This window comes from Hordeum vulgare, chromosome 3H (genome assembly GCF_904849725.1).
Source record: "Hordeum vulgare subsp. vulgare chromosome 3H, MorexV3_pseudomolecules_assembly, whole genome shotgun sequence".
Lineage (NCBI taxonomy): Eukaryota > Viridiplantae > Streptophyta > Magnoliopsida > Poales > Poaceae > Hordeum > Hordeum vulgare.
In genome coordinates, this window is record NC_058520.1 from 11,153,586 (window position 1) to 11,224,251 (window position 70,666).

General features: G+C 48.6%; 9 protein-coding genes across 9 annotated transcripts; all 9 read left to right on the plus strand.

The window, feature by feature from the left end:
* The first annotated feature begins 2,058 nt into the window (after nt 1-2,058).
* LOC123441314 (calcium-transporting ATPase 7, plasma membrane-type-like) lies at nt 2,059-4,755 on the plus strand. Its single transcript, XM_045117794.1, has one exon. The coding sequence runs from the start codon at nt 2,059-2,061 to the stop codon at nt 4,753-4,755; it is 2,697 nt and encodes an 898-aa protein (XP_044973729.1).
* A 4,210-nt stretch (nt 4,756-8,965) lies between these two features.
* LOC123441315 (calcium-transporting ATPase 7, plasma membrane-type-like) lies at nt 8,966-11,662 on the plus strand. Its single transcript, XM_045117795.1, has one exon. It carries the CDS (start codon nt 8,966-8,968, stop codon nt 11,660-11,662), a length of 2,697 nt encoding a protein of 898 aa, XP_044973730.1.
* A 4,210-nt stretch (nt 11,663-15,872) lies between these two features.
* LOC123441316 (calcium-transporting ATPase 7, plasma membrane-type-like) lies at nt 15,873-18,569 on the plus strand. The gene has a single exon (XM_045117796.1). The coding sequence runs from the start codon at nt 15,873-15,875 to the stop codon at nt 18,567-18,569; it is 2,697 nt and encodes an 898-aa protein (XP_044973731.1).
* An 11,120-nt stretch (nt 18,570-29,689) lies between these two features.
* LOC123441317 (calcium-transporting ATPase 7, plasma membrane-type-like) lies at nt 29,690-32,386 on the plus strand. Its single transcript, XM_045117797.1, has one exon. It carries the CDS (start codon nt 29,690-29,692, stop codon nt 32,384-32,386), a length of 2,697 nt encoding a protein of 898 aa, XP_044973732.1.
* Nucleotides 32,387-36,596: 4,210 nt separating this feature from the next.
* LOC123441318 (calcium-transporting ATPase 7, plasma membrane-type-like) lies at nt 36,597-39,293 on the plus strand. The gene has a single exon (XM_045117799.1). It carries the CDS (start codon nt 36,597-36,599, stop codon nt 39,291-39,293), a length of 2,697 nt encoding a protein of 898 aa, XP_044973734.1.
* A 4,214-nt stretch (nt 39,294-43,507) lies between these two features.
* Nucleotides 43,508-46,204, plus strand: LOC123441319 (calcium-transporting ATPase 7, plasma membrane-type-like). Its single transcript, XM_045117800.1, has one exon. The coding sequence runs from the start codon at nt 43,508-43,510 to the stop codon at nt 46,202-46,204; it is 2,697 nt and encodes an 898-aa protein (XP_044973735.1).
* Nucleotides 46,205-50,404: 4,200 nt separating this feature from the next.
* Nucleotides 50,405-53,101, plus strand: LOC123441320 (calcium-transporting ATPase 7, plasma membrane-type-like). The gene has a single exon (XM_045117801.1). The coding sequence runs from the start codon at nt 50,405-50,407 to the stop codon at nt 53,099-53,101; it is 2,697 nt and encodes an 898-aa protein (XP_044973736.1).
* Nucleotides 53,102-57,317: 4,216 nt separating this feature from the next.
* On the plus strand, nt 57,318-60,006 carry LOC123441321 (calcium-transporting ATPase 7, plasma membrane-type-like). The gene is made up of 2 exons (XM_045117802.1): nt 57,318-57,787; nt 57,834-60,006. The coding sequence occupies exons 1-2, from the start codon at nt 57,318-57,320 to the stop codon at nt 60,004-60,006; spliced, it is 2,643 nt and encodes an 880-aa protein (XP_044973737.1).
* A 4,211-nt stretch (nt 60,007-64,217) lies between these two features.
* On the plus strand, nt 64,218-66,914 carry LOC123441322 (calcium-transporting ATPase 7, plasma membrane-type-like). Its single transcript, XM_045117803.1, has one exon. The coding sequence runs from the start codon at nt 64,218-64,220 to the stop codon at nt 66,912-66,914; it is 2,697 nt and encodes an 898-aa protein (XP_044973738.1).
* The last annotated feature ends 3,752 nt before the right edge of the window (nt 66,915-70,666 follow it).

Consider the following 70,666-nt stretch of genomic DNA (forward strand, 5'->3'; position numbering starts at 1 on the left):
CGAGGATGACAGACGGCCCCCACAAAGTACGGAGCGGACAAAAGTATCACGCGCCCGCAAGAAAGTTCCCCACCATCGCCGCAGGGACTTTTATGTTCTTTTTTGCGAAAAAGCGCCTCAGGGACTTTTCTGTTTTTTTGTTTTTACGAAAAAGCGCCTCAGGCACTTTACACGTGCCGGGTTTTGGGCCTCCCACGGACCGCTGCGTGCCATAGCGGGTGGCGTTCTTATCGGCTGCGCACGTGAATTGCTCGGCCCGCCGCGAAATTCCTACCGACTTCACGACGGGCGGCGGATGCTTGCCGACGTCGGACTTTTCTATACGAAAACGACCAAGCTAAGTAAGCATCTCCGTTAACACCCCCCCCCTCCGCCCCTTCACTATATAAAGCGAAGCGTGGCATGCAAACACCTCATCAATCTGTCTTTCGTCTCACTGACTTTTCTGTTTTTTTTTTTGAAAAAGCTTCTCAGTGACTTTCCTATTATTGTTGTTTTGCAAAAAAGCGCCTGAGGCACTTTACACGTGCCGGGTTTTGGGCCTCCTACAGACCGCCGTGTGCCATAGCGGGTGGCGTTCCTATCGGCTGCGCACGTGGATTGCTGGCCTGCTAGACATATAACCAATTATTACATGTTGATTAGGATTCTTTCTTTCTAACTAACCAGATTTTTAAGGGAATGAGGTCCTCATTTCCCTTATAACCTTTAATCAAAATCCACCTCTTTGTAAACCTATGTAAACTTATGTATTAACATTACTTGCACGCCGCACACGCCTTCCCTGCGAAAGTCGACCGGCGTAGTCGAAATTCCTACCGACTTCACGACGGACGACGGATGCTTGGCAGGCCTGGCCCTGAGGGGGGGGGGGGGAGGGGGGCGATCGGGGCGGTCGCCCCGGGCCCCCTGATGCCAAGGGGCCCCACATACGTGTTCTCGTCTTGTATGGGATTAGCTCCCTGATCAAATCCCAAAGTATCGCCTACCTCCTACGCGAAAACTAAATGGTATTACCGTTTCCTAGGATTTCCTTCCAGCTACGATTGAGGAGTAATTTGTTATTGCATGCGATTAATTGGGAGTAGTTATGGGGAAAATCGCTAGTGATTTGTTCCTTAATTTGCCAGCCGAAAATTGTGCGCTTAATTGTTTCATTTTCAGATGTTCTCCTAATTTTCAGCCAGGTCAAGCGGATCTTTTATAAAGGGGACATACCCGGAATGTTCAAAGGTTACAGAAGCTGAGAGTTGAGAGAATAGATCGTCCCCTACAGTAGCAGCACGGCACTTGATATCCATCTCCTATGTGTGCGTGGCGGCGCTTTGACTCACACAAGCTCCGTGTCGAAGGATGACTGAACCGCCGGCGATAGCCATGCCTTCCACGTAACCATGCCGACTCGCCGAGAGGCGATACAGTGTGATGGCGTGATTAGAAAAGATAAGTTATATGCCTCGGATCTCAATTTATCTGCTAGTGTAAGCCGTGTGAGATTTAACTGGGAAGCTTTATTTAAATTTATATATGATCATCAAAATTTCCTCTAGATTGTTGCAACTAGGCCATTATTAATCTATTCAGTTTTTGATGGGATTAATAATATATTCATTAGATAATGTTTGTGGATAGATGTTATTGGGGTTATAATTTTCGTATTTGATAACTTACCGGAAGTTGTTGTGGAGGAAAAAAAGTAATATAAATTTGGAAAACAAGGATTTTACATAATATGATATTTACATTAACATCAATCATATAAACGTGAGTGACTATCTGCTAAAATACCATGATTATCAGTGAATAAACTATTAGGTCCGATATTTTTATCATCAAAACAATCCAAAGAAGAGACTTGTATATAATAAAAATTAACATATTGCCTTCAGCGAAGAATAAAAGATCATTTTTTGTATATGATTTTATGCTCTACGCCCGGGCCCCTGGATTCTAGTTCCGTCCCGAGCCCCCGAATTCTCAGGACCGGCCCTGATGCTTCGCCGACGTCGGACTTTTCTATACGAAAATGACCAAGCTAAGTAAGCATCTCACGAGGACATGTACATGCCCCACGAGGACGAAGGTCACTCTCACGCTGAAGCTGATGCTGATGCTGCTGCAGTCTCCTCCTCCATCAGGGGCCTCGTCAAGGATAAGTGCCATGACTGCTTTCGCCGCCTCGGCGGAAGCACCGGCATCGCGGCCAAGCTCACTTCCCACCCGAAGCGGGGCATCAGGGACGAGGACATGACGTTGAGCTGGCGCAAGAAGGAGTTCGGCGACAATACGTGCCCCAAGCCCAGGCCCAGGACCTTCTTCCGCCACGTCTTGGACGCGCTCGGCCACGTCTCCGTCGTCGCGCTACTCGCCAGTGCCGCCGTCTCCCTCGGCTTAGGCATCATGGAGCATGGCGTCAAGGACGGGTGGTACGACGGTGCCACCATCTTCCTCGCCGCATTCGTCGTCTTCGGCGTCACCGCGGTCATCAGCCACGCCCAGGCCAAGAGGGACCACAAGCTCGCCACCGAGTCCGCCAACCTTGTCGTCACCGTCGTCCGCGCCGCCAGGAGACAGGAGATCTCCGTATTTGACGTCGTCGTCGGCGACGTGCTCATACTCAAGACCGGCGACGTCGTTCCAGCGGACGGGGTGTTCCTAGACGGCCACGGCTTCCAGGTGGACGAGTCGAGTTTGACGGGACATCCCGGCCCTATCGACATCGACGCCGGGACGAACCCCTTCCTCGCCTCCGGCGTGAAGGTCGTCAACGGCCACGGCTCCATGCTCGTCACCGCCGTCGGCACCAACACCACGGCTTGGAGCATCCTCTCAACGTTGAAATTGAACACTCGCCCGGCGCCGCTAGAGGAGCGCCTCGAGAGTCTCATTTCAACCATCGGCAAGGCTACCGTCGCCGTCGCGCTTGTCGCCTTCACCGTGCTCCTCGTTCGCCATTTCACCAACAGTAGCACGGGAAAGCCGCTGTTGATTGAAAAGGGCGTGCCGATTGCGGTGTCTCTCATGGCCACCTTTGCCATGAAGATGATGGTGAAGGATAAGGCGCTGGTGCACAGTTTGTCGGCGTCGGTCACGGTCATCTGCACCGACATGACCGGAATGCTCACCCTCAACAGGATGGAGGTGACCGAGTTCTGGGTCGGCACTGCCCGACCTAGAACCCCCACGGCGATATCTAGCAGCGTCGTTGGCCTGCTGTGCCAGGGCGTCGGGCTCAACACCACCGGAAGCGTGTACAAGCCGGACAATGTATCCCAACCGGAGATATCGGGCAGCCCGGTGGAGAAGGCACTTCTGTCATGGGCCACGGCGGACCTCTCCATGGATGCTGCCGCCTTGAAGAGGAGCTGCAAGGTAGTACATGTGGAGGCTTTCAACTCCGACGAGAAGCCCAGCCCCAGCCGTGCAATAATCAGGGACAAGGCCACACGTTTGTTGGTCGCGCACTGGAAAGGCGGCGCGGAGGTGCTCCTTGCCATGTGCTCCATGTACATGGACACGGATGCAACGGTGCGTGAACTCGGTGTGGAGCAGCGGAACAAGCTTGAGAAGGTGATCCGCGATATGGTGGCAAGCGGCCTCCGGTGCCTCGGCTTTGCTTATAAAAAGGTTGACGACACTGAGCAATCAAAGGTTCATCACCTGGAGGAACTGACATTGTTAGGTATAGTCGGCTTGAAAGACACTTGCCGACCAGAGGTCAATGCCACCATTGAAGATTGCACAAAGGCAAGCATGGCCGTGAAGATGCTCACCGGCGATAACATCCTCATGGCCCTTACTATCGCCAAGGAGTGCGGCATCATTTCGAGCAATGACCCCGACGGAGTCGTCATCGAGGGACACCAGTTCCGGGCCATGTCAGTGACACGACAACTCCAGATGGTGGACAAGATCCGTGTCATGGCGAGTTCCCGGCCCCAAGACAAGCTGTTGCTGGTGAAGCGGCTGAAGCACAAGGGCCACGTGGTGGCCGTGACCGCCGGCGAGGGCATCAATGATGCGGCGGCTCTCAAGGAGGCCGACGTGGTGCTGTGCATGGACGTCCATGGCACCGATGTCTCCACGGACACCATCTTCCTCAACGGCAAGTTCGACGTAGTGGTGAAGGCTACCCGGTGGGGACGCTGTGCCTATCACAACTTCCAGAAGTTCATCCAGTTCCACATCATCGTCAACGCCGTCGCAATCATCGTCAACTTCATGTCGGCGGTCACCATGGGTAACGTTCCACTGACCACCGTGCAAATCATGTGGGTGAACCTGGTGATGGGCGTCATGAGCACGCTGGCGCTATCCACTGACAAGCCCACCGACGCGCTCATGGAATCCCCACCCATTTCCCGCACGACACGGCTCATCAACAATGCCATGTGTTACATCATGGCCGCGCAGGCAATGTTTCAGATCGCCGTGCTGCTGGGGCTCCAATTCCTTGGCAACGATGACCAAGCCAGTGCCACCATGATCTTCAATGTCTTCATGCTCTTCCAGGTGTTCAACGAGTTCAACATGAGGGACAACGTCCTTGCCGGGGTGCTCAAGAATAGGATGTTCCTCCTCATCGTCGCCCTGGCGCTCGTGCTGCAGGTGGTGACGGTGGAGGTGCTCACGAAGTTCGTTGGTACCACGAAGCTCGGCTTGGGGCAATGGGGCGTCTGCCTCGCCATCGCCACCGTGTCGTGGCCCGTTGGTTGGGCCGTCAAGTTCATCCCAGTGCCGGTTCGTAGCAGTTGACAAGCCTAGCCTAGTAGCGAATCAAAGGCGATGTGTGGGGTCCTGGACCCGTTTCTGTTGGTAGCAAGTTCAACTGGATCTACTTACTCAAAAAAATCTGACGTTTCTGAAAAGTTTCACATCTTTCAACAACATGTTGAGCGTCTCTTTCATCGTAACATCCTTGCTACCCAAACTGATCGGGGTACCCAAAAACTCCGAGCAGACACCATTATTTTGGTTGATGCTTTTTTTATCTTGGGCGGTCATGTAAAATGTATTCCCATTTATATCAATGCCCTTGGAAAGTCAATACACTCAAAGATGGTGTCCTGGCCAACAAGTACACGTCATCTCCAACAGTGTTGTTACTCATGAGATGTGTTTGCAACCAACCACAAAAAGTCCCCATGTGTTCACGTGTAATCGAGTCGTCAGACTACTCCATGTGTTTGGAGCATAGAATATTCTCATGTTCATTGATGTACGGGGCCACCAAGGTATTTTTGTATAACTGTGTAGTGTGCTTGCGCCCAAGAATGTCCGTTCCTACATATTATTGAGTTTGGTCCTAGCATGCCTTTTCCACTCAGTTTTCCCTCATGCCGCGATTGAGGAACACCAATCGGCTTAATGTCAGGAATAAAGTCAATACAAAACTCAATGCCCTCCTCTATTTCGTGGCCCTTGAAGATGCTTTCATTTGGCCTAGCACGGTTACGGACAGTAAACTAGAAAACTTGCTACAAAACCAAAGACCAGGATGGCCTAGATATATTCAATTTGAAACATATGAATAAAGCACTACAGGCCAATTATTTCTGGAAATTAGAAATGAATTTCGATTGTGACAAGATGTGTTGTTGAATGAATATTTAAATAACAAGTGTATTTATTTGATTAAATCTAAGGTGTGATATTACTATTTTTGGACTAGCTAGCTTGTTAAAAGCTTATACATTTTTTCTAAACATTACAACAGGGTGTTAGGTAATGGAAACAACACTATGTCTTGGAAATATTGTTGGGTTGGTGATAAGCCACTCAATTTTTTTCTACCATAGGATTTATAGCAATTTTTTATCATAATATCTTAGTTGATTAAGCCATTGTTAAAGGACGAAATGGTTCTATCTTAAGAATAAATCCTTTTTTGAGAATCGCTTAAGATTTGAAATAGTCTCAAACTACGATGTGAGGAGATAATGATGGTATGGTAATGATAAGATCGAATGGATGCTAACTGCTGATAGCAATTTTACAATGAGATCCCTGTGCAAATATTGGTTAATTGTGCTTGTGGTTTTACCGAGAAACTCTTGTGGAAACTAAGATTCCTTCATAATTTTATGTTTTTAATTTTTTTCATGGTCAAAAAAAGCATTCTTACCAAAGACCATTAGTTAAGAAGGGGATTTGGTAACAATTATTTTTCTATATCTAGTCGGTTTGTGTTGTTTTCCGGAGATGACCTAGGTGCGACTGCTAAATAATAAATACTCCCTCTGTTTCAAAATATTTGTGGTGGTTTTAGGTCGAACTAAAATCACGACAAGCATTTGACAACTATTTTAATATGAACGGAGTACATATCAATGCTGCAATCGAAAATTCCTTTTGGGGGAAGAAGTCCAATGAAGTTGGTTTCTGAAAAATTCAAAATTCATACAAATTAGTATATTTACATTTTAAAAAATTCGGAAAAAAACAATAGATATACAAGGAGGCATAATGCACAAGTGCGTAAATTTTCAGGACGAAATACATTGAAATGAGGGTTGTGCAAAAAAGAAAAATCTAGGATTTTTTAACACATAATAATATTCATCCTCCGAGGCTATGAATTTGTGTCTATAGATTACTAAAGTACTGATTTAAACATAGGACCGGACTGCTTTCTCATCTTTTCGTTTGGGGTCCTCTTCATGAAAGACGGGGACTTGTTTGATATATCATGTTTCTTTGATGTCTTGATGTAAACCGCTTTGTAATCCTGTCTTATGTGGTGTAATGCAGTGTCTAGGACCTTCGTGACCGTTTCTTGTTATAAAATAATTAGGGCAGGGCGAACGCTCGATCCAAACGCATCTGTCCGTGCAGGTTTCGGAGCATGCGCGGGACGGACCACCGGACAGCGCGAGTTAGAAAAGCTACGCGCACGCGGGTTGCGTCAGCACGAGGATGACAGACGGCCCCCACAAAGTACGGAGCGGACAAAAGTATCACGCGCCCGCAAGAAAGTTCCCCACCATCGCCGCAGGGACTTTTATGTTCTTTTTTGCGAAAAAGCGCCTCAGGGACTTTTCTGTTTTTTTGTTTTTACGAAAAAGCGCCTCAGGCACTTTACACGTGCCGGGTTTTGGGCCTCCCACGGACCGCTGCGTGCCATAGCGGGTGGCGTTCTTATCGGCTGCGCACGTGAATTGCTCGGCCCGCCGCGAAATTCCTACCGACTTCACGACGGGCGGCGGATGCTTGCCGACGTCGGACTTTTCTATACGAAAACGACCAAGCTAAGTAAGCATCTCCGTTAACACCCCCCCCTCCGCCCCTTCACTATATAAAGCGAAGCGTGGCATGCAAACACCTCATCAATCTGTCTTTCGTCTCACTGACTTTTCTGTTTTTTTTTTCGAAAAAGCGTCTCAGTGACTTTCCTATTATTGTTGTTTTGCAAAAAAGCGCCTGAGGCACTTTACACGTGCCGGGTTTTGGGCCTCCTACAGACCGCCGTGTGCCATAGCGGGTGGCGTTCCTATCGGCTGCGCACGTGGATTGCTGGCCTGCTAGACATATAACCAATTATTACATGTTGATTAGGATTCTTTCTTTCTAACTAACCAGATTTTTAAGGGAATGAGGTCCTCATTTCCCTTATAACCTTTAATCAAAATCCACCTCTTTGTAAACCTATGTAAACTTATGTATTAACATTACTTGCACGCCGCACACGCCTTCCCTGCGAAAGTCGACCGGCGTAGTCGAAATTCCTACCGACTTCACGACGGACGACGGATGCTTGGCAGGCCTGGCCCTGAGGGGGGGGGGGAGGGGGGCGATCGGGGCGGTCGCCCCGGGCCCCCTGATGCCAAGGGGCCCCACATACGTGTTCTCGTCTTGTATGGGATTAGCTCCCTGATCAAATCCCAAAGTATCGCCTACCTCCTACGCGAAAACTAAATGGTATTACCGTTTCCCAGGATTTCCTTCCAGCTACGATTGAGGAGTAATTTGTTATTGCATGCGATTAATTGGGAGTAGTTATGGGGAAAATCGCTAGTGATTTGTTCCTTAATTTGCCAGCCGAAAATTGTGCGCTTAATTGTTTCATTTTCAGATGTTCTCCTAATTTTCAGCCAGGTCAAGCGGATCTTTTATAAAGGGGACATACCCGGAATGTTCAAAGGTTACAGAAGCTGAGAGTTGAGAGAATAGATCGTCCCCTACAGTAGCAGCACGGCACTTGATATCCATCTCCTATGTGTGCGTGGCGGCGCTTTGACTCACACAAGCTCCGTGTCGAAGGATGACTGAACCGCCGGCGATAGCCATGCCTTCCACGTAACCATGCCGACTCGCCGAGAGGCGATACAGTGTGATGGCGTGATTAGAAAAGATAAGTTATATGCCTCGGATCTCAATTTATCTGCTAGTGTAAGCCGTGTGAGATTTAACTGGGAAGCTTTATTTAAATTTATATATGATCATCAAAATTTCCTCTAGATTGTTGCAACTAGGCCATTATTAATCTATTCAGTTTTTGATGGGATTAATAATATATTCATTAGATAATGTTTGTGGATAGATGTTATTGGGGTTATAATTTTCGTATTTGATAACTTACCGGAAGTTGTTGTGGAGGAAAAAAAGTAATATAAATTTGGAAAACAAGGATTTTACATAATATGATATTTACATTAACATCAATCATATAAACGTGAGTGACTATCTGCTAAAATACCATGATTATCAGTGAATAAACTATTAGGTCCGATATTTTTATCATCAAAACAATCCAAAGAAGAGACTTGTATATAATAAAAATTAACATATTGCCTTCAGCGAAGAATAAAAGATCATTTTTTGTATATGATTTTATGCTCTACGCCCGGGCCCCTGGATTCTAGTTCCGTCCCGAGCCCCCGAATTCTCAGGACCGGCCCTGATGCTTCGCCGACGTCGGACTTTTCTATACGAAAATGACCAAGCTAAGTAAGCATCTCACGAGGACATGTACATGCCCCACGAGGACGAAGGTCACTCTCACGCTGAAGCTGATGCTGATGCTGCTGCAGTCTCCTCCTCCATCAGGGGCCTCGTCAAGGATAAGTGCCATGACTGCTTTCGCCGCCTCGGCGGAAGCACCGGCATCGCGGCCAAGCTCACTTCCCACCCGAAGCGGGGCATCAGGGACGAGGACATGACGTTGAGCTGGCGCAAGAAGGAGTTCGGCGACAATACGTGCCCCAAGCCCAGGCCCAGGACCTTCTTCCGCCACGTCTTGGACGCGCTCGGCCACGTCTCCGTCGTCGCGCTACTCGCCAGTGCCGCCGTCTCCCTCGGCTTAGGCATCATGGAGCATGGCGTCAAGGACGGGTGGTACGACGGTGCCACCATCTTCCTCGCCGCATTCGTCGTCTTCGGCGTCACCGCGGTCATCAGCCACGCCCAGGCCAAGAGGGACCACAAGCTCGCCACCGAGTCCGCCAACCTTGTCGTCACCGTCGTCCGCGCCGCCAGGAGACAGGAGATCTCCGTATTTGACGTCGTCGTCGGCGACGTGCTCATACTCAAGACCGGCGACGTCGTTCCAGCGGACGGGGTGTTCCTAGACGGCCACGGCTTCCAGGTGGACGAGTCGAGTTTGACGGGACATCCCGGCCCTATCGACATCGACGCCGGGACGAACCCCTTCCTCGCCTCCGGCGTGAAGGTCGTCAACGGCCACGGCTCCATGCTCGTCACCGCCGTCGGCACCAACACCACGGCTTGGAGCATCCTCTCAACGTTGAAATTGAACACTCGCCCGGCGCCGCTAGAGGAGCGCCTCGAGAGTCTCATTTCAACCATCGGCAAGGCTACCGTCGCCGTCGCGCTTGTCGCCTTCACCGTGCTCCTCGTTCGCCATTTCACCAACAGTAGCACGGGAAAGCCGCTGTTGATTGAAAAGGGCGTGCCGATTGCGGTGTCTCTCATGGCCACCTTTGCCATGAAGATGATGGTGAAGGATAAGGCGCTGGTGCACAGTTTGTCGGCGTCGGTCACGGTCATCTGCACCGACATGACCGGAATGCTCACCCTCAACAGGATGGAGGTGACCGAGTTCTGGGTCGGCACTGCCCGACCTAGAACCCCCACGGCGATATCTAGCAGCGTCGTTGGCCTGCTGTGCCAGGGCGTCGGGCTCAACACCACCGGAAGCGTGTACAAGCCGGACAATGTATCCCAACCGGAGATATCGGGCAGCCCGGTGGAGAAGGCACTTCTGTCATGGGCCACGGCGGACCTCTCCATGGATGCTGCCGCCTTGAAGAGGAGCTGCAAGGTAGTACATGTGGAGGCTTTCAACTCCGACGAGAAGCCCAGCCCCAGCCGTGCAATAATCAGGGACAAGGCCACACGTTTGTTGGTCGCGCACTGGAAAGGCGGCGCGGAGGTGCTCCTTGCCATGTGCTCCATGTACATGGACACGGATGCAACGGTGCGTGAACTCGGTGTGGAGCAGCGGAACAAGCTTGAGAAGGTGATCCGCGATATGGTGGCAAGCGGCCTCCGGTGCCTCGGCTTTGCTTATAAAAAGGTTGACGACACTGAGCAATCAAAGGTTCATCACCTGGAGGAACTGACATTGTTAGGTATAGTCGGCTTGAAAGACACTTGCCGACCAGAGGTCAATGCCACCATTGAAGATTGCACAAAGGCAAGCATGGCCGTGAAGATGCTCACCGGCGATAACATCCTCATGGCCCTTACTATCGCCAAGGAGTGCGGCATCATTTCGAGCAATGACCCCGACGGAGTCGTCATCGAGGGACACCAGTTCCGGGCCATGTCAGTGACACGACAACTCCAGATGGTGGACAAGATCCGTGTCATGGCGAGTTCCCGGCCCCAAGACAAGCTGTTGCTGGTGAAGCGGCTGAAGCACAAGGGCCACGTGGTGGCCGTGACCGCCGGCGAGGGCATCAATGATGCGGCGGCTCTCAAGGAGGCCGACGTGGTGCTGTGCATGGACGTCCATGGCACCGATGTCTCCACGGACACCATCTTCCTCAACGGCAAGTTCGACGTAGTGGTGAAGGCTACCCGGTGGGGACGCTGTGCCTATCACAACTTCCAGAAGTTCATCCAGTTCCACATCATCGTCAACGCCGTCGCAATCATCGTCAACTTCATGTCGGCGGTCACCATGGGTAACGTTCCACTGACCACCGTGCAAATCATGTGGGTGAACCTGGTGATGGGCGTCATGAGCACGCTGGCGCTATCCACTGACAAGCCCACCGACGCGCTCATGGAATCCCCACCCATTTCCCGCACGACACGGCTCATCAACAATGCCATGTGTTACATCATGGCCGCGCAGGCAATGTTTCAGATCGCCGTGCTGCTGGGGCTCCAATTCCTTGGCAACGATGACCAAGCCAGTGCCACCATGATCTTCAATGTCTTCATGCTCTTCCAGGTGTTCAACGAGTTCAACATGAGGGACAACGTCCTTGCCGGGGTGCTCAAGAATAGGATGTTCCTCCTCATCGTCGCCCTGGCGCTCGTGCTGCAGGTGGTGACGGTGGAGGTGCTCACGAAGTTCGTTGGTACCACGAAGCTCGGCTTGGGGCAATGGGGCGTCTGCCTCGCCATCGCCACCGTGTCGTGGCCCGTTGGTTGGGCCGTCAAGTTCATCCCAGTGCCGGTTCGTAGCAGTTGACAAGCCTAGCCTAGTAGCGAATCAAAGGCGATGTGTGGGGTCCTGGACCCGTTTCTATTGGTAGCAAGTTCAACTGGATCTACTTACTCAAAAAAATCTGACGTTTCTGAAAAGTTTCACATCTTTCAACAACATGTTGAGCGTCTCTTTCATCGTAACATCCTTGCTACCCAAACTGATCGGGGTACCCAAAAACTCCGAGCAGACACCATTATTTTGGTTGATGCTTTTTTTATCTTGGGCGGTCATGTAAAATGTATTCCCATTTATATCAATGCCCTTGGAAAGTCAATACACTCAAAGATGGTGTCCTGGCCAACAAGTACACGTCATCTCCAACAGTGTTGTTACTCATGAGATGTGTTTGCAACCAACCACAAAAAGTCCCCATGTGTTCACGTGTAATCGAGTCGTCAGACTACTCCATGTGTTTGGAGCATAGAATATTCTCATGTTCATTGATGTACGGGGCCACCAAGGTATTTTTGTATAACTGTGTAGTGTGCTTGCGCCCAAGAATGTCCGTTCCTACATATTATTGAGTTTGGTCCTAGCATGCCTTTTCCACTCAGTTTTCCCTCATGCCGCGATTGAGGAACACCAATCGGCTTAATGTCAGGAATAAAGTCAATACAAAACTCAATGCCCTCCTCTATTTCGTGGCCCTTGAAGATGCTTTCATTTGGCCTAGCACGGTTACGGACAGTAAACTAGAAAACTTGCTACAAAACCAAAGACCAGGATGGCCTAGATATATTCAATTTGAAACATATGAATAAAGCACTACAGGCCAATTATTTCTGGAAATTAGAAATGAATTTCGATTGTGACAAGATGTGTTGTTGAATGAATATTTAAATAACAAGTGTATTTATTTGATTAAATCTAAGGTGTGATATTACTATTTTTGGACTAGCTAGCTTGTTAAAAGCTTATACATTTTTTCTAAACATTACAACAGGGTGTTAGGTAATGGAAACAACACTATGTCTTGGAAATATTGTTGGGTTGGTGATAAGCCACTCAATTTTTTTCTACCATAGGATTTATAGCAATTTTTTATCATAATATCTTAGTTGATTAAGCCATTGTTAAAGGACGAAATGGTTCTATCTTAAGAATAAATCCTTTTTTGAGAATCGCTTAAGATTTGAAATAGTCTCAAACTACGATGTGAGGAGATAATGATGGTATGGTAATGATAAGATCGAATGGATGCTAACTGCTGATAGCAATTTTACAATGAGATCCCTGTGCAAATATTGGTTAATTGTGCTTGTGGTTTTACCGAGAAACTCTTGTGGAAACTAAGATTCCTTCATAATTTTATGTTTTTAATTTTTTTCATGGTCAAAAAAAGCATTCTTACCAAAGACCATTAGTTAAGAAGGGGATTTGGTAACAATTATTTTTCTATATCTAGTCGGTTTGTGTTGTTTTCCGGAGATGACCTAGGTGCGACTGCTAAATAATAAATACTCCCTCTGTTTCAAAATATTTGTGGTGGTTTTAGGTCGAACTAAAATCACGACAAGCATTTGACAACTATTTTAATATGAACGGAGTACATATCAATGCTGCAATCGAAAATTCCTTTTGGGGGAAGAAGTCCAATGAAGTTGGTTTCTGAAAAATTCAAAATTCATACAAATTAGTATATTTACATTTTAAAAAATTCGGAAAAAAACAATAGATATACAAGGAGGCATAATGCACAAGTGCGTAAATTTTCAGGACGAAATACATTGAAATGAGGGTTGTGCAAAAAAGAAAAATCTAGGATTTTTTAACACATAATAATATTCATCCTCCGAGGCTATGAATTTGTGTCTATAGATTACTAAAGTACTGATTTAAACATAGGACCGGACTGCTTTCTCATCTTTTCGTTTGGGGTCCTCTTCATGAAAGACGGGGACTTGTTTGATATATCATGTTTCTTTGATGTCTTGATGTAAACCGCTTTGTAATCCTGTCTTATGTGGTGTAATGCAGTGTCTAGGACCTTCGTGACCGTTTCTTGTTATAAAATAATTAGGGCAGGGCGAACGCTCGATCCAAACGCATCTGTCCGTGCAGGTTTCGGAGCATGCGCGGGACGGACCACCGGACAGCGCGAGTTAGAAAAGCTACGCGCACGCGGGTTGCGTCAGCACGAGGATGACAGACGGCCCCCACAAAGTACGGAGCGGACAAAAGTATCACGCGCCCGCAAGAAAGTTCCCCACCATCGCCGCAGGGACTTTTATGTTCTTTTTTGCGAAAAAGCGCCTCAGGGACTTTTCTGTTTTTTTGTTTTTACGAAAAAGCGCCTCAGGCACTTTACACGTGCCGGGTTTTGGGCCTCCCACGGACCGCTGCGTGCCATAGCGGGTGGCGTTCTTATCGGCTGCGCACGTGAATTGCTCGGCCCGCCGCGAAATTCCTACCGACTTCACGACGGGCGGCGGATGCTTGCCGACGTCGGACTTTTCTATACGAAAACGACCAAGCTAAGTAAGCATCTCCGTTAACACCCCCCCCTCCGCCCCTTCACTATATAAAGCGAAGCGTGGCATGCAAACACCTCATCAATCTGTCTTTCGTCTCACTGACTTTTCTGTTTTTTTTTTCGAAAAAGCGTCTCAGTGACTTTCCTATTATTGTTGTTTTGCAAAAAAGCGCCTGAGGCACTTTACACGTGCCGGGTTTTGGGCCTCCTACAGACCGCCGTGTGCCATAGCGGGTGGCGTTCCTATCGGCTGCGCACGTGGATTGCTGGCCTGCTAGACATATAACCAATTATTACATGTTGATTAGGATTCTTTCTTTCTAACTAACCAGATTTTTAAGGGAATGAGGTCCTCATTTCCCTTATAATCTTTAATCAAAATCCACCTCTTTGTAAACCTATGTAAACTTATGTATTAACATTACTTGCACGCCGCACACGCCTTCCCTGCGAAAGTCGACCGGCGTAGTCGAAATTCCTACCGACTTCACGACGGACGACGGATGCTTGGCAGGCCTGGCCCTGAGGGGGGGGGGGAGGGGGGCGATCGGGGCGGTCGCCCCGGGCCCCCTGATGCCAAGGGGCCCCACATACGTGTTCTCGTCTTGTATGGGATTAGCTCCCTGATCAAATCCCAAAGTATCGCCTACCTCCTACGCGAAAACTAAATGGTATTACCGTTTCCCAGGATTTCCTTCCAGCTACGATTGAGGAGTAATTTGTTATTGCATGCGATTAATTGGGAGTAGTTATGGGGAAAATCGCTAGTGATTTGTTCCTTAATTTGCCAGCCGAAAATTGTGCGCTTAATTGTTTCATTTTCAGATGTTCTCCTAATTTTCAGCCAGGTCAAGCGGATCTTTTATAAAGGGGACATACCCGGAATGTTCAAAGGTTACAGAAGCTGAGAGTTGAGAGAATAGATCGTCCCCTACAGTAGCAGCACGGCACTTGATATCCATCTCCTATGTGTGCGTGGCGGCGCTTTGACTCACACAAGCTCCATGTCGAAGGATGACTGAACCGCCGGCGATAGCCATGCCTTCCACGTAACCATGCCGACTCGCCGAGAGGCGATACAGTGTGATGGCGTGATTAGAAAAGATAAGTTATATGCCTCGGATCTCAATTTATCTGCTAGTGTAAGCCGTGTGAGATTTAACTGGGAAGCTTTATTTAAATTTATATATGATCATCAAAATTTCCTCTAGATTGTTGCAACTAGGCCATTATTAATCTATTCAGTTTTTGATGGGATTAATAATATATTCATTAGATAATGTTTGTGGATAGATGTTATTGGGGTTATAATTTTCGTATTTGATAACTTACCGGAAGTTGTTGTGGAGGAAAAAAAGTAATATAAATTTGGAAAACAAGGATTTTACATAATATGATATTTACATTAACATCAATCATATAAACGTGAGTGACTATCTGCTAAAATACCATGATTATCAGTGAATAAACTATTAGGTCCGATATTTTTATCATCAAAACAATCCAAAGAAGAGACTTGTATATAATAAAAATTAACATATTGCCTTCAGCGAAGAATAAAAGATCATTTTTTGTATATGATTTTATGCTCTACGCCCGGGCCCCTGGATTCTAGTTCCGTCCCGAGCCCCCGAATTCTCAGGACCGGCCCTGATGCTTCGCCGACGTCGGACTTTTCTATACGAAAATGACCAAGCTAAGTAAGCATCTCACGAGGACATGTACATGCCCCACGAGGACGAAGGTCACTCTCACGCTGAAGCTGATGCTGATGCTGCTGCAGTCTCCTCCTCCATCAGGGGCCTCGTCAAGGATAAGTGCCATGACTGCTTTCGCCGCCTCGGCGGAAGCACCGGCATCGCGGCCAAGCTCACTTCCCACCCGAAGCGGGGCATCAGGGACGAGGACATGACGTTGAGCTGGCGCAAGAAGGAGTTCGGCGACAATACGTGCCCCAAGCCCAGGCCCAGGACCTTCTTCCGCCACGTCTTGGACGCGCTCGGCCACGTCTCCGTCGTCGCGCTACTCGCCAGTGCCGCCGTCTCCCTCGGCTTAGGCATCATGGAGCATGGCGTCAAGGACGGGTGGTACGACGGTGCCACCATCTTCCTCGCCGCATTCGTCGTCTTCGGCGTCACCGCGGTCATCAGCCACGCCCAGGCCAAGAGGGACCACAAGCTCGCCACCGAGTCCGCCAACCTTGTCGTCACCGTCGTCCGCGCCGCCAGGAGACAGGAGATCTCCGTATTTGACGTCGTCGTCGGCGACGTGCTCATACTCAAGACCGGCGACGTCGTTCCAGCGGACGGGGTGTTCCTAGACGGCCACGGCTTCCAGGTGGACGAGTCGAGTTTGACGGGACATCCCGGCCCTATCGACATCGACGCCGGGACGAACCCCTTCCTCGCCTCCGGCGTGAAGGTCGTCAACGGCCACGGCTCCATGCTCGTCACCGCCGTCGGCACCAACACCACGGCTTGGAGCATCCTCTCAACGTTGAAATTGAACACTCGCCCGGCGCCGCTAGAGGAGCGCCTCGAGAGTCTCATTTCAACCATCGGCAAGGCTACCGTCGCCGTCGCGCTTGTCGCCTTCACCGTGCTCCTCGTTCGCCATTTCACCAACAGTAGCACGGGAAAGCCGCTGTTGATTGAAAAGGGCGTGCCGATTGCGGTGTCTCTCATGGCCACCTTTGCCATGAAGATGATGGTGAAGGATAAGGCGCTGGTGCACAGTTTGTCGGCGTCGGTCACGGTCATCTGCACCGACATGACCGGAATGCTCACCCTCAACAGGATGGAGGTGACCGAGTTCTGGGTCGGCACTGCCCGACCTAGAACCCCCACGGCGATATCTAGCAGCGTCGTTGGCCTGCTGTGCCAGGGCGTCGGGCTCAACACCACCGGAAGCGTGTACAAGCCGGACAATGTATCCCAACCGGAGATATCGGGCAGCCCGGTGGAGAAGGCACTTCTGTCATGGGCCACGGCGGACCTCTCCATGGATGCTGCCGCCTTGAAGAGGAGCTGCAAGGTAGTACATGTGGAGGCTTTCAACTCCGACGAGAAGCCCAGCCCCAGCCGTGCAATAATCAGGGACAAGGCCACACGTTTGTTGGTCGCGCACTGGAAAGGCGGCGCGGAGGTGCTCCTTGCCATGTGCTCCATGTACATGGACACGGATGCAACGGTGCGTGAACTCGGTGTGGAGCAGCGGAACAAGCTTGAGAAGGTGATCCGCGATATGGTGGCAAGCGGCCTCCGGTGCCTCGGCTTTGCTTATAAAAAGGTTGACGACACTGAGCAATCAAAGGTTCATCACCTGGAGGAACTGACATTGTTAGGTATAGTCGGCTTGAAAGACACTTGCCGACCAGAGGTCAATGCCACCATTGAAGATTGCACAAAGGCAAGCATGGCCGTGAAGATGCTCACCGGCGATAACATCCTCATGGCCCTTACTATCGCCAAGGAGTGCGGCATCATTTCGAGCAATGACCCCGACGGAGTCGTCATCGAGGGACACCAGTTCCGGGCCATGTCAGTGACACGACAACTCCAGATGGTGGACAAGATCCGTGTCATGGCGAGTTCCCGGCCCCAAGACAAGCTGTTGCTGGTGAAGCGGCTGAAGCACAAGGGCCACGTGGTGGCCGTGACCGCCGGCGAGGGCATCAATGATGCGGCGGCTCTCAAGGAGGCCGACGTGGTGCTGTGCATGGACGTCCATGGCACCGATGTCTCCACGGACACCATCTTCCTCAACGGCAAGTTCGACGTAGTGGTGAAGGCTACCCGGTGGGGACGCTGTGCCTATCACAACTTCCAGAAGTTCATCCAGTTCCACATCATCGTCAACGCCGTCGCAATCATCGTCAACTTCATGTCGGCGGTCACCATGGGTAACGTTCCACTGACCACCGTGCAAATCATGTGGGTGAACCTGGTGATGGGCGTCATGAGCACGCTGGCGCTATCCACTGACAAGCCCACCGACGCGCTCATGGAATCCCCACCCATTTCCCGCACGACACGGCTCATCAACAATGCCATGTGTTACATCATGGCCGCGCAGGCAATGTTTCAGATCGCCGTGCTGCTGGGGCTCCAATTCCTTGGCAACGATGACCAAGCCAGTGCCACCATGATCTTCAATGTCTTCATGCTCTTCCAGGTGTTCAACGAGTTCAACATGAGGGACAACGTCCTTGCCGGGGTGCTCAAGAATAGGATGTTCCTCCTCATCGTCGCCCTGGCGCTCGTGCTGCAGGTGGTGACGGTGGAGGTGCTCACGAAGTTCGTTGGTACCACGAAGCTCGGCTTGGGGCAATGGGGCGTCTGCCTCGCCATCGCCACCGTGTCGTGGCCCGTTGGTTGGGCCGTCAAGTTCATCCCAGTGCCGGTTCGTAGCAGTTGACAAGCCTAGCCTAGTAGCGAATCAAAGGCGATGTGTGGGGTCCTGGACCCGTTTCTGTTGGTAGCAAGTTCAACTGGATCTACTTACTCAAAAAAATCTGACGTTTCTGAAAAGTTTCACATCTTTCAACAACATGTTGAGCGTCTCTTTCATCGTAACATCCTTGCTACCCAAACTGATCGGGGTACCAAAAACTCCGAGCAGACACCATTATTTTGGTTGATGCTTTTTTTATCTTGGGCGGTCATGTAAAATGTATTCCCATTTATATCAATGCCCTTGGAAAGTCAATACACTCAAAGATGGTGTCCTGGCCAACAAGTACACGTCATCTCCAACAGTGTTGTTACTCATGAGATGTGTTTGCAACCAACCACAAAAAGTCCCCATGTGTTCACGTGTAATCGAGTCGTCAGACTACTCCATGTGTTTGGAGCATAGAATATTCTCATGTTCATTGATGTACGGGGCCACCAAGGTATTTTTGTATAACTGTGTAGTGTGCTTGCGCCCAAGAATGTCCGTTCCTACATATTATTGAGTTTGGTCCTAGCATGCCTTTTCCACTCAGTTTTCCCTCATGCCGCGATTGAGGAACACCAATCGGCTTAATGTCAGGAATAAAGTCAATACAAAACTCAATGCCCTCCTCTATTTCGTGGCCCTTGAAGATGCTTTCATTTGGCCTAGCACGGTTACGGACAGTAAACTAGAAAACTTGCTACAAAACCAAAGACCAGGATGGCCTAGATATATTCAATTTGAAACATATGAATAAAGCACTACAGGCCAATTATTTCTGGAAATTAGAAATGAATTTCGATTGTGACAAGATGTGTTGTTGAATGAATATTTAAATAACAAGTGTATTTATTTGATTAAATCTAAGGTGTGATATTACTATTTTTGGACTAGCTAGCTTGTTAAAAGCTTATACATTTTTTCTAAACATTACAACAGGGTGTTAGGTAATGGAAACAACACTATGTCTTGGAAATATTGTTGGGTTGGTGATAAGCCACTCAATTTTTTTCTACCATAGGATTTATAGCAATTTTTTATCATAATATCTTAGTTGATTAAGCCATTGTTAAAGGACGAAATGGTTCTATCTTAAGAATAAATCCTTTTTTGAGAATCGCTTAAGATTTGAAATAGTCTCAAACTACGATGTGAGGAGATAATGATGGTATGGTAATGATAAGATCGAATGGATGCTAACTGCTGATAGCAATTTTACAATGAGATCCCTGTGCAAATATTGGTTAATTGTGCTTGTGGTTTTACCGAGAAACTCTTGTGGAAACTAAGATTCCTTCATAATTTTATGTTTTTAATTTTTTTCATGGTCAAAAAAAGCATTCTTACCAAAGACCATTAGTTAAGAAGGGGATTTGGTAACAATTATTTTTCTATATCTAGTCGGTTTGTGTTGTTTTCCGGAGATGACCTAGGTGCGACTGCTAAATAATAAATACTCCCTCTGTTTCAAAATATTTGTGGTGGTTTTAGGTCGAACTAAAATCACGACAAGCATTTGACAACTATTTTAATATGAACGGAGTACATATCAATGCTGCAATCGAAAATTCCTTTTGGGGGAAGAAGTCCAATGAAGTTGGTTTCTGAAAAATTCAAAATTCATACAAATTAGTATATTTACATTTTAAAAAATTCGGAAAAAAACAATAGATATACAAGGAGGCATAATGCACAAGTGCGTAAATTTTCAGGACGAAATACATTGAAATGAGGGTTGTGCAAAAAAGAAAAATCTAGGATTTTTTAACACATAATAATATTCATCCTCCGAGGCTATGAATTTGTGTCTATAGATTACTAAAGTACTGATTTAAACATAGGACCGGACTGCTTTCTCATCTTTTCGTTTGGGGTCCTCTTCATGAAAGACGGGGACTTGTTTGATATATCATGTTTCTTTGATGTCTTGATGTAAACCGCTTTGTAATCCTGTCTTATGTGGTGTAATGCAGTGTCTAGGACCTTCGTGACCGTTTCTTGTTATAAAATAATTAGGGCAGGGCGAACGCTCGATCCAAACGCATCTGTCCGTGCAGGTTTCGGAGCATGCGCGGGACGGACCACCGGACAGCGCGAGTTAGAAAAGCTACGCGCACGCGGGTTGCGTCAGCACGAGGATGACAGACGGCCCCCACAAAGTACGGAGCGGACAAAAGTATCACGCGCCCGCAAGAAAGTTCCCCACCATCGCCGCAGGGACTTTTATGTTCTTTTTTGCGAAAAAGCGCCTCAGGGACTTTTCTGTTTTTTTGTTTTTACGAAAAAGCGCCTCAGGCACTTTACACGTGCCGGGTTTTGGGCCTCCCACGGACCGCTGCGTGCCATAGCGGGTGGCGTTCTTATCGGCTGCGCACGTGAATTGCTCGGCCCGCCGCGAAATTCCTACCGACTTCACGACGGGCGGCGGATGCTTGCCGACGTCGGACTTTTCTATACGAAAACGACCAAGCTAAGTAAGCATCTCCGTTAACACCCCCCCCCCCTCCGCCCCTTCACTATATAAAGCGAAGCGTGGCATGCAAACACCTCATCAATCTGTCTTTCGTCTCACTGACTTTTCTGTTTTTTTTTTCGAAAAAGCGTCTCAGTGACTTTCCTATTATTGTTGTTTTGCAAAAAAGCGCCTGAGGCACTTTACACGTGCCGGGTTTTGGGCCTCCTACAGACCGCCGTGTGCCATAGCGGGTGGCGTTCCTATCGGCTGCGCACGTGGATTGCTGGCCTGCTAGACATATAACCAATTATTACATGTTGATTAGGATTCTTTCTTTCTAACTAACCAGATTTTTAAGGGAATGAGGTCCTCATTTCCCTTATAATCTTTAATCAAAATCCACCTCTTTGTAAACCTATGTAAACTTATGTATTAACATTACTTGCACGCCGCACACGCCTTCCCTGCGAAAGTCGACCGGCGTAGTCGAAATTCCTACCGACTTCACGACGGACGACGGATGCTTGGCAGGCCTGGCCCTGAGGGGGGGGGGGAGGGGGGCGATCGGGGCGGTCGCCCCGGGCCCCCTGATGCCAAGGGGCCCCACATACGTGTTCTCGTCTTGTATGGGATTAGCTCCCTGATCAAATCCCAAAGTATCGCCTACCTCCTACGCGAAAACTAAATGGTATTACCGTTTCCCAGGATTTCCTTCCAGCTACGATTGAGGAGTAATTTGTTATTGCATGCGATTAATTGGGAGTAGTTATGGGGAAAATCGCTAGTGATTTGTTCCTTAATTTGCCAGCCGAAAATTGTGCGCTTAATTGTTTCATTTTCAGATGTTCTCCTAATTTTCAGCCAGGTCAAGCGGATCTTTTATAAAGGGGACATACCCGGAATGTTCAAAGGTTACAGAAGCTGAGAGTTGAGAGAATAGATCGTCCCCTACAGTAGCAGCACGGCACTTGATATCCATCTCCTATGTGTGCGTGGCGGCGCTTTGACTCACACAAGCTCCGTGTCGAAGGATGACTGAACCGCCGGCGATAGCCATGCCTTCCACGTAACCATGCCGACTCGCCGAGAGGCGATACAGTGTGATGGCGTGATTAGAAAAGATAAGTTATATGCCTCGGATCTCAATTTATCTGCTAGTGTAAGCCGTGTGAGATTTAACTGGGAAGCTTTATTTAAATTTATATATGATCATCAAAATTTCCTCTAGATTGTTGCAACTAGGCCATTATTAATCTATTCAGTTTTTGATGGGATTAATAATATATTCATTAGATAATGTTTGTGGATAGATGTTATTGGGGTTATAATTTTCGTATTTGATAACTTACCGGAAGTTGTTGTGGAGGAAAAAAAGTAATATAAATTTGGAAAACAAGGATTTTACATAATATGATATTTACATTAACATCAATCATATAAACGTGAGTGACTATCTGCTAAAATACCATGATTATCAGTGAATAAACTATTAGGTCCGATATTTTTATCATCAAAACAATCCAAAGAAGAGACTTGTATATAATAAAAATTAACATATTGCCTTCAGCGAAGAATAAAAGATCATTTTTTGTATATGATTTTATGCTCTACGCCCGGGCCCCTGGATTCTAGTTCCGTCCCGAGCTCCCGAATTCTCAGGACCGGCCCTGATGCTTCGCCGACGTCGGACTTTTCTATACGAAAATGACCAAGCTAAGTAAGCATCTCACGAGGACATGTACATGCCCCACGAGGACGAAGGTCACTCTCACGCTGAAGCTGATGCTGATGCTGCTGCAGTCTCCTCCTCCATCAGGGGCCTCGTCAAGGATAAGTGCCATGACTGCTTTCGCCGCCTCGGCGGAAGCACCGGCATCGCGGCCAAGCTCACTTCCCACCCGAAGCGGGGCATCAGGGACGAGGACATGACGTTGAGCTGGCGCAAGAAGGAGTTCGGCGACAATACGTGCCCCAAGCCCAGGCCCAGGACCTTCTTCCGCCACGTCTTGGACGCGCTCGGCCACGTCTCCGTCGTCGCGCTACTCGCCAGTGCCGCCGTCTCCCTCGGCTTAGGCATCATGGAGCATGGCGTCAAGGACGGGTGGTACGACGGTGCCACCATCTTCCTCGCCGCATTCGTCGTCTTCGGCGTCACCGCGGTCATCAGCCACGCCCAGGCCAAGAGGGACCACAAGCTCGCCACCGAGTCCGCCAACCTTGTCGTCACCGTCGTCCGCGCCGCCAGGAGACAGGAGATCTCCGTATTTGACGTCGTCGTCGGCGACGTGCTCATACTCAAGACCGGCGACGTCGTTCCAGCGGACGGGGTGTTCCTAGACGGCCACGGCTTCCAGGTGGACGAGTCGAGTTTGACGGGACATCCCGGCCCTATCGACATCGACGCCGGGACGAACCCCTTCCTCGCCTCCGGCGTGAAGGTCGTCAACGGCCACGGCTCCATGCTCGTCACCGCCGTCGGCACCAACACCACGGCTTGGAGCATCCTCTCAACGTTGAAATTGAACACTCGCCCGGCGCCGCTAGAGGAGCGCCTCGAGAGTCTCATTTCAACCATCGGCAAGGCTACCGTCGCCGTCGCGCTTGTCGCCTTCACCGTGCTCCTCGTTCGCCATTTCACCAACAGTAGCACGGGAAAGCCGCTGTTGATTGAAAAGGGCGTGCCGATTGCGGTGTCTCTCATGGCCACCTTTGCCATGAAGATGATGGTGAAGGATAAGGCGCTGGTGCACAGTTTGTCGGCGTCGGTCACGGTCATCTGCACCGACATGACCGGAATGCTCACCCTCAACAGGATGGAGGTGACCGAGTTCTGGGTCGGCACTGCCCGACCTAGAACCCCCACGGCGATATCTAGCAGCGTCGTTGGCCTGCTGTGCCAGGGCGTCGGGCTCAACACCACCGGAAGCGTGTACAAGCCGGACAATGTATCCCAACCGGAGATATCGGGCAGCCCGGTGGAGAAGGCACTTCTGTCATGGGCCACGGCGGACCTCTCCATGGATGCTGCCGCCTTGAAGAGGAGCTGCAAGGTAGTACATGTGGAGGCTTTCAACTCCGACGAGAAGCCCAGCCCCAGCCGTGCAATAATCAGGGACAAGGCCACACGTTTGTTGGTCGCGCACTGGAAAGGCGGCGCGGAGGTGCTCCTTGCCATGTGCTCCATGTACATGGACACGGATGCAACGGTGCGTGAACTCGGTGTGGAGCAGCGGAACAAGCTTGAGAAGGTGATCCGCGATATGGTGGCAAGCGGCCTCCGGTGCCTCGGCTTTGCTTATAAAAAGGTTGACGACACTGAGCAATCAAAGGTTCATCACCTGGAGGAACTGACATTGTTAGGTATAGTCGGCTTGAAAGACACTTGCCGACCAGAGGTCAATGCCACCATTGAAGATTGCACAAAGGCAAGCATGGCCGTGAAGATGCTCACCGGCGATAACATCCTCATGGCCCTTACTATCGCCAAGGAGTGCGGCATCATTTCGAGCAATGACCCCGACGGAGTCGTCATCGAGGGACACCAGTTCCGGGCCATGTCAGTGACACGACAACTCCAGATGGTGGACAAGATCCGTGTCATGGCGAGTTCCCGGCCCCAAGACAAGCTGTTGCTGGTGAAGCGGCTGAAGCACAAGGGCCACATGGTGGCCGTGACCGCCGGCGAGGGCATCAATGATGCGGCGGCTCTCAAGGAGGCCGACGTGGTGCTGTGCATGGACGTCCATGGCACCGATGTCTCCACGGACACCATCTTCCTCAACGGCAAGTTCGACGTAGTGGTGAAGGCTACCCGGTGGGGACGCTGTGCCTATCACAACTTCCAGAAGTTCATCCAGTTCCACATCATCGTCAACGCCGTCGCAATCATCGTCAACTTCATGTCGGCGGTCACCATGGGTAACGTTCCACTGACCACCGTGCAAATCATGTGGGTGAACCTGGTGATGGGCGTCATGAGCACGCTGGCGCTATCCACTGACAAGCCCACCGACGCGCTCATGGAATCCCCACCCATTTCCCGCACGACACGGCTCATCAACAATGCCATGTGTTACATCATGGCCGCGCAGGCAATGTTTCAGATCGCCGTGCTGCTGGGGCTCCAATTCCTTGGCAACGATGACCAAGCCAGTGCCACCATGATCTTCAATGTCTTCATGCTCTTCCAGGTGTTCAACGAGTTCAACATGAGGGACAACGTCCTTGCCGGGGCGCTCAAGAATAGGATGTTCCTCCTCATCGTCGCCCTGGCGCTCGTGCTGCAGGTGGTGACGGTGGAGGTGCTCACGAAGTTCGTTGGTACCACGAAGCTCGGCTTGGGGCAATGGGGCGTCTGCCTCGCCATCGCCACCGTGTCGTGGCCCGTTGGTTGGGCCGTCAAGTTCATCCCAGTGCCGGTTCGTAGCAGTTGACAAGCCTAGCCTAGTAGCGAATCAAAGGCGATGTGTGGGGTCCTGGACCCGTTTCTGTTGGTAGCAAGTTCAACTGGATCTACTTACTCAAAAAAATCTGACGTTTCTGAAAAGTTTCACATCTTTCAACAACATGTTGAGCGTCTCTTTCATCGTAACATCCTTGCTACCCAAACTGATCGGGGTACCCAAAAACTCCGAGCAGACACCATTATTTTGGTTGATGCTTTTTTTATCTTGGGCGGTCATGTAAAATGTATTCCCATTTATATCAATGCCCTTGGAAAGTCAATACACTCAAAGATGGTGTCCTGGCCAACAAGTACACGTCATCTCCAACAGTGTTGTTACTCATGAGATGTGTTTGCAACCAACCACAAAAAGTCCCCATGTGTTCACGTGTAATCGAGTCGTCAGACTACTCCATGTGTTTGGAGCATAGAATATTCTCATGTTCATTGATGTACGGGGCCACCAAGGTATTTTTGTATAACTGTGTAGTGTGCTTGCGCCCAAGAATGTCCGTTCCTATATATTATTGAGTTTGGTCCTAGCATGCCTTTTCCACTCAGTTTTCCCTCATGCCGCGATTGAGGAACACCAATCGGCTTAATGTCAGGAATAAAGTCAATACAAAACTCAATGCCCTCCTCTATTTCGTGGCCCTTGAAGATGCTTTCATTTGGCCTAGCACGGTTACGGACAGTAAACTAGAAAACTTGCTACAAAACCAAAGACCAGGATGGCCTAGATATATTCAATTTGAAACATATGAATAAAGCACTACAGGCCAATTATTTCTGGAAATTAGAAATGAATTTCGATTGTGACAAGATGTGTTGTTGAATGAATATTTAAATAACAAGTGTATTTATTTGATTAAATCTAAGGTGTGATATTACTATTTTTGGACTAGCTAGCTTGTTAAAAGCTTATACATTTTTTCTAAACATTACAACAGGGTGTTAGGTAATGGAAACAACACTATGTCTTGGAAATATTGTTGGGTTGGTGATAAGCCACTCAATTTTTTTCTACCATAGGATTTATAGCAATTTTTTATCATAATATCTTAGTTGATTAAGCCATTGTTAAAGGACGAAATGGTTCTATCTTAAGAATAAATCCTTTTTTGAGAATCGCTTAAGATTTGAAATAGTCTCAAACTACGATGTGAGGAGATAATGATGGTATGGTAATGATAAGATCGAATGGATGCTAACTGCTGATAGCAATTTTACAATGAGATCCCTGTGCAAATATTGGTTAATTGTGCTTGTGGTTTTACCGAGAAACTCTTGTGGAAACTAAGATTCCTTCATAATTTTATGTTTTTAATTTTTTTCATGGTCAAAAAAAGCATTCTTACCAAAGACCATTAGTTAAGAAGGGGATTTGGTAACAATTATTTTTCTATATCTAGTCGGTTTGTGTTGTTTTCCGGAGATGACCTAGGTGCGACTGCTAAATAATAAATACTCCCTCTGTTTCAAAATATTTGTGGTGGTTTTAGGTCGAACTAAAATCACGACAAGCATTTGACAACTATTTTAATATGAACGGAGTACATATCAATGCTGCAATCGAAAATTCCTTTTGGGGGAAGAAGTCCAATGAAGTTGGTTTCTGAAAAATTCAAAATTCATACAAATTAGTATATTTACATTTTAAAAAATTCGGAAAAAAACAATAGATATACAAGGAGGCATAATGCACAAGTGCGTAAATTTTCAGGACGAAATACATTGAAATGAGGGTTGTGCAAAAAAGAAAAATCTAGGATTTTTTAACACATAATAATATTCATCCTCCGAGGCTATGAATTTGTGTCTATAGATTACTAAAGTACTGATTTAAACATAGGACCGGACTGCTTTCTCATCTTTTCGTTTGGGGTCCTCTTCATGAAAGACGGGGACTTGTTTGATATATCATGTTTCTTTGATGTCTTGATGTAAACCGCTTTGTAATCCTGTCTTATGTGGTGTAATGCAGTGTCTAGGACCTTCGTGACCGTTTCTTGTTATAAAATAATTAGGGCAGGGCGAACGCTCGATCCAAACGCATCTGTCCGTGCAGGTTTCGGAGCATGCGCGGGACGGACCACCGGACAGCGCGAGTTAGAAAAGCTACGCGCACGCGGGTTGCGTCAACACGAGGATGACAGACGGCCCCCACAAAGTACGGAGCGGACAAAAGTATCACGCGCCCGCAAGAAAGTTCCCCACCATCGCCGCAGGGACTTTTATGTTCTTTTTTGCGAAAAAGCGCCTCAGGGACTTTTCTGTTTTTTTGTTTTTACGAAAAAGCGCCTCAGGCACTTTACACGTGCCGGGTTTTGGGCCTCCCACGGACCGCTGCGTGCCATAGCGGGTGGCGTTCTTATCGGCTGCGCACGTGAATTGCTCGGCCCGCCGCGAAATTCCTACCGACTTCACGACGGGCGGCGGATGCTTGCCGACGTCGGACTTTTCTATACGAAAACGACCAAGCTAAGTAAGCATCTCCGTTAACACCCCCCCCCCTCCGCCCCTTCACTATATAAAGCGAAGCGTGGCATGCAAACACCTCATCAATCTGTCTTTCGTCTCACTGACTTTTCTGTTTTTTTTCTTCGAAAAAGCGTCTCAGTGACTTTCCTATTATTGTTGTTTTGCAAAAAAGCGCCTGAGGCACTTTACACGTGCCGGGTTTTGGGCCTCCTACAGACCGCCGTGTGCCATAGCGGGTGGCGTTCCTATCGGCTGCGCACGTGGATTGCTGGCCTGCTAGACATATAACCAATTATTACATGTTGATTAGGATTCTTTCTTTCTAACTAACCAGATTTTTAAGGGAATGAGGTCCTCATTTCCCTTATAACCTTTAATCAAAATCCACCTCTTTGTAAACCTATGTAAACTTATGTATTAACATTACTTGCACGCCGCACACGCCTTCCCTGCGAAAGTCGACCGGCGTAGTCGAAATTCCTACCGACTTCACGACGGACGACGGATGCTTGGCAGGCCTGGCCCTGAGGGGGGGGGAGGGGGGCGATCGGGGCGGTCGCCCCGGGCCCCCTGATGCCAAGGGGCCCCACATACGTGTTCTCGTCTTGTATGGGATTAGCTCCCTGATCAAATCCCAAAGTATCGCCTACCTCCTACGCGAAAACTAAATGGTATTACCGTTTCCCAGGATTTCCTTCCAGCTACGATTGAGGAGTAATTTGTTATTGCATGCGATTAATTGGGAGTAGTTATGGGGAAAATCGCTAGTGATTTGTTCCTTAATTTGCCAGCCGAAAATTGTGCGCTTAATTGTTTCATTTTCAGATGTTCTCCTAATTTTCAGCCAGGTCAAGCGGATCTTTTATAAAGGGGACATACCCGGAATGTTCAAAGGTTACAGAAGCTGAGAGTTGAGAGAATAGATCGTCCCCTACAGTAGCAGCACGGCACTTGATATCCATCTCCTATGTGTGCGTGGCGGCGCTTTGACTCACACAAGCTCCGTGTCGAAGGATGACTGAACCGCCGGCGATAGCCATGCCTTCCACGTAACCATGCCGACTCGCCGAGAGGCGATACAGTGTGATGGCGTGATTAGAAAAGATAAGTTATATGCCTCGGATCTCAATTTATCTGCTAGTGTAAGCCGTGTGAGATTTAACTGGGAAGCTTTATTTAAATTTATATATGATCATCAAAATTTCCTCTAGATTGTTGCAACTAGGCCATTATTAATCTATTCAGTTTTTGATGGGATTAATAATATATTCATTAGATAATGTTTGTGGATAGATGTTATTGGGGTTATAATTTTCGTATTTGATAACTTACCGGAAGTTGTTGTGGAGGAAAAAAAGTAATATAAATTTGGAAAACAAGGATTTTACATAATATGATATTTACATTAACATCAATCATATAAACGTGAGTGACTATCTGCTAAAATACCATGATTATCAGTGAATAAACTATTAGGTCCGATATTTTTATCATCAAAACAATCCAAAGAAGAGACTTGTATATAATAAAAATTAACATATTGCCTTCAGCGAAGAATAAAAGATCATTTTTTGTATATGATTTTATGCTCTACGCCCGGGCCCCTGGATTCTAGTTCCGTCCCGAGCTCCCGAATTCTCAGGACCGGCCCTGATGCTTCGCCGACGTCGGACTTTTCTATACGAAAATGACCAAGCTAAGTAAGCATCTCACGAGGACATGTACATGCCCCACGAGGACGAAGGTCACTCTCACGCTGAAGCTGATGCTGATGCTGCTGCAGTCTCCTCCTCCATCAGGGGCCTCGTCAAGGATAAGTGCCATGACTGCTTTCGCCGCCTCGGCGGAAGCACCGGCATCGCGGCCAAGCTCACTTCCCACCCGAAGCGGGGCATCAGGGACGAGGACATGACGTTGAGCTGGCGCAAGAAGGAGTTCGGCGACAATACGTGCCCCAAGCCCAGGCCCAGGACCTTCTTCCGCCACGTCTTGGACGCGCTCGGCCACGTCTCCGTCGTCGCGCTACTCGCCAGTGCCGCCGTCTCCCTCGGCTTAGGCATCATGGAGCATGGCGTCAAGGACGGGTGGTACGACGGTGCCACCATCTTCCTCGCCGCATTCGTCGTCTTCGGCGTCACCGCGGTCATCAGCCACGCCCAGGCCAAGAGGGACCACAAGCTCGCCACCGAGTCCGCCAACCTTGTCGTCACCGTCGTCCGCGCCGCCAGGAGACAGGAGATCTCCGTATTTGACGTCGTCGTCGGCGACGTGCTCATACTCAAGACCGGCGACGTCGTTCCAGCGGACGGGGTGTTCCTAGACGGCCACGGCTTCCAGGTGGACGAGTCGAGTTTGACGGGACATCCCGGCCCTATCGACATCGACGCCGGGACGAACCCCTTCCTCGCCTCCGGCGTGAAGGTCGTCAACGGCCACGGCTCCATGCTCGTCACCGCCGTCGGCACCAACACCACGGCTTGGAGCATCCTCTCAACGTTGAAATTGAACACTCGCCCGGCGCCGCTAGAGGAGCGCCTCGAGAGTCTCATTTCAACCATCGGCAAGGCTACCGTCGCCGTCGCGCTTGTCGCCTTCACCGTGCTCCTCGTTCGCCATTTCACCAACAGTAGCACGGGAAAGCCGCTGTTGATTGAAAAGGGCGTGCCGATTGCGGTGTCTCTCATGGCCACCTTTGCCATGAAGATGATGGTGAAGGATAAGGCGCTGGTGCACAGTTTGTCGGCGTCGGTCACGGTCATCTGCACCGACATGACCGGAATGCTCACCCTCAACAGGATGGAGGTGACCGAGTTCTGGGTCGGCACTGCCCGACCTAGAACCCCCACGGCGATATCTAGCAGCGTCGTTGGCCTGCTGTGCCAGGGCGTCGGGCTCAACACCACCGGAAGCGTGTACAAGCCGGACAATGTATCCCAACCGGAGATATCGGGCAGCCCGGTGGAGAAGGCACTTCTGTCATGGGCCACGGCGGACCTCTCCATGGATGCTGCCGCCTTGAAGAGGAGCTGCAAGGTAGTACATGTGGAGGCTTTCAACTCCGACGAGAAGCCCAGCCCCAGCCGTGCAATAATCAGGGACAAGGCCACACGTTTGTTGGTCGCGCACTGGAAAGGCGGCGCGGAGGTGCTCCTTGCCATGTGCTCCATGTACATGGACACGGATGCAACGGTGCGTGAACTCGGTGTGGAGCAGCGGAACAAGCTTGAGAAGGTGATCCGCGATATGGTGGCAAGCGGCCTCCGGTGCCTCGGCTTTGCTTATAAAAAGGTTGACGACACTGAGCAATCAAAGGTTCATCACCTGGAGGAACTGACATTGTTAGGTATAGTCGGCTTGAAAGACACTTGCCGACCAGAGGTCAATGCCACCATTGAAGATTGCACAAAGGCAAGCATGGCCGTGAAGATGCTCACCGGCGATAACATCCTCATGGCCCTTACTATCGCCAAGGAGTGCGGCATCATTTCGAGCAATGACCCCGACGGAGTCGTCATCGAGGGACACCAGTTCCGGGCCATGTCAGTGACACGACAACTCCAGATGGTGGACAAGATCCGTGTCATGGCGAGTTCCCGGCCCCAAGACAAGCTGTTGCTGGTGAAGCGGCTGAAGCACAAGGGCCACGTGGTGGCCGTGACCGCCGGCGAGGGCATCAATGATGCGGCGGCTCTCAAGGAGGCCGACGTGGTGCTGTGCATGGACGTCCATGGCACCGATGTCTCCACGGACACCATCTTCCTCAACGGCAAGTTCGACGTAGTGGTGAAGGCTACCCGGTGGGGACGCTGTGCCTATCACAACTTCCAGAAGTTCATCCAGTTCCACATCATCGTCAACGCCGTCGCAATCATCGTCAACTTCATGTCGGCGGTCACCATGGGTAACGTTCCACTGACCACCGTGCAAATCATGTGGGTGAACCTGGTGATGGGCGTCATGAGCACGCTGGCGCTATCCACTGACAAGCCCACCGACGCGCTCATGGAATCCCCACCCATTTCCCGCACGACACGGCTCATCAACAATGCCATGTGTTACATCATGGCCGCGCAGGCAATGTTTCAGATCGCCGTGCTGCTGGGGCTCCAATTCCTTGGCAACGATGACCAAGCCAGTGCCACCATGATCTTCAATGTCTTCATGCTCTTCCAGGTGTTCAACGAGTTCAACATGAGGGACAACGTCCTTGCCGGGGTGCTCAAGAATAGGATGTTCCTCCTCATCGTCGCCCTGGCGCTCGTGCTGCAGGTGGTGACGGTGGAGGTGCTCACGAAGTTCGTTGGTACCACGAAGCTCGGCTTGGGGCAATGGGGCGTCTGCCTCGCCATCGCCACCGTGTCGTGGCCCGTTGGTTGGGCCGTCAAGTTCATCCCAGTGCCGGTTCGTAGCAGTTGACAAGCCTAGCCTAGTAGCGAATCAAAGGCGATGTGTGGGGTCCTGGACCCGTTTCTGTTGGTAGCAAGTTCAACTGGATCTACTTACTCAAAAAAATCTGACGTTTCTGAAAAGTTTCACATCTTTCAACAACATGTTGAGCGTCTCTTTCATCGTAACATCCTTGCTACCCAAACTGATCGGGGTACCCAAAAACTCCGAGCAGACACCATTATTTTGGTTGATGCTTTTTTTATCTTGGGCGGTCATGTAAAATGTATTCCCATTTATATCAATGCCCTTGGAAAGTCAATACACTCAAAGATGGTGTCCTGGCCAACAAGTACACGTCATCTCCAACAGTGTTGTTACTCATGAGATGTGTTTGCAACCAACCACAAAAAGTCCCCATGTGTTCACGTGTAATCGAGTCGTCAGACTACTCCATGTGTTTGGAGCATAGAATATTCTCATGTTCATTGATGTACGGGGCCACCAAGGTATTTTTGTATAACTGTGTAGTGTGCTTGCGCCCAAGAATGTCCGTTCCTACATATTATTGAGTTTGGTCCTAGCATGCCTTTTCCACTCAGTTTTCCCTCATGCCGCGATTGAGGAACACCAATCGGCTTAATGTCAGGAATAAAGTCAATACAAAACTCAATGCCCTCCTCTATTTCGTGGCCCTTGAAGATGCTTTCATTTGGCCTAGCACGGTTACGGACAGTAAACTAGAAAACTTGCTACAAAACCAAAGACCAGGATGGCCTAGATATATTCAATTTGAAACATATGAATAAAGCACTACAGGCCAATTATTTCTGGAAATTAGAAATGAATTTCGATTGTGACAAGATGTGTTGTTGAATGAATATTTAAATAACAAGTGTATTTATTTGATTAAATCTAAGGTGTGATATTACTATTTTTGGACTAGCTAGCTTGTTAAAAGCTTATACATTTTTTCTAAACATTACAACAGGGTGTTAGGTAATGGAAACAACACTATGTCTTGGAAATATTGTTGGGTTGGTGATAAGCCACTCAATTTTTTTCTACCATAGGATTTATAGCAATTTTTTATCATAATATCTTAGTTGATTAAGCCATTGTTAAAGGACGAAATGGTTCTATCTTAAGAATAAATCCTTTTTTGAGAATCGCTTAAGATTTGAAATAGTCTCAAACTACGATGTGAGGAGATAATGATGGTATGGTAATGATAAGATCGAATGGATGCTAACTGCTGATAGCAATTTTACAATGAGATCCCTGTGCAAATATTGGTTAATTGTGCTTGTGGTTTTACCGAGAAACTCTTGTGGAAACTAAGATTCCTTCATAATTTTATGTTTTTAATTTTTTTCATGGTCAAAAAAAGCATTCTTACCAAAGACCATTAGTTAAGAAGGGGATTTGGTAACAATTATTTTTCTATATCTAGTCGGTTTGTGTTGTTTTCCGGAGATGACCTAGGTGCGACTGCTAAATAATAAATACTCCCTCTGTTTCAAAATATTTGTGGTGGTTTTAGGTCGAACTAAAATCACGACAAGCATTTGACAACTATTTTAATATGAACGGAGTACATATCAATGCTGCAATCGAAAATTCCTTTTGGGGGAAGAAGTCCAATGAAGTTGGTTTCTGAAAAATTCAAAATTCATACAAATTAGTATATTTACATTTTAAAAAATTCGGAAAAAAACAATAGATATACAAGGAGGCATAATGCACAAGTGCGTAAATTTTCAGGACGAAATACATTGAAATGAGGGTTGTGCAAAAAAGAAAAATCTAGGATTTTTTAACACATAATAATATTCATCCTCCGAGGCTATGAATTTGTGTCTATAGATTACTAAAGTACTGATTTAAACATAGGACCGGACTGCTTTCTCATCTTTTCGTTTGGGGTCCTCTTCATGAAAGACGGGGACTTGTTTGATATATCATGTTTCTTTGATGTCTTGATGTAAACCGCTTTGTAATCCTGTCTTATGTGGTGTAATGCAGTGTCTAGGACCTTCGTGACCGTTTCTTGTTATAAAATAATTAGGGCAGGGCGAACGCTCGATCCAAACGCATCTGTCCGTGCAGGTTTCGGAGCATGCGCGGGACGGACCACCGGACAGCGCGAGTTAGAAAAGCTACGCGCACGCGGGTTGCGTCAGCACGAGGATGACAGACGGCCCCCACAAAGTACGGAGCGGACAAAAGTATCACGCGCCCGCAAGAAAGTTCCCCACCATCGCCGCAGGGACTTTTATGTTCTTTTTTGCGAAAAAGCGCCTCAGGGACTTTTCTGTTTTTTTGTTTTTACGAAAAAGCGCCTCAGGCACTTTACACGTGCCGGGTTTTGGGCCTCCCACGGACCGCTGCGTGCCATAGCGGGTGGCGTTCTTATCGGCTGCGCACGTGAATTGCTCGGCCCGCCGCGAAATTCCTACCGACTTCACGACGGGCGGCGGATGCTTGCCGACGTCGGACTTTTCTATACGAAAACGACCAAGCTAAGTAAGCATCTCCGTTAACACCCCCCCCCTCCGCCCCTTCACTATATAAAGCGAAGCGTGGCATGCAAACACCTCATCAATCTGTCTTTCGTCTCACTGACTTTTCTGTTTTTTTTTTCGAAAAAGCTTCTCAGTGACTTTCCTATTATTGTTGTTTTGCAAAAAAGCGCCTGAGGCACTTTACACGTGCCGGGTTTTGGGCCTCCTACAGACCGCCGTGTGCCATAGCGGGTGGCGTTCCTATCGGCTGCGCACGTGGATTGCTGGCCTGCTAGACATATAACCAATTATTACATGTTGATTAGGATTCTTTCTTTCTAACTAACCAGATTTTTAAGGGAATGAGGTCCTCATTTCCCTTATAACCTTTAATCAAAATCCACCTCTTTGTAAACCTATGTAAACTTATGTATTAACATTACTTGCACGCCGCACACGCCTTCCCTGCGAAAGTCGACCGGCGTAGTCGAAATTCCTACCGACTTCACGACGGACGACGGATGCTTGGCAGGCCTGGCCCTGAGGGGGGGGGGAGGGGGGCGATCGGGGCGGTCGCCCCGGGTCCCCTGATGCCAAGGGGCCCCACATACGTGTTCTCGTCTTGTATGGGATTAGCTCCCTGATCAAATCCCAAAGTATCGCCTACCTCCTACGCGAAAACTAAATGGTATTACCGTTTCCCAGGATTTCCTTCCAGCTACGATTGAGGAGTAATTTGTTATTGCATGCGATTAATTGGGAGTAGTTATGGGGAAAATCGCTAGTGATTTGTTCCTTAATTTGCCAGCCGAAAATTGTGCGCTTAATTGTTTCATTTTCAGATGTTCTCCTAATTTTCAGCCAGGTCAAGCGGATCTTTTATAAAGGGGACATACCCGGAATGTTCAAAGGTTACAGAAGCTGAGAGTTGAGAGAATAGATCGTCCCCTACAGTAGCAGCACGGCACTTGATATCCATCTCCTATGTGTGCGTGGCGGCGCTTTGACTCACACAAGCTCCGTGTCGAAGGATGACTGAACCGCCGGCGATAGCCATGCCTTCCACGTAACCATGCCGACTCGCCGAGAGGCGATACAGTGTGATGGCGTGATTAGAAAAGATAAGTTATATGCCTCGGATCTCAATTTATCTGCTAGTGTAAGCCGTGTGAGATTTAACTGGGAAGCTTTATTTAAATTTATATATGATCATCAAAATTTCCTCTAGATTGTTGCAACTAGGCCATTATTAATCTATTCAGTTTTTGATGGGATTAATAATATATTCATTAGATAATGTTTGTGGATAGATGTTATTGGGGTTATAATTTTCGTATTTGATAACTTACCGGAAGTTGTTGTGGAGGAAAAAAAGTAATATAAATTTGGAAAACAAGGATTTTACATAATATGATATTTACATTAACATCAATCATATAAACGTGAGTGACTATCTGCTAAAATACCATGATTATCAGTGAATAAACTATTAGGTCCGATATTTTTATCATCAAAACAATCCAAAGAAGAGACTTGTATATAATAAAAATTAACATATTGCCTTCAGCGAAGAATAAAAGATCATTTTTTGTATATGATTTTATGCTCTACGCCCGGGCCCCTGGATTCTAGTTCCGTCCCGAGCTCCCGAATTCTCAGGACCGGCCCTGATGCTTCGCCGACGTCGGACTTTTCTATACGAAAATGACCAAGCTAAGTAAGCATCTCACGAGGACATGTACATGCCCCACGAGGACGAAGGTCACTCTCACGCTGAAGCTGATGCTGATGCTGCTGCAGTCTCCTCCTCCATCAGGGGCCTCGTCAAGGATAAGTGCCATGACTGCTTTCGCCGCCTCGGCGGAAGCACCGGCATCGCGGCCAAGCTCACTTCCCACCCGAAGCGGGGCATCAGGGACGAGGACATGACGTTGAGCTGGCGCAAGAAGGAGTTCGGCGACAATACGTGCCCCAAGCCCAGGCCCAGGACCTTCTTCCGCCACGTCTTGGACGCGCTCGGCCACGTCTCCGTCGTCGCGCTACTCGCCAGTGCCGCCGTCTCCCTCGGCTTAGGCATCATGGAGCATGGCGTCAAGGACGGGTGGTACGACGGTGCCACCATCTTCCTCGCCGCATTCGTCGTCTTCGGCGTCACCGCGGTCATCAGCCACGCCCAGGCCAAGAGGGACCACAAGCTCGCCACCGAGTCCGCCAACCTTGTCGTCACCGTCGTCCGCGCCGCCAGGAGACAGGAGATCTCCGTATTTGACGTCGTCGTCGGCGACGTGCTCATACTCAAGACCGGCGACGTCGTTCCAGCGGACGGGGTGTTCCTAGACGGCCACGGCTTCCAGGTGGACGAGTCGAGTTTGACGGGACATCCCGGCCCTATCGACATCGACGCCGGGACGAACCCCTTCCTCGCCTCCGGCGTGAAGGTCGTCAACGGCCACGGCTCCATGCTCGTCACCGCCGTCGGCACCAACACCACGGCTTGGAGCATCCTCTCAACGTTGAAATTGAACACTCGCCCGGCGCCGCTAGAGGAGCGCCTCGAGAGTCTCATTTCAACCATCGGCAAGGCTACCGTCGCCGTCGCGCTTGTCGCCTTCACCGTGCTCCTCGTTCGCCATTTCACCAACAGTAGCACGGGAAAGCCGCTGTTGATTGAAAAGGGCGTGCCGATTGCGGTGTCTCTCATGGCCACCTTTGCCATGAAGATGATGGTGAAGGATAAGGCGCTGGTGCACAGTTTGTCGGCGTCGGTCACGGTCATCTGCACCGACATGACCGGAATGCTCACCCTCAACAGGATGGAGGTGACCGAGTTCTGGGTCGGCACTGCCCGACCTAGAACCCCCACGGCGATATCTAGCAGCGTCGTTGGCCTGCTGTGCCAGGGCGTCGGGCTCAACACCACCGGAAGCGTGTACAAGCCGGACAATGTATCCCAACCGGAGATATCGGGCAGCCCGGTGGAGAAGGCACTTCTGTCATGGGCCACGGCGGACCTCTCCATGGATGCTGCCGCCTTGAAGAGGAGCTGCAAGGTAGTACATGTGGAGGCTTTCAACTCCGACGAGAAGCCCAGCCCCAGCCGTGCAATAATCAGGGACAAGGCCACACGTTTGTTGGTCGCGCACTGGAAAGGCGGCGCGGAGGTGCTCCTTGCCATGTGCTCCATGTACATGGACACGGATGCAACGGTGCGTGAACTCGGTGTGGAGCAGCGGAACAAGCTTGAGAAGGTGATCCGCGATATGGTGGCAAGCGGCCTCCGGTGCCTCGGCTTTGCTTATAAAAAGGTTGACGACACTGAGCAATCAAAGGTTCATCACCTGGAGGAACTGACATTGTTAGGTATAGTCGGCTTGAAAGACACTTGCCGACCAGAGGTCAATGCCACCATTGAAGATTGCACAAAGGCAAGCATGGCCGTGAAGATGCTCACCGGCGATAACATCCTCATGGCCCTTACTATCGCCAAGGAGTGCGGCATCATTTCGAGCAATGACCCCGACGGAGTCGTCATCGAGGGACACCAGTTCCGGGCCATGTCAGTGACACGACAACTCCAGATGGTGGACAAGATCCGTGTCATGGCGAGTTCCCGGCCCCAAGACAAGCTGTTGCTGGTGAAGCGGCTGAAGCACAAGGGCCACGTGGTGGCCGTGACCGCCGGCGAGGGCATCAATGATGCGGCGGCTCTCAAGGAGGCCGACGTGGTGCTGTGCATGGACGTCCATGGCACCGATGTCTCCACGGACACCATCTTCCTCAACGGCAAGTTCGACGTAGTGGTGAAGGCTACCCGGTGGGGACGCTGTGCCTATCACAACTTCCAGAAGTTCATCCAGTTCCACATCATCGTCAACGCCGTCGCAATCATCGTCAACTTCATGTCGGCGGTCACCATGGGTAACGTTCCACTGACCACCGTGCAAATCATGTGGGTGAACCTGGTGATGGGCGTCATGAGCACGCTGGCGCTATCCACTGACAAGCCCACCGACGCGCTCATGGAATCCCCACCCATTTCCCGCACGACACGGCTCATCAACAATGCCATGTGTTACATCATGGCCGCGCAGGCAATGTTTCAGATCGCCGTGCTGCTGGGGCTCCAATTCCTTGGCAACGATGACCAAGCCAGTGCCACCATGATCTTCAATGTCTTCATGCTCTTCCAGGTGTTCAACGAGTTCAACATGAGGGACAACGTCCTTGCCGGGGTGCTCAAGAATAGGATGTTCCTCCTCATCGTCGCCCTGGCGCTCGTGCTGCAGGTGGTGACGGTGGAGGTGCTCACGAAGTTCGTTGGTACCACGAAGCTCGGCTTGGGGCAATGGGGCGTCTGCCTCGCCATCGCCACCGTGTCGTGGCCCGTTGGTTGGGCCGTCAAGTTCATCCCAGTGCCGGTTCGTAGCAGTTGACAAGCCTAGCCTAGTAGCGAATCAAAGGCGATGTGTGGGGTCCTGGACCCGTTTCTGTTGGTAGCAAGTTCAACTGGATCTACTTACTCAAAAAAATCTGACGTTTCTGAAAAGTTTCACATCTTTCAACAACATGTTGAGCGTCTCTTTCATCGTAACATCCTTGCTACCCAAACTGATCGGGGTACCCAAAAACTCCGAGCAGACACCATTATTTTGGTTGATGCTTTTTTTATCTTGGGCGGTCATGTAAAATGTATTCCCATTTATATCAATGCCCTTGGAAAGTCAATACACTCAAAGATGGTGTCCTGGCCAACAAGTACACGTCATCTCCAACAGTGTTGTTACTCATGAGATGTGTTTGCAACCAACCACAAAAAGTCCCCATGTGTTCACGTGTAATCGAGTCGTCAGACTACTCCATGTGTTTGGAGCATAGAATATTCTCATGTTCATTGATGTACGGGGCCACCAAGGTATTTTTGTATAACTGTGTAGTGTGCTTGCGCCCAAGAATGTCCGTTCCTATATATTATTGAGTTTGGTCCTAGCATGCCTTTTCCACTCAGTTTTCCCTCATGCCGCGATTGAGGAACACCAATCGGCTTAATGTCAGGAATAAAGTCAATACAAAACTCAATGCCCTCCTCTATTTCGTGGCCCTTGAAGATGCTTTCATTTGGCCTAGCACGGTTACGGACAGTAAACTAGAAAACTTGCTACAAAACCAAAGACCAGGATGGCCTAGATATATTCAATTTGAAACATATGAATAAAGCACTACAGGCCAATTATTTCTGGAAATTAGAAATGAATTTCGATTGTGACAAGATGTGTTGTTGAATGAATATTTAAATAACAAGTGTATTTATTTGATTAAATCTAAGGTGTGATATTACTATTTTTGGACTAGCTAGCTTGTTAAAAGCTTATACATTTTTTCTAAACATTACAACAGGGTGTTAGGTAATGGAAACAACACTATGTCTTGGAAATATTGTTGGGTTGGTGATAAGCCACTCAATTTTTTTCTACCATAGGATTTATAGCAATTTTTTATCATAATATCTTAGTTGATTAAGCCATTGTTAAAGGACGAAATGGTTCTATCTTAAGAATAAATCCTTTTTTGAGAATCGCTTAAGATTTGAAATAGTCTCAAACTACGATGTGAGGAGATAATGATGGTATGGTAATGATAAGATCGAATGGATGCTAACTGCTGATAGCAATTTTACAATGAGATCCCTGTGCAAATATTGGTTAATTGTGCTTGTGGTTTTACCGAGAAACTCTTGTGGAAACTAAGATTCCTTCATAATTTTATGTTTTTAATTTTTTTCATGGTCAAAAAAAGCATTCTTACCAAAGACCATTAGTTAAGAAGGGGATTTGGTAACAATTATTTTTCTATATCTAGTCGGTTTGTGTTGTTTTCCGGAGATGACCTAGGTGCGACTGCTAAATAATAAATACTCCCTCTGTTTCAAAATATTTGTGGTGGTTTTAGGTCGAACTAAAATCACGACAAGCATTTGACAACTATTTTAATATGAACGGAGTACATATCAATGCTGCAATCGAAAATTCCTTTTGGGGGAAGAAGTCCAATGAAGTTGGTTTCTGAAAAATTCAAAATTCATACAAATTAGTATATTTACATTTTAAAAAATTCGGAAAAAAACAATAGATATACAAGGAGGCATAATGCACAAGTGCGTAAATTTTCAGGACGAAATACATTGAAATGAGGGTTGTGCAAAAAAGAAAAATCTAGGATTTTTTAACACATAATAATATTCATCCTCCGAGGCTATGAATTTGTGTCTATAGATTACTAAAGTACTGATTTAAACATAGGACCGGACTGCTTTCTCATCTTTTCGTTTGGGGTCCTCTTCATGAAAGACGGGGACTTGTTTGATATATCATGTTTCTTTGATGTCTTGATGTAAACCGCTTTGTAATCCTGTCTTATGTGGTGTAATGCAGTGTCTAGGACCTTCGTGACCGTTTCTTGTTATAAAATAATTAGGGCAGGGCGAACGCTCGATCCAAACGCATCTGTCCGTGCAGGTTTCGGAGCATGCGCGGGACGGACCACCGGACAGCGCGAGTTAGAAAAGCTACGCGCACGCGGGTTGCGTCAGCACGAGGATGACAGACGGCCCCCACAAAGTACGGAGCGGACAAAAGTATCACGCGCCCGCAAGAAAGTTCCCCACCATCGCCGCAGGGACTTTTATGTTCTTTTTTGCGAAAAAGCGCCTCAGGGACTTTTCTGTTTTTTTGTTTTTACGAAAAAGCGCCTCAGGCACTTTACACGTGCCGGGTTTTGGGCCTCCCACGGACCGCTGCGTGCCATAGCGGGTGGCGTTCTTATCGGCTGCGCACGTGAATTGCTCGGCCCGTCGCGAAATTCCTACCGACTTCACGACGGGCGGCGGATGCTTGCCGACGTCGGACTTTTCTATACGAAAACGACCAAGCTAAGTAAGCATCTCCGTTAACACCCCCCCCCCTCCGCCCCTTCACTATATAAAGCGAAGCGTGGCATGCAAACACCTCATCAATCTGTCTTTCGTCTCACTGACTTTTCTGTTTTTTTTTTTGAAAAAGCGTCTCAGTGACTTTCCTATTATTGTTGTTTTGCAAAAAAGCGCCTGAGGCACTTTACACGTGCCGGGTTTTGGGCCTCCTACAGACCGCCGTGTGCCATAGCGGGTGGCGTTCCTATCGGCTGCGCACGTGGATTGCTGGCCTGCTAGACATATAACCAATTATTACATGTTGATTAGGATTCTTTCTTTCTAACTAACCAGATTTTTAAGGGAATGAGGTCCTCATTTCCCTTATAACCTTTAATCAAAATCCACCTCTTTGTAAACCTATGTAAACTTATGTATTAACATTACTTGCACGCCGCACACGCCTTCCCTGCGAAAGTCGACCGGCGTAGTCGAAATTCCTACCGACTTCACGACGGACGACGGATGCTTGGCAGGCCTGGCCCTGAGGGGGGGGGGGGGAGGGGGGCGATCGGGGCGGTCGCCCCGGGCCCCCTGATGCCAAGGGGCCCCACATACGTGTTCTCGTCTTGTATGGGATTAGCTCCCTGATCAAATCCCAAAGTATCGCCTACCTCCTACGCGAAAACTAAATGGTATTACCGTTTCCCAGGATTTCCTTCCAGCTACGATTGAGGAGTAATTTGTTATTGCATGCGATTAATTGGGAGTAGTTATGGGGAAAATCGCTAGTGATTTGTTCCTTAATTTGCCAGCCGAAAATTGTGCGCTTAATTGTTTCATTTTCAGATGTTCTCCTAATTTTCAGCCAGGTCAAGCGGATCTTTTATAAAGGGGACATACCCGGAATGTTCAAAGGTTACAGAAGCTGAGAGTTGAGAGAATAGATCGTCCCCTACAGTAGCAGCACGGCACTTGATATCCATCTCCTATGTGTGCGTGGCGGCGCTTTGACTCACACAAGCTCCGTGTCGAAGGATGACTGAACCGCCGGCGATAGCCATGCCTTCCACGTAACCATGCCGACTCGCCGAGAGGCGATACAGTGTGATGGCGTGATTAGAAAAGATAAGTTATATGCCTCGGATCTCAATTTATCTGCTAGTGTAAGCCGTGTGAGATTTAACTGGGAAGCTTTATTTAAATTTATATATGATCATCAAAATTTCCTCTAGATTGTTGCAACTAGGCCATTATTAATCTATTCAGTTTTTGATGGGATTAATAATATATTCATTAGATAATGTTTGTGGATAGATGTTATTGGGGTTATAATTTTCGTATTTGATAACTTACCGGAAGTTGTTGTGGAGGAAAAAAAGTAATATAAATTTGGAAAACAAGGATTTTACATAATATGATATTTACATTAACATCAATCATATAAACGTGAGTGACTATCTGCTAAAATACCATGATTATCAGTGAATAAACTATTAGGTCCGATATTTTTATCATCAAAACAATCCAAAGAAGAGACTTGTATATAATAAAAATTAACATATTGCCTTCAGCGAAGAATAAAAGATCATTTTTTGTATATGATTTTATGCTCTACGCCCGGGCCCCTGGATTCTAGTTCCGTCCCGAGCTCCCGAATTCTCAGGACCGGCCCTGATGCTTCGCCGACGTCGGACTTTTCTATACGAAAATGACCAAGCTAAGTAAGCATCTCACGAGGACATGTACATGCCCCACGAGGACGAAGGTCACTCTCACGCTGAAGCTGATGCTGATGCTGCTGCAGTCTCCTCCTCCATCAGGGGCCTCGTCAAGGATAAGTGCCATGACTGCTTTCGCCGCCTCGGCGGAAGCACCGGCATCGCGGCCAAGCTCACTTCCCACCCGAAGCGGGGCATCAGGGACGAGGACATGACGTTGAGCTGGCGCAAGAAGGAGTTCGGCGACAATACGTGCCCCAAGCCCAGGCCCAGGACCTTCTTCCGCCACGTCTTGGACGCGCTCGGCCACGTCTCCGTCGTCGCGCTACTCGCCAGTGCCGCCGTCTCCCTCGGCTTAGGCATCATGGAGCATGGCGTCAAGGACGGGTGGTACGACGGTGCCACCATCTTCCTCGCCGCATTCGTCGTCTTCGGCGTCACCGCGGTCATCAGCCACGCCCAGGCCAAGAGGGACCACAAGCTCGCCACCGAGTCCGCCAACCTTGTCGTCACCGTCGTCCGCGCCGCCAGGAGACAGGAGATCTCCGTATTTGACGTCGTCGTCGGCGACGTGCTCATACTCAAGACCGGCGACGTCGTTCCAGCGGACGGGGTGTTCCTAGACGGCCACGGCTTCCAGGTGGACGAGTCGAGTTTGACGGGACATCCCGGCCCTATCGACATCGACGCCGGGACGAACCCCTTCCTCGCCTCCGGCGTGAAGGTCGTCAACGGCCACGGCTCCATGCTCGTCACCGCCGTCGGCACCAACACCACGGCTTGGAGCATCCTCTCAACGTTGAAATTGAACACTCGCCCGGCGCCGCTAGAGGAGCGCCTCGAGAGTCTCATTTCAACCATCGGCAAGGCTACCGTCGCCGTCGCGCTTGTCGCCTTCACCGTGCTCCTCGTTCGCCATTTCACCAACAGTAGCACGGGAAAGCCGCTGTTGATTGAAAAGGGCGTGCCGATTGCGGTGTCTCTCATGGCCACCTTTGCCATGAAGATGATGGTGAAGGATAAGGCGCTGGTGCACAGTTTGTCGGCGTCGGTCACGGTCATCTGCACCGACATGACCGGAATGCTCACCCTCAACAGGATGGAGGTGACCGAGTTCTGGGTCGGCACTGCCCGACCTAGAACCCCCACGGCGATATCTAGCAGCGTCGTTGGCCTGCTGTGCCAGGGCGTCGGGCTCAACACCACCGGAAGCGTGTACAAGCCGGACAATGTATCCCAACCGGAGATATCGGGCAGCCCGGTGGAGAAGGCACTTCTGTCATGGGCCACGGCGGACCTCTCCATGGATGCTGCCGCCTTGAAGAGGAGCTGCAAGGTAGTACATGTGGAGGCTTTCAACTCCGACGAGAAGCCCAGCCCCAGCCGTGCAATAATCAGGGACAAGGCCACACGTTTGTTGGTCGCGCACTGGAAAGGCGGCGCGGAGGTGCTCCTTGCCATGTGCTCCATGTACATGGACACGGATGCAACGGTGCGTGAACTCGGTGTGGAGCAGCGGAACAAGCTTGAGAAGGTGATCCGCGATATGGTGGCAAGCGGCCTCCGGTGCCTCGGCTTTGCTTATAAAAAGGTTGACGACACTGAGCAATCAAAGGTTCATCACCTGGAGGAACTGACATTGTTAGGTATAGTCGGCTTGAAAGACACTTGCCGACCAGAGGTCAATGCCACCATTGAAGATTGCACAAAGGCAAGCATGGCCGTGAAGATGCTCACCGGCGATAACATCCTCATGGCCCTTACTATCGCCAAGGAGTGCGGCATCATTTCGAGCAATGACCCCGACGGAGTCGTCATCGAGGGACACCAGTTCCGGGCCATGTCAGTGACACGACAACTCCAGATGGTGGACAAGATCCGTGTCATGGCGAGTTCCCGGCCCCAAGACAAGCTGTTGCTGGTGAAGCGGCTGAAGCACAAGGGCCACGTGGTGGCCGTGACCGCCGGCGAGGGCATCAATGATGCGGCGGCTCTCAAGGAGGCCGACGTGGTGCTGTGCATGGACGTCCATGGCACCGATGTCTCCACGGACACCATCTTCCTCAACGGCAAGTTCGACGTAGTGGTGAAGGCTACCCGGTGGGGACGCTGTGCCTATCACAACTTCCAGAAGTTCATCCAGTTCCACATCATCGTCAACGCCGTCGCAATCATCGTCAACTTCATGTCGGCGGTCACCATGGGTAACGTTCCACTGACCACCGTGCAAATCATGTGGGTGAACCTGGTGATGGGCATCATGAGCACGCTGGCGCTATCCACTGACAAGCCCACCGACGCGCTCATGGAATCCCCACCCATTTCCCGCACGACACGGCTCATCAACAATGCCATGTGTTACATCATGGCCGCGCAGGCAATGTTTCAGATCGCCGTGCTGCTGGGGCTCCAATTCCTTGGCAACGATGACCAAGCCAGTGCCACCATGATCTTCAATGTCTTCATGCTCTTCCAGGTGTTCAACGAGTTCAACATGAGGGACAACGTCCTTGCCGGGGTGCTCAAGAATAGGATGTTCCTCCTCATCGTCGCCCTGGCGCTCGTGCTGCAGGTGGTGACGGTGGAGGTGCTCACGAAGTTCGTTGGTACCACGAAGCTCGGCTTGGGGCAATGGGGCGTCTGCCTCGCCATCGCCACCGTGTCGTGGCCCGTTGGTTGGGCCGTCAAGTTCATCCCAGTGCCGGTTCGTAGCAGTTGACAAGCCTAGCCTAGTAGCGAATCAAAGGCGATGTGTGGGGTCCTGGACCCGTTTCTGTTGGTAGCAAGTTCAACTGGATCTACTTACTCAAAAAAATCTGACGTTTCTGAAAAGTTTCACATCTTTCAACAACATGTTGAGCGTCTCTTTCATCGTAACATCCTTGCTACCCAAACTGATCGGGGTACCCAAAAACTCCGAGCAGACACCATTATTTTGGTTGATGCTTTTTTTATCTTGGGCGGTCATGTAAAATGTATTCCCATTTATATCAATGCCCTTGGAAAGTCAATACACTCAAAGATGGTGTCCTGGCCAACAAGTACACGTCATCTCCAACAGTGTTGTTACTCATGAGATGTGTTTGCAACCAACCACAAAAAGTCCCCATGTGTTCACGTGTAATCGAGTCGTCAGACTACTCCATGTGTTTGGAGCATAGAATATTCTCATGTTCATTGATGTACGGGGCCACCAAGGTATTTTTGTATAACTGTGTAGTGTGCTTGCGCCCAAGAATGTCCGTTCCTACATATTATTGAGTTTGGTCCTAGCATGCCTTTTCCACTCAGTTTTCCCTCATGCCGCGATTGAGGAACACCAATCGGCTTAATGTCAGGAATAAAGTCAATACAAAACTCAATGCCCTCCTCTATTTCGTGGCCCTTGAAGATGCTTTCATTTGGCCTAGCACGGTTACGGACAGTAAACTAGAAAACTTGCTACAAAACCAAAGACCAGGATGGCCTAGATATATTCAATTTGAAACATATGAATAAAGCACTACAGGCCAATTATTTCTGGAAATTAGAAATGAATTTCGATTGTGACAAGATGTGTTGTTGAATGAATATTTAAATAACAAGTGTATTTATTTGATTAAATCTAAGGTGTGATATTACTATTTTTGGACTAGCTAGCTTGTTAAAAGCTTATACATTTTTTCTAAACATTACAACAGGGTGTTAGGTAATGGAAACAACACTATGTCTTGGAAATATTGTTGGGTTGGTGATAAGCCACTCAATTTTTTTCTACCATAGGATTTATAGCAATTTTTTATCATAATATCTTAGTTGATTAAGCCATTGTTAAAGGACGAAATGGTTCTATCTTAAGAATAAATCCTTTTTTGAGAATCGCTTAAGATTTGAAATAGTCTCAAACTACGATGTGAGGAGATAATGATGGTATGGTAATGATAAGATCGAATGGATGCTAACTGCTGATAGCAATTTTACAATGAGATCCCTGTGCAAATATTGGTTAATTGTGCTTGTGGTTTTACCGAGAAACTCTTGTGGAAACTAAGATTCCTTCATAATTTTATGTTTTTAATTTTTTTCATGGTCAAAAAAAGCATTCTTACCAAAGACCATTAGTTAAGAAGGGGATTTGGTAACAATTATTTTTCTATATCTAGTCGGTTTGTGTTGTTTTCCGGAGATGACCTAGGTGCGACTGCTAAATAATAAATACTCCCTCTGTTTCAAAATATTTGTGGTGGTTTTAGGTCGAACTAAAATCACGACAAGCATTTGACAACTATTTTAATATGAACGGAGTACATATCAATGCTGCAATCGAAAATTCCTTTTGGGGGAAGAAGTCCAATGAAGTTGGTTTCTGAAAAATTCAAAATTCATACAAATTAGTATATTTACATTTTAAAAAATTCGGAAAAAAACAATAGATATACAAGGAGGCATAATGCACAAGTGCGTAAATTTTCAGGACGAAATACATTGAAATGAGGGTTGTGCAAAAAAGAAAAATCTAGGATTTTTTAACACATAATAATATTCATCCTCCGAGGCTATGAATTTGTGTCTATAGATTACTAAAGTACTGATTTAAACATAGGACCGGACTGCTTTCTCATCTTTTCGTTTGGGGTCCTCTTCATGAAAGACGGGGACTTGTTTGATATATCATGTTTCTTTGATGTCTTGATGTAAACCGCTTTGTAATCCTGTCTTATGTGGTGTAATGCAGTGTCTAGGACCTTCGTGACCGTTTCTTGTTATAAAATAATTAGGGCAGGGCGAACGCTCGATCCAAACGCATCTGTCCGTGCAGGTTTCGGAGCATGCGCGGGACGGACCACCGGACAGCGCGAGTTAGAAAAGCTACGCGCACGCGGGTTGCGTCAGCACGAGGATGACAGACGGCCCCCACAAAGTACGGAGCGGACAAAAGTATCACGCGCCCGCAAGAAAGTTCCCCACCATCGCCGCAGGGACTTTTATGTTCTTTTTTGCGAAAAAGCGCCTCAGGGACTTTTCTGTTTTTTTGTTTTTACGAAAAAGCGCCTCAGGCACTTTACACTTGCCGGGTTTTGGGCCTCCCACGGACCGCTGCGTGCCATAGCGGGTGGCGTTCTTATCGGCTGCGCACGTGAATTGCTCGGCCCGCCGCGAAATTCCTACCGACTTCACGACGGGCGGCGGATGCTTGCCGACGTCGGACTTTTCTATACGAAAACGACCAAGCTAAGTAAGCATCTCGGTTAACACCCCCCCCTCCGCCCCTTCACTATATAAAGCGAAGCGTGGCATGCAAACACCTCATCAATCTGTCTTTCGTCTCACTGACTTTTCTGTTTTTTTTTCGAAAAAGCGTCTCAGTGACTTTCCTATTATTGTTGTTTTGCAAAAAAGCGCCTGAGGCACTTTACACGTGCCGGGTTTTGGGCCTCCTACAGACCGCCGTGTGCCATAGCGGGTGGCGTTCCTATCGGCTGCGCACGTGGATTGCTGGCCTGCTAGACATATAACCAATTATTACATGTTGATTAGGATTCTTTCTTTCTAACTAACCAGATTTTTAAGGGAATGAGGTCCTCATTTCCCTTATAATCTTTAATCAAAATCCACCTCTTTGTAAACCTATGTAAACTTATGTATTAACATTACTTGCACGCCGCACACGCCTTCCCTGCGAAAGTCGACCGGCGTAGTCGAAATTCCTACCGACTTCACGACGGACGACGGATGCTTGGCAGGCCTGGCCCTGAGGGGGGGGGAGGGGGGCGATCGGGGCGGTCGCCCCGGGCCCCCTGATGCCAAGGGGCCCCACATACGTGTTCTCGTCTTGTATGGGATTAGCTCCCTGATCAAATCCCAAAGTATCGCCTACCTCCTACGCGAAAACTAAATGGTATTACCGTTTCCCAGGATTTCCTTCCAGCTACGATTGAGGAGTAATTTGTTATTGCATGCGATTAATTGGGAGTAGTTATGGGGAAAATCGCTAGTGATTTGTTCCTTAATTTGCCAGCCGAAAATTGTGCGCTTAATTGTTTCATTTTCAGATGTTCTCCTAATTTTCAGCCAGGTCAAGCGGATCTTTTATAAAGGGGACATACCCGGAATGTTCAAAGGTTACAGAAGCTGAGAGTTGAGAGAATAGATCGTCCCCTACAGTAGCAGCACGGCACTTGATATCCATCTCCTATGTGTGCGTGGCGGCGCTTTGACTCACACAAGCTCCGTGTCGAAGGATGACTGAACCGCCGGCGATAGCCATGCCTTCCACGTAACCATGCCGACTCGCCGAGAGGCGATACAGTGTGATGGCGTGATTAGAAAAGATAAGTTATATGCCTCGGATCTCAATTTATCTGCTAGTGTAAGCCGTGTGAGATTTAACTGGGAAGCTTTATTTAAATTTATATATGATCATCAAAATTTCCTCTAGATTGTTGCAACTAGGCCATTATTAATCTATTCAGTTTTTGATGGGATTAATAATATATTCATTAGATAATGTTTGTGGATAGATGTTATTGGGGTTATAATTTTCGTATTTGATAACTTACCGGAAGTTGTTGTGGAGGAAAAAAAGTAATATAAATTTGGAAAACAAGGATTTTATGATATTTACATTAACATCAATCATATAAACGTGAGTGACTATCTGCTAAAATACCATGATTATTAGTGAATAAACTATTAGGTCCGATATTTTTATCATCAAAACAATCCAAAGAAGAGACTTGTATATAATAAAAATTAACATATTGCCTTCAGCGAAGAATAAAAGATCATTTTTTGTATATGATTTTATGCTCTACGCCCGGGCCCCTGGATTCTAGTTCCGTCCCGAGCCCCCGAATTCTCAGGACCGGCCCTGATGCTTCGCCGACGTCGGACTTTTCTATACGAAAATGACCAAGCTAAGTAAGCATCTCACGAGGACATGTACATGCCCCACGAGGACGAAGGTCACTCTCACGCTGAAGCTGATGCTGATGCTGCTGCAGTCTCCTCCTCCATCAGGGGCCTCGTCAAGGATAAGTGCCATGACTGCTTTCGCCGCCTCGGCGGAAGCACCGGCATCGCGGCCAAGCTCACTTCCCACCCGAAGCGGGGCATCAGGGACGAGGACATGACGTTGAGCTGGCGCAAGAAGGAGTTCGGCGACAATACGTGCCCCAAGCCCAGGCCCAGGACCTTCTTCCGCCACGTCTTGGACGCGCTCGGCCACGTCTCCGTCGTCGCGCTACTCGCCAGTGCCGCCGTCTCCCTCGGCTTAGGCATCATGGAGCATGGCGTCAAGGACGGGTGGTACGACGGTGCCACCATCTTCCTCGCCGCATTCGTCGTCTTCGGCGTCACCGCGGTCATCAGCCACGCCCAGGCCAAGAGGGACCACAAGCTCGCCACCGAGTCCGCCAACCTTGTCGTCACCGTCGTCCGCGCCGCCAGGAGACAGGAGATCTCCGTATTTGACGTCGTCGTCGGCGACGTGCTCATACTCAAGACCGGCGACGTCGTTCCAGCGGACGGGGTGTTCCTAGACGGCCACGGCTTCCAGGTGGACGAGTCGAGTTTGACGGGACATCCCGGCCCTATCGACATCGACGCCGGGACGAACCCCTTCCTCGCCTCCGGCGTGAAGGTCGTCAACGGCCACGGCTCCATGCTCGTCACCGCCGTCGGCACCAACACCACGGCTTGGAGCATCCTCTCAACGTTGAAATTGAACACTCGCCCGGCGCCGCTAGAGGAGCGCCTCGAGAGTCTCATTTCAACCATCGGCAAGGCTACCGTCGCCGTCGCGCTTGTCGCCTTCACCGTGCTCCTCGTTCGCCATTTCACCAACAGTAGCACGGGAAAGCCGCTGTTGATTGAAAAGGGCGTGCCGATTGCGGTGTCTCTCATGGCCACCTTTGCCATGAAGATGATGGTGAAGGATAAGGCGCTGGTGCACAGTTTGTCGGCGTCGGTCACGGTCATCTGCACCGACATGACCGGAATGCTCACCCTCAACAGGATGGAGGTGACCGAGTTCTGGGTCGGCACTGCCCGACCTAGAACCCCCACGGCGATATCTAGCAGCGTCGTTGGCCTGCTGTGCCAGGGCGTCGGGCTCAACACCACCGGAAGCGTGTACAAGCCGGACAATGTATCCCAACCGGAGATATCGGGCAGCCCGGTGGAGAAGGCACTTCTGTCATGGGCCACGGCGGACCTCTCCATGGATGCTGCCGCCTTGAAGAGGAGCTGCAAGGTAGTACATGTGGAGGCTTTCAACTCCGACGAGAAGCCCAGCCCCAGCCGTGCAATAATCAGGGACAAGGCCACACGTTTGTTGGTCGCGCACTGGAAAGGCGGCGCGGAGGTGCTCCTTGCCATGTGCTCCATGTACATGGACACGGATGCAACGGTGCGTGAACTCGGTGTGGAGCAGCGGAACAAGCTTGAGAAGGTGATCCGCGATATGGTGGCAAGCGGCCTCCGGTGCCTCGGCTTTGCTTATAAAAAGGTTGACGACACTGAGCAATCAAAGGTTCATCACCTGGAGGAACTGACATTGTTAGGTATAGTCGGCTTGAAAGACACTTGCCGACCAGAGGTCAATGCCACCATTGAAGATTGCACAAAGGCAAGCATGGCCGTGAAGATGCTCACCGGCGATAACATCCTCATGGCCCTTACTATCGCCAAGGAGTGCGGCATCATTTCGAGCAATGACCCCGACGGAGTCGTCATCGAGGGACACCAGTTCCGGGCCATGTCAGTGACACGACAACTCCAGATGGTGGACAAGATCCGTGTCATGGCGAGTTCCCGGCCCCAAGACAAGCTGTTGCTGGTGAAGCGGCTGAAGCACAAGGGCCACGTGGTGGCCGTGACCGCCGGCGAGGGCATCAATGATGCGGCGGCTCTCAAGGAGGCCGACGTGGTGCTGTGCATGGACGTCCATGGCACCGATGTCTCCACGGACACCATCTTCCTCAACGGCAAGTTCGACGTAGTGGTGAAGGCTACCCGGTGGGGACGCTGTGCCTATCACAACTTCCAGAAGTTCATCCAGTTCCACATCATCGTCAACGCCGTCGCAATCATCGTCAACTTCATGTCGGCGGTCACCATGGGTAACGTTCCACTGACCACCGTGCAAATCATGTGGGTGAACCTGGTGATGGGCGTCATGAGCACGCTGGCGCTATCCACTGACAAGCCCACCGACGCGCTCATGGAATCCCCACCCATTTCCCGCACGACACGGCTCATCAACAATGCCATGTGTTACATCATGGCCGCGCAGGCAATGTTTCAGATCGCCGTGCTGCTGGGGCTCCAATTCCTTGGCAACGATGACCAAGCCAGTGCCACCATGATCTTCAATGTCTTCATGCTCTTCCAGGTGTTCAACGAGTTCAACATGAGGGACAACGTCCTTGCCGGGGTGCTCAAGAATAGGATGTTCCTCCTCATCGTCGCCCTGGCGCTCGTGCTGCAGGTGGTGACGGTGGAGGTGCTCACGAAGTTCGTTGGTACCACGAAGCTCGGCTTGGGGCAATGGGGCGTCTGCCTCGCCATCGCCACCGTGTCGTGGCCCGTTGGTTGGGCCGTCAAGTTCATCCCAGTGCCGGTTCGTAGCAGTTGACAAGCCTAGCCTAGTAGCGAATCAAAGGCGATGTGTGGGGTCCTGGACCCGTTTCTGTTGGTAGCAAGTTCAACTGGATCTACTTACTCAAAAAAATCTGACGTTTCTGAAAAGTTTCACATCTTTCAACAACATGTTGAGCGTCTCTTTCATCGTAACATCCTTGCTACCCAAACTGATCGGGGTACCCAAAAACTCCGAGCAGACACCATTATTTTGGTTGATGCTTTTTTTATCTTGGGCGGTCATGTAAAATGTATTCCCATTTATATCAATGCCCTTGGAAAGTCAATACACTCAAAGATGGTGTCCTGGCCAACAAGTACACGTCATCTCCAACAGTGTTGTTACTCATGAGATGTGTTTGCAACCAACCACAAAAAGTCCCCATGTGTTCACGTGTAATCGAGTCGTCAGACTACTCCATGTGTTTGGAGCATAGAATATTCTCATGTTCATTGATGTACGGGGCCACCAAGGTATTTTTGTATAACTGTGTAGTGTGCTTGCGCCCAAGAATGTCCGTTCCTACATATTATTGAGTTTGGTCCTAGCATGCCTTTTCCACTCAGTTTTCCCTCATGCCGCGATTGAGGAACACCAATCGGCTTAATGTCAGGAATAAAGTCAATACAAAACTCAATGCCCTCCTCTATTTCGTGGCCCTTGAAGATGCTTTCATTTGGCCTAGCACGGTTACGGACAGTAAACTAGAAAACTTGCTACAAAACCAAAGACCAGGATGGCCTAGATATATTCAATTTGAAACATATGAATAAAGCACTACAGGCCAATTATTTCTGGAAATTAGAAATGAATTTCGATTGTGACAAGATGTGTTGTTGAATGAATATTTAAATAACAAGTGTATTTATTTGATTAAATCTAAGGTGTGATATTACTATTTTTGGACTAGCTAGCTTGTTAAAAGCTTATACATTTTTTCTAAACATTACAACAGGGTGTTAGGTAATGGAAACAACACTATGTCTTGGAAATATTGTTGGGTTGGTGATAAGCCACTCAATTTTTTTCTACCATAGGATTTATAGCAATTTTTTATCATAATATCTTAGTTGATTAAGCCATTGTTAAAGGACGAAATGGTTCTATCTTAAGAATAAATCCTTTTTTGAGAATCGCTTAAGATTTGAAATAGTCTCAAACTACGATGTGAGGAGATAATGATGGTATGGTAATGATAAGATCGAATGGATGCTAACTGCTGATAGCAATTTTACAATGAGATCCCTGTGCAAATATTGGTTAATTGTGCTTGTGGTTTTACCGAGAAACTCTTGTGGAAACTAAGATTCCTTCATAATTTTATGTTTTTAATTTTTTTCATGGTCAAAAAAAGCATTCTTACCAAAGACCATTAGTTAAGAAGGGGATTTGGTAACAATTATTTTTCTATATCTAGTCGGTTTGTGTTGTTTTCCGGAGATGACCTAGGTGCGACTGCTAAATAATAAATACTCCCTCTGTTTCAAAATATTTGTGGTGGTTTTAGGTCGAACTAAAATCACGACAAGCATTTGACAACTATTTTAATATGAACGGAGTACATATCAATGCTGCAATCGAAAATTCCTTTTGGGGGAAGAAGTCCAATGAAGTTGGTTTCTGAAAAATTCAAAATTCATACAAATTAGTATATTTACATTTTAAAAAATTCGGAAAAAAACAATAGATATACAAGGAGGCATAATGCACAAGTGCGTAAATTTTCAGGACGAAATACATTGAAATGAGGGTTGTGCAAAAAAGAAAAATCTAGGATTTTTTAACACATAATAATATTCATCCTCCGAGGCTATGAATTTGTGTCTATAGATTACTAAAGTACTGATTTAAACATAGGACCGGACTGCTTTCTCATCTTTTCGTTTGGGGTCCTCTTCATGAAAGACGGGGACTTGTTTGATATATCATGTTTCTTTGATGTCTTGATGTAAACCGCTTTGTAATCCTGTCTTATGTGGTGTAATGCAGTGTCTAGGACCTTCGTGACCGTTTCTTGTTATAAAATAATTAGGGCAGGGCGAACGCTCGATCCAAACGCATCTGTCCGTGCAGGTTTCGGAGCATGCGCGGGACGGACCACCGGACAACGCGAGTTAGAAAAGCTACGCGCACGCGGGTTGCGTCAGCACGAGGATGACAGACGGCCCCCACAAAGTACGGAGCGGACAAAAGTATCACGCGCCCGCAAGAAAGTTCCCCACCATCGCCGCAGGGACTTTTATGTTCTTTTTTGCGAAAAAGCGCCTCAGGGACTTTTCTGTTTTTTTGATTTTACGAAAAAGCGCCTCAGGCACTTTACACGTGCCGGGTTTTGGGCCTCCCACGGACCGCTGCGTGCCATAGCGGGTGGCGTTCTTATCGGCTGCGCACGTGAATTGCTCGGCCCGCCGCGAAATTCCTACCGACTTCACGACGGGCGGCGGATGCTTGCCGACGTCGGACTTTTCTATACGAAAACGACCAAGCTAAGTAAGCATCTCCGTTAACACCCCCCCCCCCTCCGCCCCTTCACTATATAAAGCGAAGCGTGGCATGCAAACACCTCATCAATCTGTCTTTCGTCTCACTGACTTTTCTGTTTTTTTTTTCGAAAAAGCGTCTCAGTGACTTTCCTATTATTGTTGTTTTGCAAAAAAGCGCCTGAGGCACTTTACACGTGCCGGGTTTTGGGCCTCCTACAGACCGCCGTGTGCCATAGCGGGTGGCGTTCCTATCGGCTGCGCACGTGGATTGCTGGCCTGCTAGACATATAACCAATTATTACATGTTGATTAGGATTCTTTCTTTCTAACTAACCAGATTTTTAAGGGAATGAGGTCCTCATTTCCCTTATAATCTTTAATCAAAATCCACCTCTTTGTAAACCTATGTAAACTTATGTATTAACATTACTTGCACGCCGCACACGCCTTCCCTGCGAAAGTCGACCGGCGTAGTCGAAATTCCTACCGACTTCACGACGGACGACGGATGCTTGGCAGGCCTGGCCCTGAGGGGGGGGGGGGGGAGGGGGGCGATCGGGGCGGTCGCCCCGGGCCCCCTGATGCCAAGGGGCCCCACATACGTGTTCTCGTCTTGTATGGGATTAGCTCCCTGATCAAATCCCAAAGTATCGCCTACCTCCTACGCGAAAACTAAATGGTATTACCGTTTCCCAGGATTTCCTTCCAGCTACGATTGAGGAGTAATTTGTTATTGCATGCGATTAATTGGGAGTAGTTATGGGGAAAATCGCTAGTGATTTGTTCCTTAATTTGCCAGCCGAAAATTGTGCGCTTAATTGTTTCATTTTCAGATGTTCTCCTAATTTTCAGCCAGGTCAAGCGGATCTTTTATAAAGGGGACATACCCGGAATGTTCAAAGGTTACAGAAGCTGAGAGTTGAGAGAATAGATCGTCCCCTACAGTAGCAGCACGGCACTTGATATCCATCTCCTATGTGTGCGTGGCGGCGCTTTGACTCACACAAGCTCCGTGTCGAAGGATGACTGAACCGCCGGCGATAGCCATGCCTTCCACGTAACCATGCCGACTCGCCGAGAGGCGATACAGTGTGATGGCGTGATTAGAAAAGATAAGTTATATGCCTCCGATCTCAATTTATCTGCTAGTGTAAGCCGTGTGAGATTTAACTGGGAAGCTTTATTTAAATTTATATATGATCATCAAAATTTCCTCTAGATTGTTGCAACTAGGCCATTATTAATCTATTCAGTTTTTGATGGGATTAATAATATATTCATTAGATAATGTTTGTGGATAGATGTTATTGGGGTTATAATTTTCGTATTTGATAACTTACCGGAAGTTGTTGTGGAGGAAAAAAAGTAATATAAATTTGGAAAACAAGGATTTTACATAATATGATATTTACATTAACATCAATCATATAAACGTGAGTGACTATCTGCTAAAATACCATGATTATTAGTGAATAAACTATTAGGTCCGATATTTTTATCATCAAAACAATCCAAAGAAGAGACTTGTATATAATAAAAATTAACATATTGCCTTCAGCGAAGAATAAAAGATCATTTTTTGTATATGATTTTATGCTCTACGCCCGGGCCCCTGGATTCTAGTTCCGTCCCGAGCCCCCGAATTCTCAGGACCGGCCCTGATGCTTCGCCGACGTCGGACTTTTCTATACGAAAATGACCAAGCTAAGTAAGCATCTCACGAGGACATGTACATGCCCCACGAGGACGAAGGTCACTCTCACGCTGAAGCTGATGCTGATGCTGCTGCAGTCTCCTCCTCCATCAGGGGCCTCGTCAAGGATAAGTGCCATGACTGCTTTCGCCGCCTCGGCGGAAGCACCGGCATCGCGGCCAAGCTCACTTCCCACCCGAAGCGGGGCATCAGGGACGAGGACATGACGTTGAGCTGGCGCAAGAAGGAGTTCGGCGACAATACGTGCCCCAAGCCCAGGCCCAGGACCTTCTTCCGCCACGTCTTGGACGCGCTCGGCCACGTCTCCGTCGTCGCGCTACTCGCCAGTGCCGCCGTCTCCCTCGGCTTAGGCATCATGGAGCATGGCGTCAAGGACGGGTGGTACGACGGTGCCACCATCTTCCTCGCCGCATTCGTCGTCTTCGGCGTCACCGCGGTCATCAGCCACGCCCAGGCCAAGAGGGACCACAAGCTCGCCACCGAGTCCGCCAACCTTGTCGTCACCGTCGTCCGCGCCGCCAGGAGACAGGAGATCTCCGTATTTGACATCGTCGTCGGCGACGTGCTCAACCGGCGACGTCGTTCCAGCGGACGGGGTGTTCCTAGACGGCCACGGCTTCCAGGTGGACGAGTCGAGTTTGACGGGACATCCCGGCCCTATCGACATCGACGCCGGGACGAACCCCTTCCTCGCCTCCGGCGTGAAGGTCGTCAACGGCCACGGCTCCATGCTCGTCACCGCCGTCGGCACCAACACCACGGCTTGGAGCATCCTCTCAACGTTGAAATTGAACACTCGCCCGGCGCCGCTAGAGGAGCGCCTCGAGAGTCTCATTTCAACCATCGGCAAGGCTACCGTCGCCGTCGCGCTTGTCGCCTTCACCGTGCTCCTCGTTCGCCATTTCACCAACAGTAGCACGGGAAAGCCGCTGTTGATTGAAAAGGGCGTGCCGATTGCGGTGTCTCTCATGGCCACCTTTGCCATGAAGATGATGGTGAAGGATAAGGCGCTGGTGCACAGTTTGTCGGCGTCGGTCACGGTCATCTGCACCGACATGACCGGAATGCTCACCCTCAACAGGATGGAGGTGACCGAGTTCTGGGTCGGCACTGCCCGACCTAGAACCCCCACGGCGATATCTAGCAGCGTCGTTGGCCTGCTGTGCCAGGGCGTCGGGCTCAACACCACCGGAAGCGTGTACAAGCCGGACAATGTATCCCAACCGGAGATATCGGGCAGCCCGGTGGAGAAGGCACTTCTGTCATGGGCCACGGCGGACCTCTCCATGGATGCTGCCGCCTTGAAGAGGAGCTGCAAGGTAGTACATGTGGAGGCTTTCAACTCCGACGAGAAGCCCAGCCCCAGCCGTGCAATAATCAGGGACAAGGCCACACGTTTGTTGGTCGCGCACTGGAAAGGCGGCGCGGAGGTGCTCCTTGCCATGTGCTCCATGTACATGGACACGGATGCAACGGTGCGTGAACTCGGTGTGGAGCAGCGGAACAAGCTTGAGAAGGTGATCCGCGATATGGTGGCAAGCGGCCTCCGGTGCCTCGGCTTTGCTTATAAAAAGGTTGACGACACTGAGCAATCAAAGGTTCATCACCTGGAGGAACTGACATTGTTAGGTATAGTCGGCTTGAAAGACACTTGCCGACCAGAGGTCAATGCCACCATTGAAGATTGCACAAAGGCAAGCATGGCCGTGAAGATGCTCACCGGCGATAACATCCTCATGGCCCTTACTATCGCCAAGGAGTGCGGCATCATTTCGAGCAATGACCCCGACGGAGTCGTCATCGAGGGACACCAGTTCCGGGCCATGTCAGTGACACGACAACTCCAGATGGTGGACAAGATCCGTGTCATGGCGAGTTCCCGGCCCCAAGACAAGCTGTTGCTGGTGAAGCGGCTGAAGCACAAGGGCCACGTGGTGGCCGTGACCGCCGGCGAGGGCATCAATGATGCGGCGGCTCTCAAGGAGGCCGACGTGGTGCTGTGCATGGACGTCCATGGCACCGATGTCTCCACGGACACCATCTTCCTCAACGGCAAGTTCGACGTAGTGGTGAAGGCTACCCGGTGGGGACGCTGTGCCTATCACAACTTCCAGAAGTTCATCCAGTTCCACATCATCGTCAACGCCGTCGCAATCATCGTCAACTTCATGTCGGCGGTCACCATGGGTAACGTTCCACTGACCACCGTGCAAATCATGTGGGTGAACCTGGTGATGGGCGTCATGAGCACGCTGGCGCTATCCACTGACAAGCCCACCGACGCGCTCATGGAATCCCCACCCATTTCCCGCACGACACGGCTCATCAACAATGCCATGTGTTACATCATGGCCGCGCAGGCAATGTTTCAGATCGCCGTGCTGCTGGGGCTCCAATTCCTTGGCAACGATGACCAAGCCAGTGCCACCATGATCTTCAATGTCTTCATGCTCTTCCAGGTGTTCAACGAGTTCAACATGAGGGACAACGTCCTTGCCGGGGTGCTCAAGAATAGGATGTTCCTCCTCATCGTCGCCCTGGCGCTCGTGCTGCAGGTGGTGACGGTGGAGGTGCTCACGAAGTTCGTTGGTACCACGAAGCTCGGCTTGGGGCAATGGGGCGTCTGCCTCGCCATCGCCACCGTGTCGTGGCCCGTTGGTTGGGCCGTCAAGTTCATCCCAGTGCCGGTTCGTAGCAGTTGACAAGCCTAGCCTAGTAGCGAATCAAAGGCGATGTGTGGGGTCCTGGACCCGTTTCTGTTGGTAGCAAGTTCAACTGGATCTACTTACTCAAAAAAATCTGACGTTTCTGAAAAGTTTCACATCTTTCAACAACATGTTGAGCGTCTCTTTCATCGTAACATCCTTGCTACCCAAACTGATCGGGGTACCCAAAAACTCCGAGCAGACACCATTATTTTGGTTGATGCTTTTTTTATCTTGGGCGGTCATGTAAAATGTATTCCCATTTATATCAATGCCCTTGGAAAGTCAATACACTCAAAGATGGTGTCCTGGCCAACAAGTACACGTCATCTCCAACAGTGTTGTTACTCATGAGATGTGTTTGCAACCAACCACAAAAAGTCCCCATGTGTTCACGTGTAATCGAGTCGTCAGACTACTCCATGTGTTTGGAGCATAGAATATTCTCATGTTCATTGATGTACGGGGCCACCAAGGTATTTTTGTATAACTGTGTAGTGTGCTTGCGCCCAAGAATGTCCGTTCCTATATATTATTGAGTTTGGTCCTAGCATGCCTTTTCCACTCAGTTTTCCCTCATGCCGCGATTGAGGAACACCAATCGGCTTAATGTCAGGAATAAAGTCAATACAAAACTCAATGCCCTCCTCTATTTCGTGGCCCTTGAAGATGCTTTCATTTGGCCTAGCACGGTTACGGACAGTAAACTAGAAAACTTGCTACAAAACCAAAGACCAGGATGGCCTAGATATATTCAATTTGAAACATATGAATAAAGCACTACAGGCCAATTATTTCTGGAAATTAGAAATGAATTTCGATTGTGACAAGATGTGTTGTTGAATGAATATTTAAATAACAAGTGTATTTATTTGATTAAATCTAAGGTGTGATATTACTATTTTTGGACTAGCTAGCTTGTTAAAAGCTTATACATTTTTTCTAAACATTACAACAGGGTGTTAGGTAATGGAAACAACACTATGTCTTGGAAATATTGTTGGGTTGGTGATAAGCCACTCAATTTTTTTCTACCATAGGATTTATAGCAATTTTTTATCATAATATCTTAGTTGATTAAGCCATTGTTAAAGGACGAAATGGTTCTATCTTAAGAATAAATCCTTTTTTGAGAATCGCTTAAGATTTGAAATAGTCTCAAACTACGATGTGAGGAGATAATGATGGTATGGTAATGATAAGATCGAATGGATGCTAACTGCTGATAGCAATTTTACAATGAGATCCCTGTGCAAATATTGGTTAATTGTGCTTGTGGTTTTACCGAGAAACTCTTGTGGAAACTAAGATTCCTTCATAATTTTATGTTTTTAATTTTTTTCATGGTCAAAAAAAGCATTCTTACCAAAGACCATTAGTTAAGAAGGGGATTTGGTAACAATTATTTTTCTATATCTAGTCGGTTTGTGTTGTTTTCCGGAGATGACCTAGGTGCGACTGCTAAATAATAAATACTCCCTCTGTTTCAAAATATTTGTGGTGGTTTTAGGTCGAACTAAAATCACGACAAGCATTTGACAACTATTTTAATATGAACGGAGTACATATCAATGCTGCAATCGAAAATTCCTTTTGGGGGAAGAAGTCCAATGAAGTTGGTTTCTGAAAAATTCAAAATTCATACAAATTAGTATATTTACATTTTAAAAAATTCGGAAAAAAAAAATAGATATACAAGGAGGCATAATGCACAAGTGCGTAAATTTTCAGGACGAAATACATTGAAATGAGGGTTGTGCAAAAAAGAAAAATCTAGGATTTTTTAACACATAATAATATTCATCCTCCGAGGCTATGAATTTGTGTCTATAGATTACTAAAGTACTGATTTAAACATAGGACCGGACTGCTTTCTCATCTTTTCGTTTGGGGTCCTCTTCATGAAAGACGGGGACTTGTTTGATATATCATGTTTCTTTGATGTCTTGATGTAAACCGCTTTGTAATCCTGTCTTATGTGGTGTAATGCAGTGTCTAGGACCTTCGTGACCGTTTCTTGTTATAAAATAATTAGGGCAGGGCGAACGCTCGATCCAAACGCATCTGTCCGTGCAGGTTTCGGAGCATGCGCGGGACGGACCACCGGACAGCGCGAGTTAGAAAAGCTACGCGCACGCGGGTTGCGTCAGCACGAGGATGACAGACGGCCCCCACAAAGTACGGAGCGGACAAAAGTATCACGCGCCCGCAAGAAAGTTCCCCACCATCGCCGCAGGGACTTTTATGTTCTTTTTTGCGAAAAAACGCCTCAGGGACTTTTCTGTTTTTTTGTTTTTACGAAAAAGCGCCTCAGGCACTTTACACGTGCCGGGTTTTGGGCCTCCCACGGACCGCTGCGTGCCATAGCGGGTGGCGTTCTTATCGGCTGCGCACGTGAATTGCTCGGCCCGCCGCGAAATTCCTACCGACTTCACGACGGGCGGCGGATGCTTGCCGACGTCGGACTTTTCTATACGAAAACGACCAAGCTAAGTAAGCATCTCCGTTAACACCCCCCCCCTCCGCACCTTCACTATATAAAGCGAAGCGTGGCATGCAAACACCTCATCAATCTGTCTTTCGTCTCACTGACTTTTCTGTTTTTTTTTTTGAAAAAGCGTCTCAGTGACTTTCCTATTATTGTTGTTTTGCAAAAAAGCGCCTGAGGCACTTTACACGTGCCGGGTTTTGGGCCTCCTACAGACCGCCGTGTGCCATAGCGGGTGGCGTTCCTATCGGCTGCGCACGTGGATTGCTGGCCTGCTAGACATATAACCAATTATTACATGTTGATTAGGATTCTTTCTTTCTAACTAACCAGATTTTTAAGGGAATGAGGTCCTCATTTCCCTTATAACCTTTAATCAAAATCCACCTCTTTGTAAACCTATGTAAACTTATGTATTAACATTACTTGCACGCCGCACACGCCTTCCCTGCGAAAGTCGACCGGCGTAGTCGAAATTCCTACCGACTTCACGACGGACGATGGATGCTTGGCAGGCCTGGCCCTGAGGGGGGGGGGGAGGGGGGCGATCGGGGCGGTCGCCCCGGGCCCCCTGATGCCAAGGGGCCCCACATACGTGTTCTCGTCTTGTATGGGATTAGCTCCCTGATCAAATCCCAAAGTATCGCCTACCTCCTACGCGAAAACTAAATGGTATTACCGTTTCCCAGGATTTCCTTCCAGCTACGATTGAGGAGTAATTTGTTATTGCATGCGATTAATTGGGAGTAGTTATGGGGAAAATCGCTAGTGATTTGTTCCTTAATTTGCCAGCCGAAAATTGTGCGCTTAATTGTTTCATTTTCAGATGTTCTCCTAATTTTCAGCCAGGTCAAGCGGATCTTTTATAAAGGGGACATACCCGGAATGTTCAAAGGTTACAGAAGCTGAGAGTTGAGAGAATAGATCGTCCCCTACAGTAGCAGCACGGCACTTGATATCCATCTCCTATGTGTGCGTGGCGGCGCTTTGACTCACACAAGCTCCGTGTCGAAGGATGACTGAACCGCCGGCGATAGCCATGCCTTCCACGTAACCATGCCGACTCGCCGAGAGGCGATACAGTGTGATGGCGTGATTAGAAAAGATAAGTTATATGCCTCGGATCTCAATTTATCTGCTAGTGTAAGCCGTGTGAGATTTAACTGGGAAGCTTTATTTAAATTTATATATGATCATCAAAATTTCCTCTAGATTGTTGCAACTAGGCCATTATTAATCTATTCAGTTTTTGATGGGATTAATAATATATTCATTAGATAATGTTTGTGGATAGATGTTATTGGGGTTATAATTTTCGTATTTGATAACTTACCGGAAGTTGTTGTGGAGGAAAAAAAGTAATATAAATTTGGAAAACAAGGATTTTACATAATATGATATTTACATTAACATCAATCATATAAACGTGAGTGACTATCTGCTAAAATACCATGATTATCAGTGAATAAACTATTAGGTCCGATATTTTTATCATCAAAACAATCCAAAGAAGAGACTTGTATATAATAAAAATTAACATATTGCCTTCAGCGAAGAATAAAAGATCATTTTTTGTATATGATTTTATGCTCTACGCCCGGGCCCCTGGATTCTAGTTCCGTCCCGAGCTCCCGAATTCTCAGGACCGGCCCTGATGCTTCGCCGACGTCGGACTTTTCTATACGAAAATGACCAAGCTAAGTAAGCATCTCACGAGGACATGTACATGCCCCACGAGGACGAAGGTCACTCTCACGCTGAAGCTGATGCTGATGCTGCTGCAGTCTCCTCCTCCATCAGGGGCCTCGTCAAGGATAAGTGCCATGACTGCTTTCGCCGCCTCGGCGGAAGCACCGGCATCGCGGCCAAGCTCACTTCCCACCCGAAGCGGGGCATCAGGGACGAGGACATGACGTTGAGCTGGCGCAAGAAGGAGTTCGGCGACAATACGTGCCCCAAGCCCAGGCCCAGGACCTTCTTCCGCCACGTCTTGGACGCGCTCGGCCACGTCTCCGTCGTCGCGCTACTCGCCAGTGCCGCCGTCTCCCTCGGCTTAGGCATCATGGAGCATGGCGTCAAGGACGGGTGGTACGACGGTGCCACCATCTTCCTCGCCGCATTCGTCGTCTTCGGCGTCACCGCGGTCATCAGCCACGCCCAGGCCAAGAGGGACCACAAGCTCGCCACCGAGTCCGCCAACCTTGTCGTCACCGTCGTCCGCGCCGCCAGGAGACAGGAGATCTCCGTATTTGACGTCGTCGTTGGCGACGTGCTCATACTCAAGACCGGCGACGTCGTTCCAGCGGACGGGGTGTTCCTAGACGGCCACGGCTTCCAGGTGGACGAGTCGAGTTTGACGGGACATCCCGGCCCTATCGACATCGACGCCGGGACGAACCCCTTCCTCGCCTCCGGCGTGAAGGTCGTCAACGGCCACGGCTCCATGCTCGTCACCGCCGTCGGCACCAACACCACGGCTTGGAGCATCCTCTCAACGTTGAAATTGAACACTCGCCCGGCGCCGCTAGAGGAGCGCCTCGAGAGTCTCATTTCAACCATCGGCAAGGCTACCGTCGCCGTCGCGCTTGTCGCCTTCACCGTGCTCCTCGTTCGCCATTTCACCAACAGTAGCACGGGAAAGCCGCTGTTGATTGAAAAGGGCGTGCCGATTGCGGTGTCTCTCATGGCCACCTTTGCCATGAAGATGATGGTGAAGGATAAGGCGCTGGTGCACAGTTTGTCGGCGTCGGTCACGGTCATCTGCACCGACATGACCGGAATGCTCACCCTCAACAGGATGGAGGTGACCGAGTTCTGGGTCGGCACTGCCCGACCTAGAACCCCCACGGCGATATCTAGCAGCGTCGTTGGCCTGCTGTGCCAGGGCGTCGGGCTCAACACCACCGGAAGCGTGTACAAGCCGGACAATGTATCCCAACCGGAGATATCGGGCAGCCCGGTGGAGAAGGCACTTCTGTCATGGGCCACGGCGGACCTCTCCATGGATGCTGCCGCCTTGAAGAGGAGCTGCAAGGTAGTACATGTGGAGGCTTTCAACTCCGACGAGAAGCCCAGCCCCAGCCGTGCAATAATCAGGGACAAGGCCACACGTTTGTTGGTCGCGCACTGGAAAGGCGGCGCGGAGGTGCTCCTTGCCATGTGCTCCATGTACATGGACACGGATGCAACGGTGCGTGAACTCGGTGTGGAGCAGCGGAACAAGCTTGAGAAGGTGATCCGCGATATGGTGGCAAGCGGCCTCCGGTGCCTCGGCTTTGCTTATAAAAAGGTTGACGACACTGAGCAATCAAAGGTTCATCACCTGGAGGAACTGACATTGTTAGGTATAGTCGGCTTGAAAGACACTTGCCGACCAGAGGTCAATGCCACCATTGAAGATTGCACAAAGGCAAGCATGGCCGTGAAGATGCTCACCGGCGATAACATCCTCATGGCCCTTACTATCGCCAAGGAGTGCGGCATCATTTCGAGCAATGACCCCGACGGAGTCGTCATCGAGGGACACCAGTTCCGGGCCATGTCAGTGACACGACAACTCCAGATGGTGGACAAGATCCGTGTCATGGCGAGTTCCCGGCCCCAAGACAAGCTGTTGCTGGTGAAGCGGCTGAAGCACAAGGGCCACGTGGTGGCCGTGACCGCCGGCGAGGGCATCAATGATGCGGCGGCTCTCAAGGAGGCCGACGTGGTGCTGTGCATGGACGTCCATGGCACCGATGTCTCCACGGACACCATCTTCCTCAACGGCAAGTTCGACGTAGTGGTGAAGGCTACCCGGTGGGGACGCTGTGCCTATCACAACTTCCAGAAGTTCATCCAGTTCCACATCATCGTCAACGCCGTCGCAATCATCGTCAACTTCATGTCGGCGGTCACCATGGGTAACGTTCCACTGACCACCGTGCAAATCATGTGGGTGAACCTGGTGATGGGCGTCATGAGCACGCTGGCGCTATCCACTGACAAGCCCACCGACGCGCTCATGGAATCCCCACCCATTTCCCGCACGACACGGCTCATCAACAATGCCATGTGTTACATCATGGCCGCGCAGGCAATGTTTCAGATCGCCGTGCTGCTGGGGCTCCAATTCCTTGGCAACGATGACCAAGCCAGTGCCACCATGATCTTCAATGTCTTCATGCTCTTCCAGGTGTTCAACGAGTTCAACATGAGGGACAACGTCCTTGCCGGGGTGCTCAAGAATAGGATGTTCCTCCTCATCGTCGCCCTGGCGCTCGTGCTGCAGGTGGTGACGGTGGAGGTGCTCACGAAGTTCGTTGGTACCACGAAGCTCGGCTTGGGGCAATGGGGCGTCTGCCTCGCCATCGCCACCGTGTCGTGGCCCGTTGGTTGGGCCGTCAAGTTCATCCCAGTGCCGGTTCGTAGCAGTTGACAAGCCTAGCCTAGTAGCGAATCAAAGGCGATGTGTGGGGTCCTGGACCCGTTTCTGTTGGTAGCAAGTTCAACTGGATCTACTTACTCAAAAAAATCTGACGTTTCTGAAAAGTTTCACATCTTTCAACAACATGTTGAGCGTCTCTTTCATCGTAACATCCTTGCTACCCAAACTGATCGGGGTACCCAAAAACTCCGAGCAGACACCATTATTTTGGTTGATGCTTTTTTTATCTTGGGCGGTCATGTAAAATGTATTCCCATTTATATCAATGCCCTTGGAAAGTCAATACACTCAAAGATGGTGTCCTGGCCAACAAGTACACGTCATCTCCAACAGTGTTGTTACTCATGAGATGTGTTTGCAACCAACCACAAAAAGTCCCCATGTGTTCACGTGTAATCGAGTCGTCAGACTACTCCATGTGTTTGGAGCATAGAATATTCTCATGTTCATTGATGTACGGGGCCACCAAGGTATTTTTGTATAACTGTGTAGTGTGCTTGCGCCCAAGAATGTCCGTTCCTACATATTATTGAGTTTGGTCCTAGCATGCCTTTTCCACTCAGTTTTCCCTCATGCCGCGATTGAGGAACACCAATCGGCTTAATGTCAGGAATAAAGTCAATACAAAACTCAATGCCCTCCTCTATTTCGTGGCCCTTGAAGATGCTTTCATTTGGTCTAGCACGGTTACGGACAGTAAACTAGAAAACTTGCTACAAAACCAAAGACCAGGATGGCCTAGATATATTCAATTTGAAACATATGAATAAAGCACTACAGGCCAATTATTTCTGGAAATTAGAAATGAATTTCGATTGTGACAAGATGTGTTGTTGAATGAATATTTAAATAACAAGTGTATTTATTTGATTAAATCTAAGGTGTGATATTACTATTTTTGGACTAGCTAGCTTGTTAAAAGCTTATACATTTTTTCTAAACATTACAACAGGGTGTTAGGTAATGGAAACAACACTATGTCTTGGAAATATTGTTGGGTTGGTGATAAGCCACTCAATTTTTTTCTACCATAGGATTTATAGCAATTTTTTATCATAATATCTTAGTTGATTAAGCCATTGTTAAAGGACGAAATGGTTCTATCTTAAGAATAAATCCTTTTTTGAGAATCGCTTAAGATTTGAAATAGTCTCAAACTACGATGTGAGGAGATAATGATGGTATGGTAATGATAAGATCGAATGGATGCTAACTGCTGATAGCAATTTTACAATGAGATCCCTGTGCAAATATTGGTTAATTGTGCTTGTGGTTTTACCGAGAAACTCTTGTGGAAACTAAGATTCCTTCATAATTTTATGTTTTTAATTTTTTTCATGGTCAAAAAAAGCATTCTTACCAAAGACCATTAGTTAAGAAGGGGATTTGGTAACAATTATTTTTCTATATCTAGTCGGTTTGTGTTGTTTTCCGGAGATGACCTAGGTGCGACTGCTAAATAATAAATACTCCCTCTGTTTCAAAATATTTGTGGTGGTTTTAGGTCGAACTAAAATCACGACAAGCATTTGACAACTATTTTAATATGAACGGAGTACATATCAATGCTGCAATCGAAAATTCCTTTTGGGGGAAGAAGTCCAATGAAGTTGGTTTCTGAAAAATTCAAAATTCATACAAATTAGTATATTTACATTTTAAAAAATTCGGAAAAAAACAATAGATATACAAGGAGGCATAATGCACAAGTGCGTAAATTTTCAGGACGAAATACATTGAAATGAGGGTTGTGCAAAAAAGAAAAATCTAGGATTTTTTAACACATAATAATATTCATCCTCCGAGGCTATGAATTTGTGTCTATAGATTACTAAAGTACTGATTTAAACATAGGACCGGACTGCTTTCTCATCTTTTCGTTTGGGGTCCTCTTCATGAAAGACGGGGACTTGTTTGATATATCATGTTTCTTTGATGTCTTGATGTAAACCGCTTTGTAATCCTGTCTTATGTGGTGTAATGCAGTGTCTAGGACCTTCGTGACCGTTTCTTGTTATAAAATAATTAGGGCAGGGCGAACGCTCGATCCAAACGCATCTGTCCGTGCAGGTTTCGGAGCATGCGCGGGACGGACCACCGGACAGCGCGAGTTAGAAAAGCTACGCGCACGCGGGTTGCGTCAGCACGAGGATGACAGACGGCCCCCACAAAGTACGGAGCGGACAAAAGTATCACGCGCCCGCAAGAAAGTTCCCCACCATCGCCGCAGGGACTTTTATGTTCTTTTTTGCGAAAAAGCGCCTCAGGGACTTTTCTGTTTTTTTGTTTTTACGAAAAAGCGCCTCAGGCACTTTACACGTGCCGGGTTTTGGGCCTCCCACGGACCGCTGCGTGCCATAGCGGGTGGCGTTCTTATCGGCTGCGCACGTGAATTGCTCGGCCCGCCGCGAAATTCCTACCGACTTCACGACGGGCGGCGGATGCTTGCCGACGTCGGACTTTTCTATACGAAAACGACCAAGCTAAGTAAGCATCTCCGTTAACACCCCCCCCTCCGCCCCTTCACTATATAAAGCGAAGCGTGGCATGCAAACACCTCATCAATCTGTCTTTCGTCTCACTGACTTTTCTGTTTTTTTTTTGAAAAAGCTTCTCAGTGACTTTCCTATTATTGTTGTTTTGCAAAAAAGCGCCTGAGGCACTTTACACGTGCCGGGTTTTGGGCCTCCTACAGACCGCCGTGTGCCATAGCGGGTGGCGTTCCTATCGGCTGCGCACGTGGATTGCTGGCCTGCTAGACATATAACCAATTATTACATGTTGATTAGGATTCTTTCTTTCTAACTAACCAGATTTTTAAGGGAATGAGGTCCTCATTTCCCTTATAACCTTTAATCAAAATCCACCTCTTTGTAAACCTATGTAAACTTATGTATTAACATTACTTGCACGCCGCACACGCCTTCCCTGCGAAAGTCGACCGGCGTAGTCGAAATTCCTACCGACTTCACGACGGACGACGGATGCTTGGCAGGCCTGGCCCTGAGGGGGGGGGGAGGGGGGCGATCGGGGCGGTCGCCCCGGGCCCCCTGATGCCAAGGGGCCCCACATACGTGTTCTCGTCTTGTATGGGATTAGCTCCCTGATCAAATCCCAAAGTATCGCCTACCTCCTACGCGAAAACTAAATGGTATTACCGTTTCCCAGGATTTCCTTCCAGCTACGATTGAGGAGTAATTTGTTATTGCATGCGATTAATTGGGAGTAGTTATGGGGAAAATCGCTAGTGATTTGTTCCTTAATTTGCCAGCCGAAAATTGTGCGCTTAATTGTTTCATTTTCAGATGTTCTCCTAATTTTCAGCCAGGTCAAGCGGATCTTTTATAAAGGGGACATACCCGGAATGTTCAAAGGTTACAGAAGCTGAGAGTTGAGAGAATAGATCGTCCCCTACAGTAGCAGCACGGCACTTGATATCCATCTCCTATGTGTGCGTGGCGGCGCTTTGACTCACACAAGCTCCGTGTCGAAGGATGACTGAACCGCCGGCGATAGCCATGCCTTCCACGTAACCATGCCGACTCGCCGAGAGGCGATACAGTGTGATGGCGTGATTAGAAAAGATAAGTTATATGCCTCGGATCTCAATTTATCTGCTAGTGTAAGCCGTGTGAGATTTAACTGGGAAGCTTTATTTAAATTTATATATGATCATCAAAATTTCCTCTAGATTGTTGCAACTAGGCCATTATTAATCTATTCAGTTTTTGATGGGATTAATA

What these genes read in the sequence shown, in the direction of transcription:
- LOC123441317 (XM_045117797.1), top strand. Translation starts at nt 29,690, where the DNA reads ATGTACATGCCCCACGAGGACGAAGGTCACTCTCACGCTGAAGCTGAT.
- LOC123441318 (XM_045117799.1), top strand. Translation starts at nt 36,597, where the DNA reads ATGTACATGCCCCACGAGGACGAAGGTCACTCTCACGCTGAAGCTGAT.
- LOC123441319 (XM_045117800.1), top strand. Translation starts at nt 43,508, where the DNA reads ATGTACATGCCCCACGAGGACGAAGGTCACTCTCACGCTGAAGCTGAT.
- LOC123441314 (XM_045117794.1), top strand. Translation starts at nt 2,059, where the DNA reads ATGTACATGCCCCACGAGGACGAAGGTCACTCTCACGCTGAAGCTGAT.
- LOC123441320 (XM_045117801.1), top strand. Translation starts at nt 50,405, where the DNA reads ATGTACATGCCCCACGAGGACGAAGGTCACTCTCACGCTGAAGCTGAT.
- LOC123441315 (XM_045117795.1), top strand. Translation starts at nt 8,966, where the DNA reads ATGTACATGCCCCACGAGGACGAAGGTCACTCTCACGCTGAAGCTGAT.
- LOC123441316 (XM_045117796.1), top strand. Translation starts at nt 15,873, where the DNA reads ATGTACATGCCCCACGAGGACGAAGGTCACTCTCACGCTGAAGCTGAT.
- LOC123441322 (XM_045117803.1), top strand. Translation starts at nt 64,218, where the DNA reads ATGTACATGCCCCACGAGGACGAAGGTCACTCTCACGCTGAAGCTGAT.
- LOC123441321 (XM_045117802.1), top strand. Translation starts at nt 57,318, where the DNA reads ATGTACATGCCCCACGAGGACGAAGGTCACTCTCACGCTGAAGCTGAT. An exon ending in GACCACAAGCTCGCCACCGA is followed by an intron (nt 57,788 to 57,833) that starts GTCCGCCAACCT and finishes GCCAGGAGACAG; the next exon opens with GAGATCTCCGTATTTGACAT.